Source organism: Larus michahellis, chromosome 21 (genome assembly GCF_964199755.1).
Source record: "Larus michahellis chromosome 21, bLarMic1.1, whole genome shotgun sequence".
Taxonomy (NCBI): Eukaryota; Metazoa; Chordata; class Aves; order Charadriiformes; family Laridae; genus Larus; species Larus michahellis.
The window spans coordinates 248,110-318,975 of NC_133916.1; the positions used below are offsets into that span (position 1 = coordinate 248,110).

Below are 70,866 nucleotides of genomic sequence, written 5' to 3' on the forward strand. Positions count from 1 at the left end.
CTCTAGAGAATTATTTATGGAGTGCTAAGTTTTACTACAAGACTCATCACTCAGATAAACATCAAAGGAACATTTCAGTTAATGCTCATCATAATTACATACATGATGTTTGGCAAGTTCAATTTCAATAGCCCTGGGGTCTCCACCCAGAGGTTTCTGTTCATTCAGCAAGTCTTCTGTATGCGTCAGCCACGTCAGCAACTCATCCAGGGCGCGCTGGAACTGCCCCAAGGCGAACAAGGCACCTTCCAGCTTGCGCTAGAGTAAAAATAAAATTAACAAGGAAATGGTTTCACAATGCTATTGAATTGGCTTATGGTTAGCATTAGTCACCACAATCCAGAGCAGCGTCCGTGCATCTGATATCATAAACCCAGGGAGAAACAGTCATCCAAGACAAGCAACAGCTTCGTACTCAGAGCCGAGGTTGCCATTCCCCTGTAAAGCCTCACACGCCAGGCTTAAATCCCTAACCTTCCGAGACCCCATGTAGCCAGAGCAGAGTTAAGCTGGAAGGTTCTCTCGTCGGAGATACGACAGTAGTTTTTTATCACTTACAACAGAATTTCAATAGAAATGCAATTTGCTGCATGATCTTTAAAACCTTTTCTTTGTTGTGAAATGATTCAATTTAGGAAAAAAAATACACTTCAAAGCACTGCATCTTTAAATCTCTCTTTCACTTTGATAACTTAAGGAAAGAGCACTGAAACAGTTAAGGATTAAGTTGTGTCTTTTTTTTTTTTTTAAACTGCTCAGTTCAGCAGCTAATATTACTTTTGCACATATAAACATGTTTTCAAACGCTACTTAAGATATCATCAACTAATCAAAATGAAATAATAATGATTCAAGATGGCACTGCTGACAGAGGAAGTGACAAAAAATACTGCTAAGGGTTTAAAAACCACAAAAGCAACTCAATAAATTCTAAAATTCAAATTATATTATATATAGAATCATAGAATCGCTGAGGTTGGAAGGGACCTTTAAGATCATCAAGTCCAACCATTAACCTACCCTGACAAAAACCACTTCTAAACCATGTCCCTAAGCACCACATCTACCCTTTTTTTAAACACCTCCAGGGATGGTGAATCCACCACCTCCCTGGGCAGCCTGTTCCAATGTTTAATAACCCTTTCAGTGAAAAAATGTTTCCTAATATCCAATCTAAACCTCCCCTGACATAACTTGAACCCATTTCCTCTTGTCCTATCACTTGTCACCAGGGAGAAGAGGTCAGCCCCCATCTCTCTACAACCTCCTTTCAGGGAGTTGTAGAGGGTGATAAGGTCTCCCCTCAGCCTCCTCTTCTCCAGGCTAAACAACCCCAGCTCCCTCAGCCGTTCCTCATAAGGTTTGTCCTCCAGACCCCTCACCAGCTTTGTAGCCCTTCTCTGGACACGCTCCAACACCTCACTGTCCTTCTTGTAGTGAGGGGCCCAAAACTGAAGGCAGTACTCGAGGTGGGGCCTCACCAGTGCCGAGTACAGAGGCACCATCACTTCCCTATCCAGCTCACCACGCTATTCCTGATACAGGCCAGGATGCTGTTGCCCTTCTTGGCCATCTGGGCACACTGCTGGCTCATATTCAGCTGGCTGTCCACCAACACCCCCAGGTCCTTTTCTGCCAGGCAACTTTCGAGCTACTCCGCGCCAATCCTGTAGCGCTGCATGGGGTTGTTGTGACCCAAGTGCAGGACCTGGCACTTGGCCCTGTTGAACCTCATACCATTGGCCTCAGCCCATCGGTCCAGCCTGTCCAGATCTCTCTGCAGAGCCAACCTACCCTCAAGCAGATCAACACGCCCGCCTAGTTTAGTGTCACCTGCGAACTTACTGAGGGTGCATTCGATCCCTTCATCCAGATCATTGATAAAGATATTAAAGAGAACCGGCCCCAGCACTGAGCCCTGGGGGACACCACTTGTGACCGGACACCAACTGGATTTAACTCCATTTACCACCACTCTCTGGGCATGGCCGTCCACCCAGTTCTTTACCCAGTGAAGAGTACACCTCTCCAGGCCATGAGCAGCCAGTTTCTCCAGGAGGATGCTGTGGGAAACAGTGTCAAAAGCTTTGCAAAAATCCAAGTAGATAACATCCACAGCCTTTCCCTCATCCACTAAGTGGGTCACCTTATCATAGAAGGAGATCAGGTTTGACAGGCATGACCTGCCCTTCACAAACCCATGCTGACTGGGCCTGATCACCCTGTTCTCCTGCATGTGCCGTGCAATGGCACCGAGGATGATCTGTTCCATGACCTTCCCAGGCACCGCGGTCAGGCTGACTGGCCTGTAGTTCCCCGGATCCTCCTTCCGGCCCTTCTTGTGGATGGGTGTCACATTTGCCAACCTCCAGTCAGCTGGGACCTCCCCGGTTATCCAGGACTGCTCATAAATGATGCAAAGTGGCCTGGCGAGCACTTCCGCCAGCTCCTTCAGTACCCTTGGGTGGATCCCATCCGGCCCCATAGATTTGTGCACCTCCAGGTGCTGAAGCAGGTCCCTCACCATTTCCCTTTGGATTATAGCTCTGTAATTTCCAAACCAAAAGGAATAAATGTGTAAATTGATGCAAACATGATACACACTAAGAAGCTTTTCTCAAAAATCTAAGTCATGAAGAAAGCCCCCACCTTCAAGTTTATTTACCTGTCTATTGATGACTTTTTCTTCTAGGCTCTCCCACATTAGTTTGAGCTCTGAGACAAGGTCTTGAGCTGTGTGCTTGTCACTCTCCTCTGTTACCTTCTGCAGCAACAGCTCTGCCTGACGGCTCAGTCCTTCCATTTCTATCTGCTGCTGATAAGCTTCTGTCTTAAATTGCTACGGTAAATAGAAAAAGAATACACATAAACTTATCACAAGTAATGACCTTCTGGAATACAGCACAGTACAGCAGTATTTGCAATACCAATGCATCCCTCTCAGCTTTCGTACGTTTGGGGGATTGTCATCCAGGGTAAAAATGCTTGTAAGACACCGATCACCCCGACGGTCGCAGCAAACTGAGAAGCTGCAGCAGTGTCTTAATGTTCTAGCAGGTATTGCTAACTGTGACCACAGAATGGCAAAGATGGCTAATAGGAAAGTATTCTCCAATGATCTCTCTGGTCTGTACAAAAGGCAGAATGCATCTGGAGTCACTTCTAGCTCTGGGGGTTGTGATAATACCATCCGTGAAACTTCAGATAGAATTGTTTTTCAGAAGACCTGAAAGCAAATCTTCTTCAGTAGAACACCCTCTCTGGTACATGCAACTGGGACAGCACTCTGAACAACTCGCCTAGGTGTGTTCTTCTGAAGTACGTAAGATTATGGGTCATTTGAAGTTACATCATAAAATAGATAGACTAAACAACCTGCCCACAGCCAAAAAAAGTACAAGCGAGCCATGAAACAAAGGACATTACCTGATCGTTACACATCCCTGGTTTTTATATATCGCATAACAGCCTACCGACGTCAGGAGCATGCTCAAGTCACAGATCCACAAAGACAGGCTTCTGAAGGTCTAAGTTAGCCTGAAATTTTGATTTTCAGCTTACTAATGTGCTGTGAATGTTGTGATCTGTGTGAGCATTTAGGTAGAGCCTGCAATTGCAGAAGTGAAGCTGTGGAGGCATTCTTTCAGAGCCTCAAGGAAGCTGTTCACGGTAGAAACCAGAACACGTAAAAGTCACAGCAAAAGAACCCTGCACATAATAACCTTACAGCCTGTGAAAGACAAGGAATGCCACTACAAGTATTTCTCCGCTGTCGGAACACACTCACAAAATAAAATGTACTTTCACCAGAATTTGGAATAGATTTTAAAATTAAACACATTTTAAAATGAAAAGTGTGCAATGAAATGTTATCTGAAATTTTCATACAGATTCTTTTCTACTAGAAGTTGAAAATTGCTTTTGACTCTTGAAAAATACAGAAAAATACTAAACACCACAGGAAAATGCAGAACGATGAAAATAGAAATGAAATCAATTGCTCGTTCATACCTTAAGTTCCTCAGTTTGCTGCTTCACTGTCTCCAGACCTGTTCCAACTGGGGACATAGATGCCAACCCGCTGCCAGCAATGTCCACCCAGTCAAACATTGCCTGAAAATCAGAGTATGAAATTGAAGCATGAGCAGAGAAATAGTGTCAGATTTCAAAGTTGCATTAAGTAAAATACCAGAATTTTTTACTCCAGAGAATAATATTGCTGTGCGCTTTGAAAACAAAACAAAGCAAAACAAAACCAAACAGCTTTCTTCAGCGGAACCTAGGGGTTTTTTGCAATACAAGGGATCCAGTATTAACTAAAGTATTCCACGTAATGGTTACGAGAATGTACATGCTGCAAGACTGAACCCCTATTAGCAGCAATATCCTGCCAGTACTATTCATGCGGACTAGTACTCTACTTCTGGAGTAAAATCAGCAATTTTTATGAATACCCTGAAAGGTTAAATACAAGACAAACTCTGTTCTGCACTCCTTCGGAGCAAAGATGGAAGGTGGTAGCTGAATGATAACACACTTTAAATGATGATGACAAAAGAACTTCTGTTGAAGGATAACGGTATCTGTATCAGGAAGATGGAACACGACCCATTCAGTACAGATTAGACAGTGATGGCCAATACCTGAGCTTGACTGAATCTCCTCAGGATAAGGCAGTTGGAACTTCAAAAAACAAATGAAGTCTCCCCAGTTCTGAGGCTTTGTGGGTACTTCCCTTACTCCTGATATAATGCAGAACGACCCCAAGAACACTCCAGTTAAAGATTAAGAACACCTATAGCACTCTGGGCAATTAATTACACAGAGGAAAAAATACCTCTGCCAGGCCCTTTTTCCTCCTGCCTGTTATCTGTGATTCATTACGGAGAAGGGCTTAGGACGGCTTCTCAGAGCTGCCCACTGCTACACAACTCCTTGGGAAAAGGAGAACTAACCCCCCCAACACGCTCAACAGGGTGAGGCAGCTGTAGCTAACAATCTGCCCACAATACTTTTAATATTGTCTATTGAAATGAGCGTAAGGCGGCAGTTAAATACAGTTCTTTTACAAAGTACCAAGCTTGTAGGATGTACAATGTGCAGCCCCAGGAAATACAAAGCTCTCAAAGCAACGGCAATGTTCCTAATGTAACCCTACAAGTCAACCTCTGTGCAGTATGAAAATAAGAGACCTTGGAGAAAAAAACATGGAAAACAAGATGTTGCATTATTATTAAGATGTGTTCTGCTGCTTGGTCTGCACCGAACACACAAGCAACTGCCCTCAGTGTCATGTGAAACTCTGTTTTTAAAGATCTAATGAACCAAGAAAGACAGTAATTCCACTGGGCAAAAAGACAGCTTTGCAAAATCTGACCATGAAAACCCTTCTACTGTTTCCATCTTCCAGCCATTCACTGACAAAAGACATGAGGCCTGCCACTCAGCCAAAACTTGCAAAGAATAGGCAAAAAAATGAAATAAAATACAGCGCATATAGAGAAAAGATATCTTAAAAAACTGCTGGAAAGTTTACCTACCGATTTTAAAAGTGAATCATCTTCCAAAGTATTGTGATTGGATAAATTACGGTAAGAATTAGTATGATGCTCCAGTATGTCTATATTCTTAGTATAATTACACTAAGAATTCCTGTAATGGTCCAGCAACATTATGTTACTATTTTGGGCTTAAAATAGTCAAACTGAAATATTTGACTTATAAAAAAGGTGGAATAAAATTGAAGTTCTTTCACTGTCCTCCACTCAAAGAAAACAGCTGCAGGTGAGTATACGGACCTGTATTCTGTTCCTTTTGGATCATGTAAACATGTCACACCTTCAACTCGCCTACTATGTTACGTACTGACTCCCACCAGGAAATGTGAGCAGGATTACTATAAACTTGTGTCTTACCAATAAAGGGCACATCAATTTCGAATCTATACATAGAGGAGTATGTGAACAGCTACATGCAGAAAACAACCCAAACAGACTTAGTCTTTAATGGAAGAAAAACCTCCAACCCAACCAACCCCGAGAAAAAATATCTGCCTACTGAAGAAAACAGTCGCTAGAATCAGTGACACATGTCACCTTCCCAATCACGTAACATTTTTTACTACAACCACATTAAGTCCTATTGACTCAAGATTGGGTTAGGTGTATCACACCATCTTACCTGCAGTCCTTCTTGGTATGGAACAGCTGCCTGCAGAGCTCCAACAAGCTTATCTGCCCGTTCTTTCCTTGTTTTGCTTAAGGCATCCCAGGCAGAATTCAGCTGCAAATAGGTGAAATTTACTCCAATGGACAAAAGAATGTTACTGCTGCTGTATAATGTGCGTTCACTCATTATTCACTCATCAATAACACCAATAAACTAAGTATGAATAGTTCACCTTAATTCCGTGTTAAAACTCTTGTTCTCCTTATCACTGCATAGTTACTTTCCTTCAGAATGCACTCGATGTTCTGGATGACAAAAGCTGTAAAATTCAATACTGATACTGAATAGTTTTCTTAATCTACGGATTACAGTCAATATGGGAAATAGTATCATTAAATCATTTGGAACTGCATCCTTATCAAAAAGGTAGCTTAAAAGAAACATACCCTGCTGAACACTGGAGAAACTGTCAGTACTCTGTAGCCATCCAAGCAGGATTGTCTCAGCCAAGATGTTGCACTTGGCATAAACCAGATACGTTTCAAATTTATTCCAGCATTCCTATTGCAAAAAGTAGCCATCTATTGCAGTAATCAGTGACTATTTCCACAAAAACCCTTTCTGTCTTTTACAGAACTTTTAACCCATAAATCAATACAATAAAATTGTCTATACATTCTAAACTAATACGAGCCAAGATCCATTTACTTGAAAAGCAACCCTTATGTTATCATAAAAGCTTCAGGGGTATCTTACATTTGCCGCAAAATGTCTATTTGCAAAATTTGTTGGGGGCAGGGAGGATATACAATTTCAGCTGAACAAGCACCTGGCGTAGCAGATTCAAGCACCTGCATTTCCCATACCTCATCTATGCTCTTGTGGACAATAGGTTTGTCAGGCTCTCCACAAGCAGCTACAAGGTCAGAGCCAAGGCTCAGAACTGTTGCTAGTTCCTCTTGTAGTCCATCAATTTCTTCTTCAGCAGCCTACAAAGAGAAAAAAAATCAACGCCGCTCACACTAACTTTAATAATCTATGTACAGCTTGTTTTCAAGATAGGACATGGCAGGATTCGGCCTGTGGTTTCTTTAAAGTCCCTTGGACTTACAATCTGACGCTTAAAACACAAGCATCCCTTTGCAGGGCCAGAGTGAAATCAACTGACACCAGTCTAAATTAGAACAATGGCTTATGATGTCACTTTGCACGAGATGAAAAAAAATAAACAGGAAGTTTTCAATTAGATTTCTTTAATCAGAGTGTTTTCTTTTTCAGAGGTTGTCAGTCAACCCTCAAATCTTTAACTATCAGCATGAATAATTACAGGCTTAGAGCATAATACATAGAGCACGATACATGCGTACACCTTTCATTTAGATGTTACCTATTACTCAGGGAATCTCAAGTACGTATCACTTTCAAAAGTCTCAGTGACGTGCTTATTATATATGTGTTTATAAGCAGATATGCAAATATAAGGACAGGCACACGTTGCATGCTCATTGCAATTCAGAACTGGTACATGTTATTTACCACAGACTCTTGAGATATCACTATAGTAAATTCCTACACAATTATCCCTCCTGGTCTCTAAAAAAATAGCCTCCTGTGGTATTTCATAGTAATTCTGTCTTTTCTCCGCATACCGTAAATAAAATACTTTAAGTCAACAAAATACTTTCTACTGACCTCAGCATCTTCTTGCTGTTGCTTGACTACAGATGGGTCGACTCCAGGTCCCTCCAGTTCTCCAATGAGCTCCTGAGTATCTTTAATAGCAGCTGCAAGAGCCACGTGACTACACCACAACTTTGCGGTTAGTTTCATTACATCCAACAATTTGGCCTCCCTCTCCTCAGTCAAGGTCTGGATGTCTTCCCAAATGAGGACCATTTGGTCTAGTTTATCTTGAACAGCTAAACAACAGAGGAACTAGATTACAACCTTGGCAAACGATTCTTGGCCAAAAATCTCTCTACAGTTCTACAGCAGAAACATATGGGTATCTTTTAAAATTTAGACTGTAAAATTGTTTCTTTACAGGACGACTCATAACCTTAAGTGGAAACAACCACCATAACCTTAAAAAATAAAACAAAGGTCATATCCACGATGAATTATTTTAAACAAATACTTTGCTTTTATACATCTTCTCCAGCTTCTCCAGGAGAACACAATCCCCAGATCAGTGGTCATCAGAAATGAACATTTTTATATGCTGCAGCTTGCTGCATTTCCACTACGTGAAACTTTCCTCCATCTATTATTACCTTTAGCAGATATATCCTTATCGGCTCCTTCTGAGCGAGCAATCATTTCCTTCCCTCTCTGTTTAAGCATCTCATACACCGGCTGAAGTTTTTCCAGATCCACTGACACGTTCTTATCTTCACTGATTTGCTCTTTAATCTTCTCAACCTCTGCTGAGATTGAAGGTGGCTGCCTCAGATGTTCAGCTGTGCCTTTCAGACTCTCAAGAGTCAAATCTGTCTTGTCATGAAACTGGTAGGGTGGTAAAGGACAGAAAGAAGCGGCAGAGAAATTAGGAAAAAAAAAACCAACTGAAAAATGGCATTTGAAATTGTCTTGGAAAAATGTACTTTAAAATTAACATATTTAACATCTCTAGCCAACAGACGTATGTGCCGCTTGCAATACTGCCCTTCGTGGTTCTTCCCCTCTCTCAATATCTACATTACAAAAATGACCTTGCAAAATGGTACTTCCTCTCAGATTGAAGAATTTTGCTATGAAGTCCGGTTTCAGTCCTGAGACGTTCCATCTGAAGATACTATACATAGAGCAGAATCTACTTGCCTTTAGTCCTGTGTCATTCATACAGTAGGTTGTACCTTATTTTGGAGAGCCATGACTCGTTGGCTCTTTCATGAGCCATTTCATCATTTTAGCAAGCTGTTTACCTGAGTAGTAAATACATACTTTTTCATATCAGGACCAATACACTGGCATATAACCACTGGTTAAGATTCGATATGTATGGTCATTCAAAAAGACGTCTGCTAGTGCCCAGGTGATGCTTGTTACTGCAGTAAAGGAACGTTACTTTCTGCAACTAAAAGCACACAACAGCGTGTGTTATGTTGACCCACAGTTGACCGAGCCCAGGGAGGTGTCCAGAAACTCAATTACAGCTCTGTAACGTGGTTCACCCTTTGGTATAGGTCCAAAGATAGCCTTTACTATATGCTTTTGGATCCCTAGAGAATCCTAAAAACACCTCACCACCGTGCCCCTTTCAATTTACAGAAATTAGTAAACCTTGGGTGCATTTAACAATCCCTCCGGGATCTACAAAAAGCACTCTTGACTACACTTGGGAAAGGTGCCAGAAAGAGCACAGCAAAACAAGATTGCCTGATGGGAACAAATAGCTACATCCTTTCTATGCAAAGGAATACAGGCAATGCGAATGGAATGACTTTTTCCCACCACACAACCCACTTCAAATCAGACACTGTGACCAACGTTACGGACTCAGTGTTTTTGTTAGAAGTGCGAATATCATACGAGACAGCAAAATGTGTTATGGAAGATAAGTAGCCTTCCCACCTTCCGGACTTCTGGAAAACTGATTGCAGCAACAAAACCTTACAAAAGTGGTAAAGACGGAAATTAAATTGGCACTATTCAGGTCTAATTTTAGGAGAGATATATATTAAATTTTAAAATTGTGGGCACATTCAGTGGGCTTCCTTGTACTCGTATTTCAATGAATGAGACGAGGTGTTTTAGAACTTAAAAGAAAGAAAATGCAAGTCATTACAACCTCTCATTCTGGCTCCATAGGTTATGGGGTGCCTTTGATACGTAGTGCTGCCACATATTCCACTTGGATAGAAAAACCTTCCCCTGGGCTCAGCTCCAGCAACTGAGGCCCAGTTCTGTCCATCTTACCTATATGAGGCTTGTGCTCAGCCATCAGCCCACGCAGTTGCTATAACAAACAAAACGACTTATCAGTTTCTTATGCTTGCACCACCACATTACAGCTGTCCACACTTCCAACACATCCAGCTGGCGAGAAATGCCAAACACCCTTCATCCTAATGTCAAGCGCAAATACTATCAAACAAAGGTAGTGATTGCTCTGCCAGTGATGGCTCCCATTCCAACAGAGAGCTACCCAGGCTTTAAACACCACAATTAGAGACGCACTGGAAAGGTCCATGCAATACCCTCGTAGGACAGATGATTGATTACAGGCAAAATATAAGATGCTAACTATGCATATGATCTTGGCAACAGACACTCCCCATATCTAGTACCTATAACGACAGAAATGGCAACAGTATTCCAGGCATGTGCATAATGCCACTGCATATATACTTTTCATGGTGGTATTTGTCACTTGCCTCAAACCCTTCCATTGAAGAACATCACAGAAAGAGGTACTGGCATTGCAAGAATATGAATTCAAATGATCCTTGCTTTAAGAAGAGGGAAGTAGCACACGGAAGAGTCAGAGAAATCAGTGAAAAGCAGAAAAGGACAAGGAAGACCGATTAGGAGAGACTATCAACCTAGTTTAGCAGCCTCCTCTCTGGCCACAAGACCCCTCTGTCTTCACAACAGCGCTATTTCTTAACTGACACAAAGTTTAGCAAGTAATTAATAAGTAAATTAAATCTGATCTCAGCTGTCTACTCCCTCTCATCATCCACCCCCTAAGTAAGTCAAAACTGTGCATAAAACTTGTGGTAGTGAAAGGTCACAAGGTGCCTTCCAACTTGCCGAAGGATCTGGGTTTTGTTTACTTGCACCCGTAGATCTGACAAAAGGGAAAGGTTTCTTGTGGGAGTAGCCCCATCCTTCCCTCCACTTTTATTTATTTCCTCAGCTCATTCCTCCCTTTTCAGGAAAATCCCACTCTCTTGTCAGGCACTGTCCCTCCTGGTGCTGTGAACTCCACGCCTTTCTACCCTATAGCCCCTGTGCAGGAACATGAGAGGCACATGCTCTGTTCCGCTCAGCTCAGACTTTGTTTAAGTTAATGAAGGCACAGAAAAGGGCCTGTGTCAGTCTCAGTGTAAATACATCCTCTTGTCTTCAACTAAGGTTCTTCCCTTAAAAAGACATCCTGATACTGGCTCGCTTACTTGCTCCTCCCCAGAAGAGGAGAGGTTGAGAAGATTGAAAAGACGGTGACCATGACTCTCAGCAGCCCTCTGAGGGCAAAACAGCAATGAAAACACAAATCCCCCTGACTCTAGCTCTTACCCAGAATGTAACTCCTTGTACACCTTGTAGCAAGAAAAATAATGTTGATTAGCGGAGAAGAGGCAAAGGTGAAACTAAGAGCAGCCTGAAATTTTTTAGAAAATGATTTTGTGTGGTTTATTTCTGTGCACAAAGAGATGATTTGACACAAGGCCCACAAGAGTGCACATTTCTGGGTCCAAACCTTACGCTAGTGCTCTGCCCACGGCTTAGTTCAAACCAAACTGACTGCGTGCGACTCACACAGAACCGACTCTATGAATTCCATGACTGGGAATAAAGACAGGCATCAGTAAATACATCAGAACAGAAAGGTAAGTGAATACAGAAAACGGTTTTCCATTCACATTCAGAACCTTTTTTTTTTTTGAATAGAACAAGAAATGATTTGATCTTGTCCACGATCTACCGTTGGGTAAACAATTCCAGTAAACAAGTATTCCAGATCAGATTACGTGTTAAAATTGCCTGACATTAATCTTCCACTTAACAAACAAATCCCAGCTAATGGCATAGCTCAGAGAAAATGCAAAAATAGAAGCTCATCTGAAGGGCCTCTCACGCAAGCAGAATGATTGGGGGGACAATCCTGTAAGTAAAGCAAGCATGATTTGGCTCACAGGGACTAGTCAAGCTACTTTGTAAAGCTCGTGTTATATAGCTAGTCTGAATAGAGCCTGTTTGTTCATTGTGGACATAATAGGAAGACAAATGAGTGAACCCACTGTTTACCAGTACATAATAGTGGCATATCTTCATTAACTGGTCACAGAGTAAAACTCTGAAGCCAGGGTTCGTCCTATCTAACTGGAGTTGCTTAATTGAGGCAGCTAAAAACACCCCAAACCTAGTTACTCTGTGCTCAGCAGGGAGAGAGAGGTCTGTCCAGTAGCCACATGGGTTTGACCTCACTGCACAGTGCGAGCTGCACACTCAGCCTGGGGCCTCTGTGCAGAAGAGAGAGAGAGAAACCAAGAGGCCTAGGGAGCAGGAAAGAAGGGCGACGGGGAAAGTAGAGGGAGAGGAAGGATGACAGAGAGAGAGAGGGACTTGGAGAGAAGAGAAAGGGCGGAGAGGGAGCAGAGCACAGCAGGAGAGAGGAAGGGAGGTACAGGGAGGCGAAAAACAGGACCCAGAGGGAAAGGGGAAGGGCAGGGAGGAACAGGGAGGCAGAAGAGGGCTGACAGGAGCCCAAGGGCCCAGGACTCACCGCAGCTCCCGGCTCTGCAGATCTGTCCTGTCGGCCTGTGCCAGCCTCCCCTCAGCCGACACAAGATGGCCGCCGGGAGCCCCGTGCCGGGTCCACAACTCCCAGCGTGCCCCGGGGCGCCCCCTCCTGCCCTCTGACCCCGTGGGAACCATGGCCGCCTCCCCGGGGCTGCCCTCGCCCAGGGCCAGGCCCTGGAGCACGGCTGGGGCCGGGAGGAGGAGGTCAGGGAGGGAGAGAAGGTTGGGAGAGGGCGGCGGGGTGGGGGGAGAGGGGCGGGAAGGGCCAGAGGGCCAGGGAGAGCAGGGGGGAGCTGGTCAGGGAGCTGCGGGAGGAGAAGTGCTGGTGAGGAGCGGGAAGAGATGGAGGGCAAGAGATGCTGGTTAAGCTGGCAGAGCAGCGCGGAGAGCCGCCTGACAGCAAAGGTGCCCGGTGGCCGCAGAGGAGCCCAGGGGAGCTGATTCTTTTGGAGGCCACCAGGGCAGCCTTCCTCCGCCCCTGGTTTTGGTGAGCGATGGAGCAGTGCAGAGCCGTCCCTCAGGCATGCAGGCCTCAGGAGGGCTTCCCAGTGCCCCAGTGAGAGATCCTGCTCCCAGGAAGCGCCTCCCATGGAGCAAAGGCCATATCCAGCCACCCGGCGCTGGGTACGGCTGCCCCAAGGGGTGTCTCAAGGAGGACGGGGCCGTCCGTCTGATGGCTCTGACACACAAATGGTGAGCTGAAGCCCCGTGGCCGTGGCTGGCTGGGTCAAAGTCTCCGAGTTTAGTGACATTTGGTGAACTCCTGCACTAAGTATCGCATGACTTGAAACATCCCTGAAAAAATGGGGGAGGTTTGTCTGCGTGTTCTGCATGCTTCTGGATGCTAGACTGTGGCTAGGAGGGAATGTGCTTAGTTATCTCTCAAAGGGAGACAAAAGAAGTGCCTAAGTAAGGGTCAGCGTAACTCTTCAGAGCTTTGGCTGTTTAAATGTTGACCTGAACTTCTACAGAAACGGTAAAACGCTTGCACTTTTCTTCTCTTCTAGTTCCTGCGTGGGTACAGGGAAGAAGGCAGCAGACGTACACATTAGCTAAACCCCCTTCTTATTGCCAGCCGTAAAGGCGCCTCTCGGCTGGGAGCCCGAGAAGGACCCCGTGTTACAATTCTTGCTCCTTTATGTGCCACCCTAAGGCGATTCACATATGCATTGTCACAGTCTAGGAAACCTATTGGCTTTGGCCATGAGGTCGCCTGTTACCATTCACTTTGGAGGAGTCGTTGACGTGACCCGCTTTGCAAGCACGCTTCATTCATATTTAGTAGCTGAGTTTGCACTCTTTCGTTGCACCTTGGTGGCTTTCAGCTCGTTTCCATCTGGTTTCTTGTAACAACAGACCCACTTGCATAGGTGAGCTCACTGCTGGTCAAGTTTTCTTGCGCGTGTCTCGGAAGCCATCTTTACCGAGGAGCTTCTTCTTTGTAGCCCAATGTGCTGGTCAGCTTTTTCAGCAGGGCTAGTTCAGAGCCTACGCGGCAGGACACAGCTGCTGCCTGAAAAGTTTGCCTTCTATCCCACAGGAGCTTGATGGTGAAAGCGCCACTTCTAGCTTTGCGAGGGAGACAGGGAGGACCAAAGCTCCCTGAGCTTTGTTGGGCTGAGCTGGCCTTCGGGATAACTCGGCTCCTTCCTTTGCCACTTGCTTGGCTACTTTTTTCCAGCCAGTGATGGTTTACTGCCCACTGCTCCTCAACGGCCATCCTCTTGCAAAGGTAATTACGATTTGAGCTTTAGGACAGATGGTACAGTAGGTAGATACGGGATCAAAGTATAGGCTCAGTACAGGCAATGTCCAGCCTCCAACGCTGGGGCCAGTGGGGAGGCTGATACCCCTTCTCTGCACCCAGGAAGTTTCTGTGCTCCTTGGAGGGGCTGGGAGCATGATATGAATGCCCAGAGCTCTGCAGCACCATGTAGTGGGCACTGCTGTAGGGCCAGCTCAGACTGGGCTGTTCTTCTCATCTGCACCAGGGAGAAGGCAAAGGAGGTGTGGAGATCTGGGAGGGTTTGGACTGGGCTAGAAAGTTCCTGGGAGAGGAATACACCGGTGTTCAGCAATGCTGTGTGAATGTGCAGGGTGAGGACTCACGCCAGTGGGTTTGTTGTGCAGAGCCAGGTCTTGGGAAGGGAGCTGAGACACACGGGCACAGGAGAGAGCAGGCTGGTCCATGCCCTTGCTCACAGGGACAGACTGGGAAGGTGTCCCAGGGCATTTGTACCCCCCCAGCCTCTCACACCAACCATTTCCAGCTCTGGCTGCTATCCCCAGCTTATGGATGAGTTGTGCTCTGTAGCCATCTCCTTCCTCCTGCTGGGCCTGTCAGTTCTGGGCTCTCTCCCGATCCAGACCCCAGCAGACCCCAGAGCAGGGCTGTCTGAGAGCTCTGCGTGGAACGTGGTTGGGGCTGGGCAGGGGCTGGGTGCTTCAGGAGCCCTGCCAAAGCAGGAGGACCGTGGTGGGACAAGGGCCTGCTGTAGGGACCATGCTGGAGAGATGTTTCCCAGCCCTGGATGCACCCTGCCCTTTGTGGTGTTGGCAGAGAGAGGCTGTGGGGCTGCATGTGGGGCAGCGGGGCAGGGCTGGCACAGGGGAAGTGGGGACTAATGGGATGCACCCAAGGGTGCTGGGTGAGCTGCCTGGTGTCATTGTAAAGCTGCTCTTATGGCCTTTGAAATGTCAGGGTGATGAGGGAAGGTTCTGACGACCGGGGAGGCAGACAGGGCAGCCGTTTTCAAGAAGGGCAGGAAGGGCAGCCTGGGAAAGTACAGGCTGGTGAGCCTCACCTCAGCCCCTGGGGAGGCGATGGAACAAATCTTCCTGCACGCCAGTCCCAAGCATACAAAGGGCAAGATTTGAAAGAGCCAGCATGCATTGAGCAAGCTGCCCGGCCAGCCTGATTGCCATCCACAACAAGATAAACGGCCGCATCCACAAGTAGGAAGCAGGGAATTTTATGTACTTGTGCTTTAGCAAGGCCGTTGACACAGTCACCCCTCGTCTCCTTGCAGGCAAACCGGTGAGACCTGCACTGGAGAAATGGACCATAGCCGGGGTGGAAAGTTGGCTATGACAATCAGGCCAAAAATGCTGGTTCCTTGTGACGTCCCTCTGTTACCAACACCTGGCCTGCACAGTTTAAGCACTTGATTCATAGTCTGGACAAGGGGACTCAGCACACTGATGGACAATGTCAAATTGAGGGGCCTGCCTGAGAAACCTCATGGAGTTGCCTCCACACTGAGCACAGGGCTTGGACTAGATGACACCCACAGATCTCTCCTTCCCTAAGCAACTCAGCCAGCCAATGAATCATTCCGATGAGAGCGCTGGAAAGGCAGGAAAGGCAGACGGAGAAGAAGGGACAGAGACACAGGAGAAGAGAGATAAACTATGTGGATAAAAATAGAGCAGTTCCTCAGAATCCAAGTCAATAGTAGGAAATGTTTTTTGCTGAACAACCGTACCTGTCTCTCTCACACACAGACAGAACTTCCTGCAGACAATGGAAAGGAACTGTGGCTGGATGGTCTAAAAACTCCTTTGAGAAGTGCCTGTAACACAGGTGTGATGAGATTTGGCTATTCGGAGCATTTCGCTGAAGTTGGGCCCCTGCTTCCCTCCATCAGGCGAGAGCTCTTGAGCGTGCGACTCGCTCCTTGCAAACAGTCAGGAGTGACCTGGCCAGTCCTGGGCAGGGAGTGTTTTGGGATGCAGTGGGCTCCGTGTGGGACAGACGGGTGTCTTTTGTAATGGGCTGGGTCTGATTATAAGGGAAATGTTTAGAAAATGTCAACAAAATGAAACAAAAAAGAAATGAAGAACAAGTTCTAAAGGAGAGAAAAGAGCTTACCCTTTTGGAATTACAATCCTTTTTGTTCTCATCCTCCTTCTTTGGTTTAGTTATGTTTTAATGTTGCAGACTTAGAGGGGCGATTTTGTGTGCTGTCTCCATTTGGAAGGGAAAGTGATTTTCAGATTTTCAGGTGGGATGCATTTAACGGGACACAAATGTCCTCAGCTGTAGGGACCCAGGTGCCTCTTGCCAGTGCAGAGGCCCTGAGACCCTCTGCCCAGCCTCCCTGTGCAGCTGCTGGGGGCTCTGGTGTCCCTCAGCTCTCACGTGCTGGCTGCCAGTCCCAGGCAAATGCATCAGGTAACTGGGGCGTCGAGCAACTGAGGTCTGCCTGAGAAGCTGAGGAATTGTTTTCCACATTTAAAAAAATAAGAGCACGTTTTCACCAGCCGAGATGATTGAATACGTTTCATAAAATGAAGATGTTTTCCCATGATGCCAAAAAGGGCATTTTCAGGAAGTGTATTAACCTCAGGACAAGAAATTAGCATTCTCTGGAGCACTGTGTTATACTTTTTATGAAACTGCATCACTTTGTACTTTTGTTTGCGCGTAATTAAGAAAAACCCTTCCGTGCCTGTGTGCAGCCAGTTCTCCAGGTGGGAAGTGGTGCCCGGGAGCTGTAACGTGCAAATACAGACTTCCGTGGGAAAAGGTTAGATTTTAACATTGTGATGCTAAAATCATGGCCAGGTGGCCATGGAGAGAAATGGCAGGGTTGGGGCGGTGAGGAGGAACTGTCTATACGGTGTTTGCCATCAAGGAGACAGCTTTTCCTACATGTCCAGAGCTCCTTAGGAGGCACCCTGGATGAATATCAGCTGAAGAATGTTTGCAACACTTATTCTGTCAGCTGGGAAAAAAGAACAAAAAAACAAACCAAAAATCCCAAAAAGCCTTTTCCCTTTGAATATTCATTGAAATCTCCCTCGTTAAAGTCCTGAAACCTCTCCAACCAGCTGTACAAGACTTGAAGAGTCTTATGGGGAAAGGCATGGCTCATCAGAGCTTTTTGCATTTTAACGACCATGTGATGTATTTGGTGCTGACTCCCATGAACCTCAGTTACCGTGAGGAGAGTGAACAAACCACTTGAGAAGTTAAAGTCAGATGGCTCTGATGCTGAGTCAACCTCTGATGTGTTCTGTCAAGGAAAGGTCCATTTTAATGACATCAGAAGCACCCACACAAACCATACGCCGGCTCCTTCCTAAAAGCTACACAGGCAGTGGGGAAATCACAGGCCATGTTCCTGCTCCTGCCCTACCAGGTACGCGGGCAGCAGTGACTTCACCAGCTCCTACACAACCCATGGGCCTCTTCCTGGCCTGTCAGCTGAGCGGTCACAGGTGACCTTGCAAACACCTACACAAGATGGGGGCTTAGTCCTGGCCTACCAGCTTCTCAGGCACCTGGGACCTCAAAACACCCAACACAAGACATGTTTCTCCTGGGCTCCTCAGGCACCAGTGACATCGCAGAGACATCCGCAAGCCAGGTGACAGCTCCTGGCCTGTCGTCTGCGCAGGCACCAGTGACCTCCAGGCACCTACACGAGCTGTGCACCTGGGCCTGCCTTATCAGCTACTCAGCCAAGAGTGACATCCCAAGGACAAGCCCGAGCCACGTGTCTCCTAGCAGCTACACCAGCACCAGTGACCTCACCAGCCCCTACAGGAGCCCTGGCCTTGCTCCTGCTCTATCAGCTACTCAGGCACCAGAGACCTGACCCCCACATCTCCCCCTGCTTGCTGTCTGCTCACCTCTGAGATACGACTCCTCACAAGCTCCTGCACAGATCAGAAGCCTCCTCTTGGCCTGTTGGCTACTCAGGCAGCAGCTCCTCACAAGCACATACCAACCTATTTGCTGCGTGCTCGTCTTTTGGGGGGACCCAAGCCAGTACTGACCCCCCTCTCCGTCACTTGCTCACCCCTCCTAGAAGGGGGCCGTAGCCTCTGGGGATGTTCCAGCGTGTCCGTGCCCCACCACCTTTCGGGCACCCCTCCGCCCTCTTGAATTCCCCCCAGCCCACCCTGTCAGGGCTTGTTCTGCAGCCTGGTAAAGTGGGGGACACCCACCCGGCCTTTTCCTTCTGCTTCCGTTCACATTTAAACTCTAATTCTTCACTACACTAAATCTTATCGAAGGGGGATTTACTCAATTCAAAACGACAATTCAAATTTTCAATAATTCCAGACTTTCGATTCAAAATTATTAATTTAATTTCTATAGCTGTATGAATGTCGACCTATATCAAAATGTATATGCATATACAGAAATACATATATAAGTAGTGTATCTATTTATAAATGAATAAATAAATTCATTAATAGAATTATACACTTCCTTTCATAGATACATTCCTCTAGATGTATGTATCGCCTACCAATCTTATACTTTTATATCCAAGCACTTCCTGGGCCAAAGGAGGCAGGCAGCCAATCCCAGGGGCTGTGTTCCTCTAAAGAAGTTGCCATGGTCAGTGGCCCAGCTGAAGTGCCTCTGTACCAACGCACGCAGCCTGGGGAACAAAGAGGAGGAGCTGAGCACCCTTGTGCAGCTGGAATCCTCACGGCTGGGGTTTGCTACAGGCCACCCGAGCAAGAGGAGCCTTTTGACGAAGCGTTCTTACTTCACCTCCAAGCAGCACCACACTCAGAGGCTGAGATCTACTGGGGGACTCCAGTCACCCTGGCAGCTGCTGGAAGAGCATCCCATGAAGCTGTGAGCAGTGCAGGAGACTCATGGAGTGTGTTGACGAAGGGATTGAGGGCAGCCCTGCAGAGAAGGGGGTGAGGATGCTGGGGCTGGAGTAACTGAAGATGAGCTGGACACGTGCGCTGGCAGCCCAGAAAGCCAAGCGCATCCTGGGCTGCATGAAAAGAAGCGTGGCCAGCAGGTGGAGGGAGGGGATTCTCCTCCTCTACGCTGCTGTGGTGAGACCCCAGCTGGGGAACAGCGTCCAGCTCAGGGGTGCCAAGCACAAGACAGACACGGACCTGTTAGCGTGCGTGTAGAGTAGGGCCACAAAAATGCTGTGAAAGCTGGAACACCTTCATGGAGAAAAGCTGAGAGAGTTGGGGGTGTTTAGGGAAGGCTCCAGGGAGACCTTATTGCAGGAATCCAACATAGAAAGGAGGCTCATGGGACAGTCGAGGAGAGACTGTGTACCAAGGCCTGCAGTGACAGGACGAGGACCAGGGCTTTAAGGTGTGTCCCCAGGGTGTCCCCGTCCCACCCGACCTGCGCCTCCTCCCCCGGCAAGCCCAGCTCCGCCATGATGCCAGCGGGCAGTGGGGCAACGACCACTCAAACTGGAAACCGGACCCACTTCCGGCGCAGGGGATGATGGGAGATGGAGTACAGGCCAGTGCGCACCAGCCATCCCAGTACGGGCCAGTGATCCCAGTATGGACCAGCATAGCCCGTTCCCAGTGTGGTCCCAGTGCTCCCAGTGCGGTCCCAGTGCTGCCAGTATGACCCCCTGACTCCCCCCAGTGCTCCCAGTTCTGTCCCAGTGCTCCCAGTATGACTTCCTGACGCACCCCAGTGCTCCCAGTGCTATCCCTGTGCTCCCAGTATGACCCCCTGACTCCCCCCAGTGCTCCCAGTACGGTCCCAGTACTCCCAGTATGACCCCCTGACTCCCCCCAGTGCTCCCTGTGCGGTCCCAGTGCTCCCAGTATGACCCCCTGACTCCCCCCAGTGCTCCCAGTGCTGTCACAGTGCTCCCAGTATGACTCCCGGACTCCCCCCAGTGCTCCCAGTGCTGTCCCAGTGCTCCCAGTATGATTCCGTGACTCCCCCCAGTGCTCCCAGTGCTGTCACAGTGCTCCCAGTATGACCCCCTGACTCCCCCCAGTGCTCCCAGTGCTGTCCCAGTGCTCCCAGTATGACTCCCTGATTCCCCCCAGTGCTCCCAGTATGGCCCCAGTGCTCCTAGTATGGCTCTCTGACTCCCCCCAGTGCTCCCTGTGCGGTCCCAGTGCTCCCAGTATGACCCCCTGACTCCCCCCAGTGCTCCCAGTGCTGTCCCAGTGCTCCCAGTATGACTCCCGGACTCCCCCCAGTGCTCCCAGTGCTGTCCCAGTGCTCCCAGTATGACTCCCTGACTCCCCCCAGTGCTCCCAGTATGGCCCCAGTGCTCCTAGTATGGCTCGCTGACTCCCCCCAGTGCTCCCAGTGCTGTCACAGTGCTCCCAGTATGACCCCCTGATTCCCCCCAGTGCTCCCAGTGCTGTCACAGTGCTCCCAGTATGACTCCCGGACTCCCCCCACTGCTCCCAGTGCTGTCCCAGTGCTCCCAGTATGACTCCCTGACTCCCCCCAGTGCTCCCAGTATGGCCCCAGTGCTCCTAGTATGGCTCTCTGACTCCCCCCAGTGCTCCCAGTGCGGTCCCAGTGCTCCCAGTATGACCCCCTGACTCCCCCCAGTGCTCCCAGTGCGGTCCCAGTGTTTCCAGTATGACTCTCTGACTCCCCCCAGTGCTCCCAGTGCTGTCCCAGTGCTCCCAGTGTGACCCCCCTGACTCCCCACAGTGCTCCCACTGCACTCCCAGTGCTCCCAGTATGATTCCCAGACTCCCCCCAGTGCTCCCAGTGCAGTCCCACTGCTCCCAGTATGACTCTCTGACTCCCCTCCGTGCTCCCAGTGCGGTCCCAGTGCTCCCAGTATGACCCCCTGACTCCCCCCACTGCTCCCAGTGCACTCCCAGTGCTCCCAGTATGATTCCCTGACTCCCCCCAGTGCTCCCAGTGTGGTACCAGTGCTCCCAGTATGACTTCCATAATCCCCCCAGTGCTCCCAGTACAGTCCCAGTGCTCCCAGTATGACTTCCTGACTCCCCCCAGTGCTCCCAGTGTGGTCCCAATGCTCCCAGTATGACTCCCTGAATCCCTGGTAACTCCCTGAGTTCTCAGGGCTCATTGAGAGGCTTTGAACTGGATTTGAAGGGGGGTGGGGACGGTCCTGGGCTTGCTGGGGAGCTGCCAGGGCGTAGTTGCTCAGCGCTCGTGGGCCAGTGTGCCAGTATTTCTGGTAGCCAGAAGGCACACCACATCTCAAGGGTCACAACTACACACACGACTCCCTCTCTGAAATGCTGATACACCAGTGCACGCGGCGTGGGGAATAAGCAGGAAGAGCTGGGGATCTGTGCGCAATTGCAGGGCCACGATCTCATTGCAGTTACTGAGACGTGGTGGGACAGCTCGCGTGACTGGAATGCTGTTATGGATGGCTACGTCCTTTCCCGGAAAGACAGGCCAGCGAGGCGTGGTGGTGGAGTTGCACTCCATGGGAGAGAGCATTTGGAATGCATCGGGCTCTCACTAGGGGCGGATGACGAGAGGGTCGAGAGCTTATGGGTGAGGATTAAGGGGCAGGCAAACATGAGGGACACTGTTGTGGGTGTTTATCACAGGCCACCTGATCAGGATGGGGAAGCTGATGAGGCTTTCTACAGACAGCTGAAGGTAGCCTCGCAATCGCAGGCCTTGGTTCTCATGGGGGACTTCGATCACCCTGATATCTGCTGGGCAGACCACGCAGCCAGGCACGCACAGTCCAGGAGGCTCCTCCAGTGCACTGATGACAACTTCTTGACACAGGTGGTGCAGGAGCCAACAAGGAGAGGAGCACTCCTACACCTGGTACTGACAAACACAGAGGGACTGGTGGGGGACATTAAGGTTGGGGGCACCCTAGGTTGTAGTGATCATGAAATGATGGAGTTCAGGATCATGGGTACTATGCACAAAACAACAAGAAGTAAAATTACAGCCTCGGATTTCAGGAGGGCTAACTTTGACCTCTTCAAGAAACTGCCTCTAGAGATCCCGTGGGCTAGGGCTCTGGAAGGCAAAGGGGCTCAAGAGAGCTGGTTGGTATTCAAAGACCACTTCCTCCAGCTCAGGATTGGTGCACCCCTAAGAGAAAGAAATCGGCCAAGGGACACAGGAGACCTGCATGGTTGAGCAGGGAGCTTCTGAAAAAGCTCAAGTGGAAGAAGGAAGTCTACAATACGTGGAAGAAGGGACTGACCCCTTGGGAGGATTACAGGAATGCCGCCAGAGCGTGCTGGGATGAAACAAGGAAAGCCAAGGCCGCCTTGGAATTAAACCTGGCTAGGGATGTCAAGCTCAACAGGAAGGGCTTCTACAAGTATATTGGAAGCAAAAGGAAGAGCAGAGAAGTTGTGGGCCCACTGTTGAATGAGACAGGAGCCATGGGGACAGCAGATGCAGAGAAGGCGGAGTTACTGAATGCCTTCTTTGCTTCGGTCTTTACTGCTCGGCCCAGCCCTCAGGAGTCCCAGGCGTTGCGGGAAGTAACGGGGAAAGAAGAACACTTCCCTTGGATTGAGGAGGATCGAGTGAGGGATCAATTAGATCAATCAGATATTCACAAGTCCATGGGCCCCGATGGGATGCTCCCGAGAGTGCTGAGGGAGCTGGCGGAAGTCATTGCTGGGCCGCTCTCCATTATCTTTGAAAGGTCCTGGAGAACAGGCGAGGTGCCTGAGGACTGGAGGAAAGCCAACGTCCCTCCAGTCTTCAAAAAAGGGCAAGAAGGAGGAGCCGGGGAACTACAGGCCGGTCAGCCTCACCTCCATCCCTGGAAAGATGATGGAACAGCTCGTTGTGGGCGTCATCTCAAGGCAGGTGGAGGAAAAGAAAGCTATCAGAAGTACTCAACATGGATTCACCAAGGGGAAATCATGTCTGACTAATCTGATAGCCTTCTATGACGGCGTGACTGGATGGATAGATGAGGGGAGGGCGGTAGATGTGGTCTACCTTGACTTAGGCAAGGCATTCAACATGGTCTCCCACAGCATCCTCATAGGGAAGCTTAGGAAGAGTGGGCTTGATGAATGGACAGTAAGGTGGATAGATAACTGGTTGAAAGACAGAGCTCAGAGGGTGGTGATTAGGGGCACAGAGTCTAGTTGGAGGTCAGTGAGGAGTGGTGTTCCCCAGGGGTTAGTGCTGGGTCCACTCCTCTTCAATATCTTCATCAATGACCTGGTCGAGGGGACAGAGTGCACCCTCAGCAAGTTTGCCGATGACACAAAGCTGGGAGGGGTGGCTGACACACCGGAAGGCTGTGCCGCCATCCAGAGAGACCTGGACAGGCTGGAGAGTTGGGCAGAGAGGAACCTTATGAAATTCAACCAGGGCAAGTGTAGGGTGCTGCACCTGGGGAGGACTAACCCCGTGCACCAGGACAGGTTGGGGGCTGACCTGCTGGAGAGCAGCTCGGTGGAAAGAGACCTGGGAGTCCTGGTGGACAACACGATGACCATGAGCCAGCAATTGGACCTTGTGGCCAAGAAGGCCAATGGCATCCTGGGGTGCATCAAGAAGAGTGTGGCCAGCAGGTGGAGGGAGGTCATCCTCCCCCTCTACTCTGCCCTGGTGAGGCTGCATCTGGAGTACTGTGTCCAGCTCTGGGCTCCCCGGTTCAAGAAGGACAGGGAACTGCTGGAGAGGGTGCAGCAGAGAGCTACCAAGATGATGAGGGGGCTGGAACACCTCTCTTATGCAGAAAGACTGAGGGATTTGGGTCTCTTCAGTCTGGAAAAAAGATGACTGAGGGGGGACCTTATCAACACTTATAAATACTCAAAGGGTGGGTGTCAGGAGGATGGGGCCAGGCTCTTCTCAGTGGTGCCCGGGGACAGGACAAGAGGTAACGGGCACAAACTTGAGCATAGGAAGTTCCACCTAAACATGAGGAGGAACTTCTTTACTTTAAGGGTGGCAGAGCCCTGGCACAGGCTGCCCAGGGAGGTGATGGAGTCTCCAACTCTGGAGACATTCCAACCCCGCATGGACGCGTTCCTGTGCAACCTGCTGTAGGTGACCCTGCTCTGGCAGCAGGTTGGACTAAATGACCTCCAGAGGTCCCTTCCGACCCTATGATTCTGTGATTCCCCCCAGTGCTCCCAGTATGGTCTCAGTGCTCCCAGTTTGACTCCCTGACTCCCCCCAGTGCTCCCAGTACAGTCCCAGTGCTCCCAGTATGACCCCCTGAGTCCCCCCAGTGCTCCCAGTGCAGTCCCAGTGCTCCAAGTATGACTCTCTGAATCGTCTCAGTGCTCCCAGTAGGGTCCCAGTGCTCCCACTATGACCCCCTGACTCCCCCCAGTGCTCCCAGTATGGCCCCAGTGCTCCCAGCATGGCCCCAGTGCTCCCAGCATGACTCTCTGATTCCCCCCAGATATTAAAGTAGAGATCTTAAAGTGAACTGGCCCCAATACCGAGCCCTGGGGAACAAGCATCAGGGTGACCATCTGCACACAAACATTAACAGCTGACCAAAGGGAGCTTGAGTCCAGGGGCAGCTGGAGAAACGCTGGGATTTGGCCAACAGAAATTCTTGAAGTCTTTCAAGGAGAAGTGTCCAGTCCTGCATCCCGGGGAAGAATAACCCCAATGCAGCAGGACAGGCTGGGACCTGATGTGCTGAGCAGTGACCCTGCGGAGACAGGGCTGGGCACCCTGAGGGACGCCTCATGAGCCAGTGGTGCACGCTCACTATGAACAAGGCCGGCTGCCTACGGGGCTGCAGGAGGAGGAGCGTGTGCCCCCCAGGCAACTTGAGACACCTTCCCCTTTGACTCAGCACTGCTGTGGCCCAACGCACACAGCTGTGTCCCAGCGTGCGGCTCCACATTTTGGAGAAGTGGAGAGGACCTGGAGAGTGTCCAGAGGAGGTCTGCCAAGATGGGCTTTAGGGCCCAGTGCACGTGCGCTTGGTGGAGAGGCTGAGGGACCTGGGCTTCTCTGGCCCAGTGGCAGGGAGGCTCTGGGCACTATTGGAATGGCCTGAACCTGGTTGAAGGGTTGTTTCAGAGACAATGGATCTTTTCTTTGGTGGAAAACAGCAGGAGAAAGAAAAAATGCAACAAAGGGCAGCTTGGGAGATGGAGACTGGACACCAGGAAAAAGAAATGCCACGCCAAGGGCAGTGCTGTGCTGCAACAGATCACCCAGAGGGAGTCGGGATCAGCCCAAGGCGTTGTGTTTCAGGAACAGCCAAGGACGATGGAGAGAGATGAGTAAAGGCAGTGAGACGCTGAGGGGAGAGCAAGACGGGGAAGCAGGGGGGATGTCTGCAGCCTGCAGGGGAAGAGGAGCAGATGTGGGACACCGTAGCACAGACAGGGGTGCAGATGATCGAGGGAGTTGGCAAGGCTGAAAGCCCCCAACAGTGCTTATGTCTTTCTCCTCTTGGCTGTGGCTGTTGTCTGTGCCACCAAGGCTACCAGAAGACACCTTATCCTTACAGCACTAGGGCCTTAGCGCCTCCTCTTCCCCACCCGGGAGCCATCATTCTGTCTTTCTGCCCTTGGCATTGCATGTCCTCCCATCACAATGCCCCAGGAAGAGCCCTGAGCTGTGCTTGTGGGGCAGGATCTCCCTTCCCAGGGGCTGGAGGCCAGGGCTTGGCCCTTTGCCTTCCTCTCACACATTCAGCATTAGCCAGCGTCAGAGACACCTCTCCATTGCCTTTGCCTACCTGCCCTCACCGCCTCCAGTTTTCCCTCGAATGAGCCCCCAGGAGCCTTTGGCAGTAATGGCCCTCAGTGGGACCCATTAACGCTCCAAGAAACTTGCAAAATTACATCTGACGTTGACTTCTGGAGAGGTTTCATCAGCTTCCCCTGTGTCTGAGCCTCATGGGCTCAGCACCAAAACCACCAGAGAGGTCAATAAAATGCCTTGGGCTGGTCCTGCTCAGTATAGAAATGGGGGTTGGCCGGGCGGCAGGAATCCGTGTTCGCTGCTCGGGATGGGCATCGGGTGGTAAGCAATTGTGCTGCATCACTCCTGGTTTCCTATTTTCTTTTACAATGATTGTTATTTTCTTTCCCGTTACTGGTCTATCAAACTGGCTGTATCTCAACCCATGAGATTTTTATTCCTTTTTCTCCCTCTTCTCCCTATCCCTCTGCAGGGGGTCGGGGGGCAGTGAGTGAAGAGCTGCGTGGTCTTTACCCCCCGTCAAGGCTGAGGAGTGAGCTGGCTCTGCTCATGTCACTGCAGCTTTAGGACAACCAGGAGTTTCCCTGAGGTTTTCCTGCAGGAATATGCTGAGCAGCTCCTCTGCGTTACAAGTGGATCACAGATGAGGTAACTAGTGAATGGCAGAAGCTGTAACCCCTTTCCCAAATCCCCGCTGCTGTGGAGCAGGGATGACTCCTTGGGAGCCCACAAGCAGAGCTCTGCTCCTCACGGCACACTTGGCCAGCAACAATGAGAGCTCCAACAAGGGCAATGCAGAAAGCTCCCGCAAAAAAGGACACAGGCAAAGCGTGGTTTTGGGGCTTGGGTTTGGAAGGGCAGGCAATGGGAAGAGATTTGCTCAGAGCTGTCCTGACTTGTGAGTGTGCTTTCCTCCTTTGGCAGTACCTTGGGAACAAAGGGATCCGATGTCCAACGGCAGCTCCATCACCCACTTCCTCCTCCTGGCATTCGCAGACAGGCGGGAGCTGCAGCTCTTGCACTTCTGCCTCTTCCTGGGCATCTACCTGGCTGCCCTCATGGGCAATGGCCTCATCATCACTGCCGTAGCCTGTGACCACCGCCTCCACACCCCCATGTACTTCCTCCTCAACCTCGCCCTCCTCGACCTGGGTGCCATCTCCACCACTCTGCCCAAGGCCATGGCCAGCTCCCTCTGGGACACCAGGGCCATCTCTTACACTGGATGTGTTGCACAGCTCTTTCTGTTTCTCACCTTGATGTCAGCAGAGTTTTATCTTCTGACAGTCATGGCCTATGACCGCTACGTGGCCATCTGCAAACCCCTGCACTATGGGTCCCTCCTGGGCAGCAGAGCTTGTGTCCACATGGCAGCAGCTGCCTGGGGCAGTGGCTTTCTCTATGCTGTGCTGCACACAGCTAATACATTTTCAATACCTCTCTGCCAAGGGAATGGCCTAGACCAGTTCTTCTGTGAAACTCCCCAGATCCTCAAGCTCTCCTGCTCACAATCAGACTACCTCAGGGAAGCTGGCCTTCTGGTGGTTAGTGCTTTTGGCTTTTTGGGGTGTTTTGTTTTCATTGCGGTGTCCTATGTGCAGATCTTCAGGGCTGTGACGAGGATCCCCTCACAGCAGGGAAGACAGAAAGCCTTTTCCACGTGCCTCCCTCACCTGGCCGTGGTTTCCCTCTTTATCACCACTGGGGTGTTTTCCAACCTGAAGCCGCCCTCCGTCTCCTCTTCATTCCTGAATCTAGTGCTGTCATTTCTGTACTCGGTGGTGCCTCCAGCAGTGAACCCCCTCATCTACAGCATGAGGAACCAGGAGCTCAAGGATGCCCTGAGGAAACTGATTGGACATTTTTTCATCAGCCATAGACTGTGTACCTTCCTCTGCAAAGGATTCACAGCATCTGGTGTGACAAGCATTCACTATTCCTCCTCTCCTCCTTGACTTTTCACTTCTCATCTGTGACAAAAAAAATTTATGTAAATGAAGAGTCAGTAAGCGTGTTTCAGTCAGTGTGTGTTTAAATAAACAAAAAATGAACCAGCTAACACTTTTTCTGAGACCCATCAGCAGCAGGGCTGAATAAACGGGAGATGAGAAGACCTTTCTGGCTGCAGCAGCCTGGGGCAGGCTGTCCCAGTGCCACTCTGTCACTGGGGCGGCGGGAGCTGCCTGAGGGTCCCCAGGGCCAGGGCTCTTGTACTGGGCTGGGGAGAGGGGATGGCAGTGAGGGGCTGCAGACCCCTCAGAATATCCTGGGGAGGAGGACACAGGGGCCCACTGACTGCCTTTGCCTTGTGCCCACGTGCCCCCCATCTCTGGGGCTGACCCTCCTCTGCCCCCCAGCAGCTGCGGTGCCCTTCAGAGGGGCTGTGGCTGTGGAGCGAGTGCCCAGAGCTCTGCAGCACCCTGGGGCAGGCTCTGCTGTTGGGCCAGCGCAGACTGGGCTGGGATGGAGAGAGGGCAGGGGAGGTGGCAGAGCTTGGAGGGAGCTGGGCTGGGCTGGAAAGTGCCCAGGAGGAAAAATCCTCAGAGTGCAGCTTGTACCGTGTGCCCATGCGGGGTGAGGACTCACACCAGAGTGTTTGTGGTGCAGAGCCAGGGCTTGTGGAATTGGTGTCCATCTCCAGGGTTTGGTAGTGGTGGGGCTGAAGGGATGGGCCTCTGTGAGAAGAGACCAGGGGCTGCTTCCGTGCCAGACAGAGCTGGTTCCAGACGGCTCCAAAAGAAACCCACCGCTGGCCAAAACTGAGCCCATCAACGAGGGTGGTTGAACCTCTGTGAGAGTGTATTTAAGAGAGGACACAAGTGCTCGAGTGGGAGAGGAGTGAGGGAAAAAGCAGTGTGAGAAACAGCCCTGAAAACACCAGGGTGAGTGAAGAAGGAGGGAGAGGAGGTGCTACAAGTGCCAGAGCAGATGGTCTCCTGCAGCCTGTGGAGAATACCACAGTAGAGCAGGTATTTCCCTGCAGCCTAAGGAGAGGAGCACAGCAGAGGAGGTAATCCCTGCACTTGGTGGAGGACCCAACACTGGAGAGGTTGGATATTTCCTGAAAGAATTTCAGCTTGAGGAGAGCCCATGCTGTAGCAGGTTTATCTCGAAAGACTGTAGCCTGTAAGAGGGACCCCATGGGAAAAGTGGTAGAAGGAAGGAGCAGCAGAGAGGAATTGTTATGGACTGACCAGGACCCCCATTCCCCATCGCCCTGCACTGCTCAGGGGGAAGGAGGGAGAGGAGCTGGGAACGAAGCAGCAAAGTTCAGCAAGGGAAAAAATGTGTGGGAGGAGGCTTTCCAGGCGATAAGGTCTTCCATCGGTCCTATGCTTCTTTGGCCCTCAGCCTTTGCAGCTGCACATGCCTGGCCTGCCCACTTACCTTCACTACTGTCCCCTTTGTACGAGGCCCACACACATCTTGGCACGCCCAGCGTAACGTGGCCTCCACCAAAGCTGGAGCCCACCTGGACTTGGAGGCAGGGAGGGACCCGGTCCCCTCTGTCTGGGGCTGGGCACAACTTTTCCCTGGAAACCTCCCTGAGGAGAACTCCTCGTCTGTGTCAGCCTGGGGCCCGGCAGGGGTGGCCCAGGGACAAGGGCTGCTGGGGCAGGGATGAAGGAGCTCAGCTGGGACAGTGTTAGACTGAAGATCTAAAGGTGCCTGGTTCAGCCCTGGGCTTCAGCAGTGATTTTTCTCCCTCTGCTTTTTGCAGAGCCCGTCTGCCGCCTTCCAGCCTGCCCCAGCCCTGCTTGCTCCTTCACCTCTTGCCAGAGCACTGTCCCTGCCCTGGACCTGCACATCTGCGCCTTAGAAGGAGCCTTCCTCCAGCCCCACAAGTCCCCAGCCTCCCCCTGGGCAGGACTCTCCACTCAGGGCTGCTTTGGGGTGGTCTCCAGCTGTGCCTCCTTCCCTGCTCCACAGGATTGGGATGTGTCCTCTGCGGGGTCTCTGAACGACCCAGTTCCTCTCCTCTTTGTCATGCTCAATGGTGCAGAGTCTGTTCCGCTCCTCAGGCGCCTCCTGCACCTTGTCTTCAGTTCCCAGAGCAGAGGCCACTGGACCCATAGTCTCAGGGAGAGGCACTCCCTGGAGCTGCGGCCTGAATGGCAGCATCCTTCCCCCGGGGGGGTGTTGCAGTGAGACCTCTGATGTGCCCAGGACAGCTGACAAAGCCATGCTGAGGATCACCCACCGGAGTGCATGGCCATCAGTATTGTTTAGTCACACACTGTCCTGAGCAGAATTTCTTGGCCCCCTTTGCCCTCCTGCTCCAATGACTGGTAACACGCCAATATGCTCCTCTCTGGGCATCAGCCCCATGGAGATGGACACCTGCCCTTCACCCCACCTCCAGGAATGCTGTGGGGCAGAGGGGTGCAGGAGGAGGCCCGCTACATGGATGAGGGCGTGTGAGCTTTCTGCCCCCATGTTGCCCCATCGCACACCCTGGGGTGCCATCAGAGCCTGGGGGCACCTCACCCCAGGGAGGGCATGTCCCTCACCTTGTTGTACTTCTCCTCCTGTTCCGCTGCGCCCAGATGTGGCACACAGGGGGGTTGCCCTTGCCCTGGGGGGCAGAGGAGGCTCAGGAGTTTTCTCCTCTCCGTTGGCCCTGGAGGGGGCCAGAGCGTGGGAGCAGCACCTGCAGCCAGAGCCTCCTTCTGCCCCATCGCCCTTCAGAGACGCTGGAGGGGCAGTGCTCTGCAGTGCAGCCCTGTGCTGGGATCAGGCCCCAGGGGAGAGGCAGTGCGGACTTCCCCCATCTCAGGAGGGCTCAAGTGCTGTTTCCTGCAGAGGGTCCCTGGGCACCCAGGGGACAAAGGGGCTGTGCTTGTCACAGACCCCTCATGGGAGGAGAGTGTCTCCTGCTGGGAAGGCTCCAGAGGGTGTAGCTCAGTGGCAGAGCACCCACTTTGCATGTGGGAGATCCTGGCTTCCATCCCCAGCATCTCCAAGGGGGTTCTTCCCTGAATGCCCAGCCTCAGGGAATCATAGAATCATAGAATCATAGAATCTTCATGGTTGGAAAGGACCTTTGAGATCATCGAGTCCAACCATACACACACACACACACAAAAAAAATCCCAAAAAACCCCAACAACCTGCAATCTGTGCCATTCAGAGAATGCTCTGAAATGCCAAGTCTAGACGTTCCTTAAACACCTCTAGGGATGGTGACTCAACCCCCTCCCTGGGCAGGCTGTTCCAGTGCCTGACCACTCTGTCAGTAAAGTCATTCTTCCTAATATCTAACCTAAACCTCCCCTGCCGCAGCTTCAGACCATTTCCTCTGGTCCTGTCATTATTCCCTTGGGACAAGAGGCCAACAGCCACCTCTCTACACCCTCCTTTCAGGGAGTTGTAGAGGGCAATGAGGTCTCCCCTCAGCCTCCTCTTCTCCAAGCTAAACATGCCCAGCTCCCTCAGCCTCTCCTCATATGCCCTGGTCTCCAGACCCCTCACCAGCCTGGTCGCTCTCCTCTGGACACGCTCCAGCACCTCAATGTCCCTCTTGTACAGAGGGGCCCAGAACTGAACACAGCACTCGAGGTGAGGCCTCACCAGTGCCAAGTACAGAGGCACCATCACTTCCCTGCTCCTGCTGGCCACGCTGTTCCTGATACAAGCCAGAATGCTGTTGGCCTTCTTGGCCACCTGGGCACACTGCTGGCTCATGTGAAGCAGGCCATCCACCAGCACCCCCAGGTCCTTTTCTGCCGGGCAGCTTTCCAGCCACTCTTCCCCAAGCCTGTAGCGTTGCTTGGGGTTGTTGCGACTGAAATGCAGGACCTGGCACTTGGCCTTGTTGAACCTCACACAGTTGGCCTTGGCCCATCGATCCAGCCTGTCCAGGGCCCTCTGGAGAGCCTTCCTACCCTCCAGCAGATCAACACTCCCACCCAGTTTGGTGTCATCTGCAAACTTACTGAGGGTGCACTCAATCCCCTCATCCACATCATTGATAAAGATATTAAACAAAACTGGCCCCAAAACTGAGCCCCGAGGGACACCACTGGTGACCGGCTGCCAAAAGGATTTCACCCCATTAATCACAACTCTCTGGGCACGGCCATCCAGCCAGGTTTTTACCCAGCGAAGAGTACACTTGTCTATGCCATGATTCACCAGCTTCTCCAGGAGAAGGCTGTGGGGGACAGTGTCAAAGGCCTTGCCAAAGTCCAGATAGACAACATCCACAGCCTTCCCCGCATCCAGAAGGCGGGTGACATGGTCATAGAAAGAGATCAGGTTGGTTAAGCGGGACCTCCCCTTCCTAAACCCCTGCTGGCTGGCCCTGATCCCTTGGCTGCCCTGCGCTTGCCGTGAGAGCTCACTCAAGGTGATCCTCTCCATGATCTTTCCTGGTACCGAGGTCAGGCTGACAGGCCTGTAGTTCCCCACATCCTCCTTCTGACCCTTCTTGTAGATGGGCATCACATTGGCCACCCGCCAGTCATCTGGTACCTCCCCTGTTGACCAAGATTGTTGATAAATGATGGAAAGGCTGGAGCTGGAGCCTCTGGTCCTCTGCAGGCACTGTGGGCCTGCCCTGCCCAGCCAGGGTCTGGCTATGGGGTGAGGAGGGCTGTGTGCGCTGCCTCTTTGGAGCCCCCTCTCAGGAGAGAGGTGGGCAGCTGTGCTGGACCTGAGCTCAGCTCACTGCCCTGCACCACACACCCACCCGAGACGTGCCCCCTCCCCACCGCCATGTCTTTGGGCTCCGGTTTCCTCCAGCCACCCTCGGAGAGACACTAAAGCACCTGGGCAGGCAAGCACAGCTCTGGCTCAAAGGCTTTTAATAAGAACCGATATGGGGGCCCTTGTGTAAAAACAGGGGAATCAAAATCGAGGAAACCCCTGGCAGTTTCTGCTGCCCGTGGGAAAAGGGAGAGGGTTCCCTGGTGCTCACGGCTCTCCCAGCTGCACAGACCTCTCCTCCCTCCTGGCTGCCCCCAGCTGCACTGCAGGGACGGGCTCTCCTGGCCCGGGGCTCAGGGACTGTTGTGCACTGAGCTCCGGTGTCACAGCCTCTGTGTCCTCAGGGGGATGTGCCACAGACACCTCTTCAGCATCGTCATAGCCCGTGCTCTCTGGGGACAGGGATCAGCCATCCCCCTTAGCTCCGGGGGCACCAGCACCTCTCTGGGAGAGCAGGTTTGGCCCTGCAAGAAGCAAGGCAGGCCATTGCATGTTCACCTCATGGGGTGCCTCTCCTGGGCTGTACGTCACCTTCCTCCCTTCTCCTCACCAGTCTTGAGACATTCAGCTCCCTCTCCCACCCACGGTCCCCCCAAGGAAAAACTCCTGGGGCAGGTTCCCCCACCCCAGCACATTGGGCTCTCGTTGTGACAGCGAATTATCCAATGCCAGGGATGCCACCCCAGGAACCAGCAGCTCTTTCTTTCCCTCTCACCTCCAGGGGTATCCATGGGTCCGGATACTTCCTCTGCCACCCTGGGCATTTCCCAGTCTTCCTGCCCAGGGGAAGGATCCTCCCCAGGGTCAGAAACCTCCCTGGCATCATCATAGCCATCAGCTGGGTCACCTCCAGGCAGGACAGGGACGTCTGAAAGGAGAGGAGAGCTGGTGACAGTGAGAAGATGCGTTCTGCAGAGCAGAGGATGGGAGGATGCGCAGGGACGTGGGGCTCCGACGTCGGTGTTTGCAGCCCCACAGGAGATCCCGCCCGTCCTCCCAGCTCCGAGCATGACGCTCAGTGACACTGCTGTCCATCACATGTCTGCAGGGAGGAGAGATCCACCCCTTCCTGCCCCCATTACCTGGTGCTGAGCCCGGACCATCCTCCTCCTTGCTGTCCCTGGGGTAGGGCTGCAGCTTGCTCAGGGACCCCTCTGAATAGGAGCCTGGAGAGAGGCCCAGCAGGTGTTAGGGGAGTGCGCTCTGCTGACCCAGCTTGTGCTCAGTGCTGCTGGGGATGTGGGACCCACAGAGCCACGGCTGCACGGGGACGAGGGCTCAGGGCTCACCCTGCTGCCCTGGGACAAAGCCCATCTCCAAGGGCCTGCCAGAGCTGCCCTGGGACAGCCCCTTCCCTCACCCCTCAGGTGTCCCCCAGGGTGCAGGGGCAGGCAGAGAGGGGCTGTCCCCAAATGGGACGCGCAGAGCAGATGGGGAGAAAGCTTCTCTCCTGGGCCCAGGACATGGGTGCTCCCCACACAGATCCAACAGCCCCACAACCGCACGAACCATGGGTTAGGGGGCTGCAGGGGTCAACCCTGGGTGGCAGCCAGGGGAAAGAGCACTGTAGATGTGTCCTCAATGAGGGACGCACACCAACCTGAGCCGCTGAACCTTGCCTGCTTCTGCCATGCTGGGCTGGAACCGATCTCCTCGTACATGGCCTCGGGGAAGGGCTCCTGAGCTCTCTCAGAGCCCGTGGACAGAGGCAGGTCTGGCCCAGGGATGGTCAGAGAGGGGATGGGATCCCACAGAGAGCATGCACTCTTGTCCCCCCAGCTCTGCCTCTCCCGCTCACTGACACCCCACGGCACCCCTGGCCTTGCCAGCAGGCATCTTCCCCTGGGAAGGGACCCACCTCTGCGCCCAGCCCTGGCGCTTCGCACTTGCCCGGCCAGGAGGGCCAGGAACAGGCAGAGAACGGCTTTCAGGATGATGCACATGATGATGGGCAATGAGACTCTCCCGCTGCTGGTCAGACGGCCCCGGGTGGGATCTGCATGGCAGGAACACAGAAAGGGCAGCACCAGGCCTGGGAGAGGTGAGGGGCCGGCACACCCCAGTCCTGACCCCCATTACATACCGGGTTTCAGGGGATGAGGGATGGGGAAGCTCCCACCTGAGTGGGTGAATGACAGCCCTCCCCAGCCTCCCGCCCCACTGCTACCCCGGTGCCTCCTCCTGGGAGTTTCACAGCCCAGAAAGGAGCCCCTTCCCTCCGGCTGTGGGTCACAGCCTGGCCCCAAGAAGACCCGGCGCTGGTGGGGAGGACGGGTTACCTGCTGGGGGGGTTGGTGCTGCCGTCCTGGGTGCATCTGCAGAGGAGGAGAAGGAGAGCTGGGCTGAGAGGGTGGGGGTGCAGGTACCAGGGAGCCTCCTCTCTGACACACCGTGTGTGTGTGTGCGCACGTGTGCATGTGCAGACATCCCTGCCACATCCCACCCAAATCGCCCTTCCTGCATGACTGGTGAGCATGGCCAGGAAGGAGCGCAGGGCCCAGAGCAGGGACAGAGCCGGCAGCCCGGGAGGTGCCCCTGGGGGCTGCAGGGCCCTGCGGGCAGAAGCTGGAGGACATCCAGCCCCACCGAAGCTGCTGCCCACTCGGCAAAAGGCTCTCCTGCTCTGCAGGGATGGCCTTGCGCTCAGGAGCTCTGGAGCCGTGATGGCAGCCAATGGGGAAAAGGGCTCCCTGTGAGGTGTCCCAGCCCTGCCGCTCACCTGAGCAGTTCACGGCCGCGTCCTCCTTATGGCGGCAGGCACCGCTGTCCCCAGGCCGGGCCCAGCAGTCCTGCAGAGATGGCTCTGTCCCCCGGCACTCCACCTGCTCCAGCCAGATGGGGCCGCTCCCCTCCCCAAATGCAGCCTCGGCCAGGGCAGACACCGCAGGGCCACAGCCCAGCTGCCTGCATGCCACCTCGGCATCCCGCATGTCCCAAGAGTCGTCACACACCGTCCCCCAGGAGCCGCAGTGCCACACCTCCACTCGGCCAGAGCACCCCTTCTCCCCTCCCACGGCACGAATCTTCTCCCTGTCTGGAGAAGGCAGAGAGCTCCCAGGGCCGCAGGACAGCAGGCAGAGCCCTGCCAGGCGAGAGGGGCATGCAGAGGAGCAGCTGCCTGTGCAGCTCGGGGTGCTGGGGCACGCAGCCATTGGGGCTGGGTGCGTTTCTGGCTGACTCCCTGCAGAGGGAAACGCTGTGGTGAAGGGGCTGCTGCAGGGGGGGCGTGCAGCAGAGAGTGGGGCTCAGCTCAGCTCGTGCCACCCACCCATGGCAGCAGTTGAACCCCGGTCCTTCAGGGGACACACACTCGGCAATGTGGGGGACCCTGACTGCTCGGCCCCAAAGGGACCCTAGGTCACAGAGCAGCAGGAGGGTGTCCATGGAAGGGACACTCCTCAGAGCCCTGGCTGTTCCCTTCTGGGACCTTGCCTCGAGAAACCTCTGCCTCAACCAGGCAAAGCTGGGAGCCCGGCTGGCAACCGCTGGTGAATGTGTGGGGCTCCAGGAGAGGAAGTCCCATTTTTGGTACCAGCAGCAGAAGCATCTGGCTTGGAAATGAAAGGCCCCTGCAGGCCCAGGAATTTGTCCATGCCCAGCCAGGAGCAGGATCGCAGGGGATGCTGGTGCCCAGCTAGCTCAGAATTACCCTTGCAGGTGATGTGGGTCTCATCTCGCAGGTCGTCGCATGACTGCGGGTGCCAGGGAGCGGAGGGACACTGCCAGAAGGAGCTGTTTCTCTCCCCACACTCCACACGATCCAGCCAGGCCGTGCCAGACAGCCTGCCGTGGGGCCGTTGTGTTTCCAGGGACCCTCTGTCCCCGCAGCCCAGCTCCTTGCATGCCAGCGACACAGTTTCAGGAGTCATGGAGTTGGAGCAAACGCTCCCCCACGTCCCATTGTAGAAAACCTGCAGGCGCCCGGAGCAGTTGGTGCCGTTCTCCAGCCTCAGGGCCATGAACTCTGGGAGGAAAGGCAGCGAGGGGGAACAGGCTGGTCTGGGGCTGGGGGAGCAGGGACACCCCTGCACCCGCCAGGCCCTCAGACAGGCAAAGGCACGTCCAGCAAGTCCCCCTTGCACCCACGGACAGAGAAATGTCCCTGATGGACAGACACCCCTGCCCTCCCTGCTGCCCGTCAGGGACAGCGGAGCGCCCCAGGGACCCCCGGTGGGACTGAGGGCACCTGTGCATGGGTGTCCCCACGATGGCCTTTGTCAGGGGCTCAGAGCTGGCCAGGAACAGCCTCGGCCGTGTCCGGCTCTCCCCTCGTCCCGGCCTGCCTGGGCGCTGGGCTCCCACCACAGCTCCCGGCACACACCTGAGCAGACGACTCCTGCGTCCTCTTTGTGCCCGCAGCCGTGCTGCCCCCAGGACCCTGCCGGGCAGTCCCAGAGAGCAGCTTCGGCCCCGGAGCAGTTCACGCTCTCCAGCCAGATCTGAGCGGAGCCTTCCCCGAAGCGAGCGGAGCCAACCGCCTCCAGCGCCCCTCCGCAGCCCAGCTGGCGGCAAACGATGGCAGCATCAGACAGGTCCCAGCCGTCATCGCAGACGCTCCCCCAGCTGCCCTGGTAGTAGATCTCCACTCTCCCAGCGCAGCGCCCAGGCCCGTTCACCAGCCGCACCTGACGGCTCCCTGTAGCAGGAGGAAACCCCGGCTGCCGTCAAGGGCCGGCTGCCCACCCAGCCCAGATCCTGGGGGGGCCGTGCAGCGCCACTCACCCCGGCAAACGACCCCCACGTCCTCGGCAATCCCTGCTTCCAGCGCACTCTCAGGCAGGGAGGTGTTGCAGAGGGTCAGGTTGGCCTTGTGCCCTGCACACCGCACCCCGCGCAGCCCCACGGGACCCGTCCCTCTCTGAGCCTTCGGGGGGTTGTAGGCTGCCTCTGCCTCTCCGCACTGCAGCTGCCGGCACACCACGCTGGCCTCCTGCACGTCCCACTGCTCATCCAGGACTCTGCCCCACGTCCCGTGCTGGAAGATCTCCACTCGCCCGTCGCACGGGCTTCCTCCACCCACCAGCCGCAGGGATGCGAAGCGAGCTGGGCCTGGGGAGAGCAGCCATGCCCCAGCCCTTGGCGGCATCGGGGAGCCCGGCAGCCTGCAGCATGTCTCCAGGCTCTGGCACCCTTGCAGGAGGGCCTTGGAGCTCACCTGCCTGCTGCCAGCCCTCTGTGGGGACCTTCTGAGCCAGAGCCTTGCACTGCCACAGGGTCCCCTGCTTTGGGAGCATTTAAGAGGAAAACAGAGTAACCGAGTGTTTTCCTGCACTCACCTGAGCATATGACAGCAGCGTTGTTCTCATGGGAGCACGGCGAGGCCCCCAGGGCAGTCACTGGGCACTCTCCCAGGTGGGCTTCAGTCCCGTCACAGTGGAAGGAGTCTCTCCAGACAGGGCCGGTTCCTCTCCCAAAATGCCCTCCTTTAGGAATGGACTCAGCAAACCCGCAGTTGAGGTGACGGCAGAGAACGTGGGCGTCCAGGAGGTCCCAGCGGGAGGCACAGAGGGTGCCCCAGGTCCCCTGCACATGGACCTCCACCCTCCCCTCACACGCCGTGCTGCCGTTCACCAGCCTGAACCCTGTGAACTCGGGACAGAGAAGGATGAGACAGGGCAGACTTGTGCTTTTGCTGCCTTGGGTGGTGGAGTAGAGGGCAAACGGACACCCTGCCTTTCTCCTCCTTCTGCACCCTTTTAGGGCTGCAGACAAACATTCAAGGTCAGGTCTAACGGGGCTCTGAGCAACCTGATCTAGTTGAAGAGGTCCCTGCTGGTTGCAGGCAAGTTGGACTAGATGACATTGAAAGGTCCCTTCCAACCCAAACCATCCTATGGTTCTGTGATCACCCCTTCTGTCCTCACACCCAGCACAGCACAGTCCCGTCCCTACTCCCCCATCATCGGCACACCCCCGGTGGTAACACCCTGCCCTGAGTCCTTACATGTGCAGGTGACACCGGCAGCATTCGCGTGGGGGCAGGGCCGGTCCCTGGGGGACCCCGTGGGGCAGGAGCTGAGAAGGGATTCATTCCCCACACACTGCAGCTCTCTGTCCCACGTGGGACCAGCCCCTTCTCCAAAGTGAGCTGCCCCGGGACCAGACAGGGCTGTGCCACACTGCAACTCTCTGCAGACCACGTCGGCAGCTTTGGGACCAAAGTCGGAGTCACAGACAGTTTTCCACTGGCTCCCGTCATGGATCTCCACTCGTCCTGAGCAGGGGTTGTCCCCTCCAACCAGCTGGACAAATCCTGGAGTAACCAAAGAACCCTGTGAGTTCCCACAGCCCTCTGGCAGTTACATACCCATGTCCCACCTGCCCTGCAAGGTGGCCACAGGCAAAGAGCCCCACGACCCTCCCAGCAGCTCCCAATGGGTGCTGATGGCACAGATATACCAGGCACATCCTGCTCCTCTGCCCAAGGACAGGGCTTTCTCCCTTTGAACGGCCCCTTTGCTTTGGTTGAGGGACTTGTGTCTGCCAGAAGGCACAACCCAAAAGCCACTGGCCACTCTGCACCCTTCTCTGGGGCTGTGGGTGGCCGCGTGAGCAGCTCTCGGTGCCTCTGGCACAGGGGAACCTGTCCCTCAGCAATGCCAGACAGGTGCTGGCTGAATTGGAGAAGAAAGATGAGAATCAACAAAAAATGCAGGGCATTGAGGGGGATTCATCTCCCAGCCCCAGGCACCAACTGAGGGTGGGATGAACCATCTTGGGGCCCGGCGGTGGGTGGAACCCCACTGGTCTTTCCTCAGGGACCAGGGACACCAGCAATGAGAGTCCCAGCTTGGCAGTGTGACCAGCAACACAGGACCCTGCCCTGGCAGCCGTTCATTGCTCCCTGAGGGCACAGCCAGGTCCCTTCTCCTGTCCCAGTCCCAAAGGTGGGGAAGAGATTGGCTCCTTACCTGAGCATGTCACCCCAGCATCCTCACCATGATCACAGTTGCTTTCACCCCATCCATTGTGTCTACAGTCAGACAGGGCCGACTCTGTGCCGTGACACTCAACATCATCCATCCAAATGGGGCCAGATCCTGGCCCAAAGTGTGCTTCAGCAGGAGCTTTGACAGAGGACCCACAGCGCAGCTGCTTACAAACCACTGCAGCATCATTCGTGTCCCAGGAGTCATCACACACGGTCCCCCACCGGCCCTGGTGTTTTACCTCCACTCTCCCAGCACAGCGTCCGCTGCCATCCTCCAGTCTCACCTCCGCAGCCCCTTCAACCACCAAGATGGGACTGGTCAGGAGAGCGCCGAGTCCCAGAGTGCAGGTCTGGGGTCCTCCCTGCCTGTCACAGGCACCAGGATGGGAGCCCTCTCCCCTCCAGGCTCTCCCTGGGGATGTGTGGGCGTCCCCCCACTCCCCATGGGCTGTGCAGGCTGGGTGTGCTAACTCCAGACCCGCCCGGCCATTTTCTGTCCACAGCCCTCAGCACCTCCTCCCACCTCAAAGGGCCCCTGCCCATGCCCACCCAAAACCTGTATCGCTAGGCTGTGCGCAGGGCACCTGCTCCTCCCCAGCCCAGCACCCCTTAACAGCATCATGGAGACACCCTCTCCCACCCAGATGGACACAGGCAAAGGCACAGGGTCCATGGACTTGAGCTCCTTCTGACCCTCATCTCAGTGGCACTTGGAAAGAAACCCTCTTCCCAAAGGGCTCTTGATGACCCCACTGGTACCCGATGGCCCTGGGCTGTGGGAAAAGGGACCCGGCACTTACCTCTGCAGAGCTGCACCCAGAGGAGCAGCCACAGCACCCGAGGGGACAGGAGTCCCTCCATTCCCATCCTGAGCCTCCTGCCCTGCTGGCACAGCCCTGCTCTTCCCCACTCCCTGTCACAGCCCCTGGGGACTCATGGGGACAACGATGATGGGAGGGTGATATATCTCTGCAGATGCCGACCCAGCTGCGGAAGGAGCCAATCGAAGCAGCAGCACCTTTTTAGACGTTATCGGGAGCTATCTCCCCTCCGACACAGCCCAGCCCGCCAATGAACTTCTCCAGCGCCGTTCATGACCATATATGAGGGACATATATGTCCCGCTGCCGGTGTCATGGTCGCTGTGGTGGCGGATCATCATGGGACAAGCTGGGTGTGCAGGGCAACTTGGTTAGTCACCCCTTGCACCCTGCTGTGGGCCTGGAAGCACTGAGCATCTCCTGCACTGGGCTCATCCAAGAAGCCATGAGGCAAGTGTCCAGCTGCCCCCAAGATGCGGTGACCATGGAGCGGGGACTGCACCAGGGTCTGTGTCAGGATGGGGAGGAAACAGCCCCTGCCCCTGCTACGGACCTCACTGTGCTGGGAGCAGCAGCTGGGAGAGGTCTTCATCCAGGGCAAGGGCTCCATCCCAGGAGTGTTGGCTTGTCCGTCCCTCCCTGCAGGGCCCCACAGTGAGTCCCTCGCAGGAGCCGCAGCTGGATCATGTCCCTGCCCTGGCAGCAGACGGGAAGCCCAGAGGCTCAGACGTGTCCCTGACTCTCAGTGTGTCACCCAGGGGCCGTTATTCCCCACAGGCGGAGCGGGAGCTGGAGCCTGCAGGTGCACAAACCACAGCCCACGTGGCCTCGACGTGCTCCCCCCGCTGCCCCCGCAGCGCCCAGGCAGGAAGTCTGTGGTTTCCTCCTGGCACCGTGCCCAGGCACATCCCTGGGGTGCCCCCGAGCCACCCCCACCCCGACTGCTCCAGCCAGGGCCGCAGGGGCTGCTCCTTCGGCCTCGCAGACACGGGGACAGGCAGCTCCCAGCCCCCGTCATGCCCCTGTCATGCACATGGCCGCTCTGCACCGAGCCCCACGGGCACGGGGTGACATCGGTGACGTGACCTCACATCCTTCCTACTGCCAAAGCTGTGTGTTTGTGGGTTATACTGACGGTGACCTCACACTCTCCTACTTCTGCTGCCGTGTGCTCATGAGTGGTACCGACAGTGACCTCACGTCCCTCCTGCTGCCACCACCGTGTGCTCAGGGGTTACAGTGACCATGACCTCACACCCTCCTGCTGCTGCTGCTGCATGCTCAGGAGTCCCGCTGTCACATACGTGTGTGCGTGTTGCGTACAGGCTTCTGCTGATGACGGTTATTCCAAAAAGCCATATTGGGGTGGGGACCAAATATTATTTTAATGGCATCAGAAGCGGCCATACAAGCCATATGCCTGCTCCTTGCCCAAAAGCTACACAAGCAGCGGTGAAATCACAAGAATGACATTCACCCCTAGGGTCACCCCATAGACCTGCCCCAGACCCACAGGGCCCCGCACCGTGATGGTGACCAGGATGGGTTTGGGGTTCGGGCGCAGGTCGGGGTCCAGGTAGAAGATGCGGAACCGCACTGGGGAGGGACGGGATTGTAGGAATGTATCTGAGAGAAAACGGTCATGTGAGCCAGCCTCCCTACTGTGAGAGATTAGATTAAGGGCAAAACAGGTGGTAGAAGATGGAATAAGTACATGGGAAAAACGGGAACTGAGAAGGCAGGAAACATGTTGTGCTAACGACTAAACAATTTACTATGAGAATTCTTGTAACCAATCTGATGTGTGAATGAACTGCATGCACCGCGCGTGGACAGTGTAACTAGCTAATCAGAAATAAGCGAGTTGCGTGTATGGCTACAACGCAGGGTATAAAAGATGATGATCTGTGCTTAATAAACGGCTTCTGTTGATTCACATTGGATTGTCTGGAGTCCAGTTATTTCTCCTCAGTTTCCTAGACTGTAACAATGCATATGTGAATCGCCTTAGGGTGGCACATAAAGGAGCAAGAATTGTAACACGGGGTCCTTCTCGGGCTCCCAACCGAGAGGCGCCTTTACGGCTGGCAATAAGAAGGGGGTTTAGCTAATGTGTACGTCTGCTGCCTTCTTCCCTGTACCCACGCAGGAACTAGAAGAGAAGAAAAGTGCAAGCGTTTTACCGTTTCTGTAGAAGTTCAGGTCAACATTTAAACAGCCAAAGCTCTGAAGAGTTACGCTGACCCTTACTTAGGCACTTCTTTTGTCTCCCTTTGAGAGATAACTAAGCACATTCCCTCCTAGCCACAGTCTAGCATCCAGAAGCATGCAGAACACGCAGACAAACCTCCCCCATTTTTTCAGGGATGTTTCAAGTCATGCGATACTTAGTGCAGGAGTTCACCAAATGTCACTAAACTCGGAGACTTTGACCCAGCCAGCCACGGCCACGGGGCTTCAGCTCACCATTTGTGTGTCAGAGCCATCAGACGGACGGCCCCGTCCTCCTTGAGACACCCCTTGGGGCAGCCGTACCCAGCGCCGGGTGGCTGGATATGGCCTTTGCTCCATGGGAGGCGCTTCCTGGGAGCAGGATCTCTCACTGGGGCACTGGGAAGCCCTCCTGAGGCCTGCATGCCTGAGGGACGGCTCTGCACTGCTCCATCGCTCACCAAAACCAGGGGCGGAGGAAGGCTGCCCTGGTGGCCTCCAAAAGAATCAGCTCCCCTGGGCTCCTCTGTGGCCACCGGGCACCTTTGCTGTCAGGCGGCTCTCCGCGCTACTCTGCCAGCTTAACCAGCATCTCTTGCCCTCCATCTCTTCCCGCTCCTCACCAGCACTTCTCCTCCCGCAGCTCCCTGACCAGCTCCCCCCTGCTCTCCCCGGCCCTCTGGCCCTTCCCGCCCCTCTCCCCCCACCCCGCCGCCCTCTCCCTGTCGGGGGCGGCTAGCAGAAAAGTACAAGTATGCAAGAAATTCGAGGGCATGCCGACCTTGCAGACCTGAGACAAATAACTCTGAGGAGCCAGGGAACAACTGGCCTTGCAGGTCTGGGATAAATAACCTTGAAGAAGTAGGGAGTAGGCAACAAGTTATCACTGTAGCTTTTAGCACATTCCAAAACTGTAGCTTCTAGCATGTAGCGAAACCGCAAGTAGGAGGGATTATTGTAATGAAACATTTAGAGCTAAGCCAATTAGAAATGATAGAATTTGTGTAATTTATGTAACTGTTAAGTAGCTGTATAAAAAGCTTTCCGACGCATCTAATAAACCGACATCTTGCTTGCATCAAGCAGCGTCCCGTCTCTCAATCGCGGCAAATTGGTGACCCCGACGTGATGGGGTGGTGAACCGCCTAGCTGAGCAGCTTGCTGCGAGTCCCACGGAACTTTGAATGAGCTGCTGAAAGGAAGCAGGAACTGGCCAGGAATCCCTCTGGATTTAAGAGGTGAGCTGTGGGAAACATGGGGAATCAGATGTCCCCCGCAGAGAGAGACGTATATGAGTTTATGAAAACGCTCCTCCGGAAACATAAAAAAGATATTTCCGGGCAGGACTTAAAGATTATGCTTAAGTGGGTACAAATGAAGATCCCCACTGTTACGGCCTCCAGTATTTTTACCCGGGAACTTTGGGACGATGTGGGGGTAAAGTTGTGGGACTCAGCGACGTCAGGGAATGCCGAGGCTCAGCGTTTGCTTCCGTGGTGGAGAAATATCTTTGAGGCTATTAAGGCACAGGAAAGGGGCCATAAAGACTCTCCAGATACTAAGGGGGAACCTTCATCAGCTCAGCCTTTGCTTCCCCCTCCGCTACCTCCGCGACGCGCTAAGTCGCCCGGACCCTTAAAGGTCTGTGCCGCAGGCTACCCTCCTGAGGAAGATCCGCTTGACCCGGGGCCCGTTGATCCCGATAAAGAGCCTGACTTGTACCCCCCTGACCCTCATGATACGTGGGCGAATATTAGACGTCAAGCTTTAAAAGAAGGTGACTTGGAAATAGCGCGAACGATAGCCGCCCCTGTTATTTATCAAGGCCGGGGAGTGCAGTGGGAGGCTTTGTCCTTCCCGGTGATTAAAGAGCTGCGCCGTACCGTCACAGAACACGGGCTCTCTTCCCCATATTTTGCGAGCCTGCTGTCTTCTGTCTTTGATACGTACGTTATGACTCCCCATGATTTAAAATCGCTAGCGCAATTGTTATTAACCCCTTCCCAGTATTCCCTCTGGGAGTCGCATTGGAGGGGGGGCCTTCAAACTCTCCTCACCAGCTACGTGGGTCATAATAATGCTGCTCTTGCCACACTGACCATGGAGCACCTTATGGGTACGGGTCAGCACTCTGATCCAGCGGCACAGGCTCAAGATTGTCCACGAGAGGCCCTGGAAGCGATCCGCGAAGAAGCAAAAAAGGCTTTACTTAAAATACCCGATTCCAGTAAACCTCAAAAGGCATTCACCTCTATTACGCAGGAACCTCGGGAGCCGTACATGCAATTCATTGATAGACTTAAGCAAGCTTTAGAACGCCAAATAGATAATACCGAAGCTCGAGAAATTTTGCTATTAAAATTAGCAGTTGAAAATGCTAACGCCGACTGTAAAAAATTACTTAAATCTCTCCCTAACCCAGCTCCGACTTTGGTTGAAATGGTAGAGGCTTGTAATCGTATCGGTACTGTGGACCATAAATTTGAAGCGATGGCAGCTGCTTTCGCAGCTATGAGAGGCATGTCTGGGGGAGGAAATTGCTACGGTTGTGGTAAACCAGGCCATATCAAACGAAATTGTCTCGCTTCTAATGGGGGGGCTAAAGCTCAAGCCCCTGGGATCTGTCCCCGATGCAGGAAAGGGCGTCATTATGCTAATCAATGTCGTTCTAAGTATAATTTTCAAGGGAAAATTATAAAATTATAATTTTCAAGGGAAAATTATTTCAAGGGAAACCGCTTGCGGAGCGCGGGGCAGCGACGCGCACAGACACAAGTATCGTCCCCAGTGAATTGAGCCATGCAGATGGGTGTGACCCCGCCACAAGTCTTCGCCCAGCAACAGCCGGTAGCGCCGGATTGGACCTGGCAACCTCACACGCAGTAACGTTGCTTGATTCCTCTGTTCATTTATTAGCAACTAATGTTTCAGGTCCTTTAGCCCCGAAAACACAAGGGCTACTATTGGGGAGATCATCGGTAACCTTAGCCGGACTTTTTGTATTGCCTGGAGTAATTGATGCGGATACCGTTGGGGAAATTAAAATCATGGCCTGGACCCCATTTCCCCCTTGCACAGTACCCAAAGGAAGCCGCATTGCACAATTACTACTGATCCCACAGAACGCGAGCTCTCTTTCGCCTCACCCACCTCCGCAGCAAAGACAAGGAGGTTTTGGATCTACTGGGGATCCACAGATTCTCTGGGTACAGTCCATTTCCCAGAAGCGACCACTTTGTCAATGTACTCTTATTCACGGCACTCAGCAAGTAATCCTGAATGGGATTATTGACACAGGGGCCGATGTTACCGTAATTTCACAGGCGAAGTGGCCTCCACAGTGGCCTTTGGCAGCTGTGCCTCAGGCACTAGCCGGAATGAGAGGAGTTGGTAGAAGCCACCAATCCTCGGAATTGATCCAAATCAAAGGCCCAGAAGGACGAGTGGCTTCCGTCAAGCCTTTTGTGCTGCCTGTTCCTATGGTCTTATGGGGACGTGATGTGCTGTCACAATGGGGAACTTCCATTCAGTCGCATTTTTAGGAGGGGCCATTGAGGTGCGCGACACCCTGAAACTGACTTGGAAAACTCAGACGCCCATTTGGGTAGATCAATGGCCCCTACCACTCGAAAAGCTTCGCGCTCTCCAAGAACTGGTTACGGAACAATTAGCAAAAGGACATATAGTACCTACTACTAGTCCTTGGAATTCACCTGTCTTTGTTATTAAGAAGCAATCTGGCAAGTGGCGCCTGCTCCATGATCTCAGAAAAATCAATGATGCTATGGTAGATATGGGAGCTCTGCAGCCAGGGCTCCCTTCTCCAACTATGATCCCCCGCAATTGGCATCTCACCGTTATTGACCTTAAAGATTGCTTTTTTAACATTCCACTACACCCTGATGACGCTGCCAACTTTGCTTTTTCAGTCCCAAGTGTCAATATGCAAGCCCCTGTGCAACGATATCAGTGGGTTGTACTGCCACAGGGAATGAAAAATAGCCCGACAATTTGTCAATGGTATGTCGCTAAGGTACTTAGCCCTGTCAGGGTTGCGTTGCCTCAAGTTCTGTTATATCATTATATGGATGATATCTTGACGGCTGCGCCTCACCTTGAGCTCATGGAAAAGGCCGTAGCCCTTGTCATGGCCGCTGTCAATTCGGCAGGCCTCTGTATTGCGCCCGAAAAAGTCCAGAAAATGCCCCCTTGGACCTACTTGGGTTGGCGCATCAGGACCCAGACGATAGTTCCCCAACCTGTGCATATACAGGCGGACATTAAAAATTTGCACGATGTTCAAAAATTATTAGGGACCATTACTTGGGTCCAACCCTTGCTAGGAATCTCCAATTCAGACTTAAGCCCTTTGTTTGAACTCCTCAAGGGAGATTCCGATTTACGCTCCCCTCGTCGACTTGGTCCTGAAGCCACTGCCTCATTACAAAAAGTAGCGGAAGCCATTGCCTCACGGCAAGCACACCGCTGTGCGCCTGAATTGCCCTTCAATTTAATTATTTTGAACCCTGCACGTCAGCCATATGCTTTGATTTTTCAATGGGACCCTAACAATCCTGATCCCTTATTAATCATTGAGTGGGTCTTTTTACCCAACCAGCCCACTAAAACAATTTGGACGCAACATGAAATGTTTGCTTCCTTGATAATTAAAGCACGGCAGCGCTTGCTTGCCCTGTCAGGGATGGACTTTGCTTCTGTCTGTTTACCTGTAACTAATATGTACCTACAATGGTTATTCCAACAGTCTGATGCTTTTGTGTTTGCCTTAACAGATTATACGGGTCAACTAACCTCACATCCTCCGTCCCACAAGCTTCTACATGCTCATTTTAACTTAATATCCATACCAAAGAGATGTCATCAGCCCCTCCAAGGCCTTACTGTGTTCACCGATGGGTCTGGAAAAACACACAAGTCGGTGATTTTCTGGTGGGATGACCGCTCTCAAAAATGGGAGTCGGACGTTGAGACAATCTCCGGGTCCCCTCAAATCGTAGAGCTTGCCGCTGTTGTTCGAGCTTTTCGTAAGTGGTCTACACCACTGAATCTTATTACTGATTCTGCTTATGTTGCAGGCGTCGTCGAACGGGCAGAGGCCTCGGTGCTGCGTCATACTTCGCATGCTGATTTGTTTGCTTTGTTGCAGGAACTTGTTTTCCTTTTAACCTCTCGAACACATCCCTATTTTGTTTTACATGTTAGATCGCACACCTCTTTACCTGGGTTTATTGCAGAGGGCAATCGACGAGCCGATATGCTCACTCTGCCGGTACAAGTTTTACCTGACCGTATTGCACAAGCTAAGCTTAGTCATTCCTTTTTCCATCAGAATGCAGGGGGCCTCAAACGTCAGTTTGGCCTCACTTCTCAGCAAGCGGCGAACATTATGGCTGTCTGCCCTGATTGTCAAAAACATTCCTTTCCTACGGCCCCAGGCGGGGTTAATCCCAGAGGCTTACAAAGCCTGCAATTATGGCAGACGGATGTCACACACTATCCAGAATTTGGGAGATTAAAATACGTCCATTCCTCTATTGACACCTTTTCAGGCGCTCTATTTGCCTCCTGCCATGTGGGGGAGGCGGCAAAAGATGTTCGCAGGCATCTGCTGCGTGCTTTTGCTACCTTAGGCATCCCTGCACAAATCAAAACAGACAATGGCCCTGCTTATATCTCGGCTGCACTTAAAACCTTTTTTATCTCTTGGGGGATCACTCACATCACTGGGATCCCGCATTCCCCTACGGGCCAGTCCCTGATTGAACACTCTCATCAGTCTTTAAAGCGCTTGTTACAGCAACAGAAGGGGGGAGTAGGGACAGCCACCCCTGAAGAACGTCTACAGAAAGCCTTGTATGTTTTTAACTTTTTAAATTGTTCTTTAATAGATAACAACCCTCCGATCGTTCGCCACTTTAACACAAACACTTCTTCCGAAGCCAGCGTAAAAGCTCCAGTCCTGATCCGCGACCCTGAGACAGGTAAGGTCTTGGGGCCGTACCCCCTTGTCACATGGGGCAGAGGCTATGCTTGTGTTTCCACAGAACGAGGCCCCAGGTGGATCCCAGCGAAGAGCGTGCGACCTTTCCGTGAACCCCTACCACAGTCGGACGGCCACAACACCAATCCACAGCTAGATCATTCCCCTGAACAGCATACCGAAGAACATTCGGAGGATTGATGCAGTGCTTTTATGGACAATAGAGCAGAGACTTGCTACTGGCCCACGGACATGGCTGTGAGGACTTTGACGGAATGTGCTGCATGGACTTAGAGGACCACTCTTCTTCGATACATAAGCAAATTACGCAACTCCTCGCACATTCACAAAAGGTGCAATCTGATACGGACTTCTTCGGATTGGGTGCTTTGGGTGATTGGTTTGGGCTAAAGGGCTGGCTTAGGAGCCTGGTACAATCTGCTGTACTCATATTAGCTATTATATTGGTAGGCCTTTTGATTCTAAGCTGCGTTCTTTCCTGTGTCAGGTCTATGGTGACTAAAGTTGTTCGACATACATGGTTTATTCAAAACGGCGATATTCCAAAGATTTACGCTAGTGTTAGTTCTGTCCAGCTCACTGAGTATGATGACCTTTAAACCCGTGCCTCAGTTCTGCCTTTAAAGAAACAAAAAAGGGGGAGATGTCGGGGCAGCTAGCGGAAAAGTACAAGTATGCAAGAAACTCGAGGGCATGCCAACCTTGCAGATCTGGGACAAATAACTCTGAGGAGTCAGGGAACAGCTGGCCTTGCAGGTCCGAGATAAATAACCTTGAAGAAGTAGGGAGTAGGCAACAAATTATAACTGTAGCTTCTAGCACATAGCAAAACCGTAGCTTCTAGCATGTAGCGAAACCGCAAGTAGGAGGGATTATTGTAATGAAATATTTAGAGCTAAGCCAATTAGAAATGATAGAATTTGTGTAATTTGTGTAACTATTAAGTAGCTGTATAAAAGGCTTTCCGACGCGTCTAATAAACGGACATTTTGCTTGCATCAAGCAGCGTCCCGTCTCTCAATCGCGGCAGAGAAGCAGGGTGCAGAGGGCTGTTTGAGGATCTCCTCTTCACGCTCCACAATGGCCCGCCTTGACATTCAGAGAGGAAGGCGTGGATGAGAAAGAAGTTCCTGACAAAACCCAAGCCTGAAGAGGAAGCACAGAGGAGGTGGAAGCTGGCTGCCTGCCAGCCTCAGGGGTTTTGTGTTTCCATACTGGAGACACACATTTGTGTGTGCGTGTGCTTGTTTATGTTAGGGGGGAACTGAGGGATGAGGAGATCCTGGGGCCGGCTTCTAGATAGAGCATCTACAACCAGCTCCTGGAGGGATCCATTTTCTCTGTGTGTCTATACAGGTCTATATTTCCCACTGACGCAGTCTGCCATACAGGCAGCGCACCATACCAGTACCCTCACTGGTATTTTGGTGATGGTTGTCACGGTACTTCCTACTTGAGGCAGCAATTCTATTGAACTAGTACCTCCTTTAATTGTGTATCGTGGCCTGCAACTCCTCATGTTATCTTGTGAGAGACAGCACCACCAGGGTGAGCCATCAGCATAGAAACATGAACAGCTGAGCAAATGGATCTTCATTCCAGGGCAATGGAGCTTCACTTCAGGGGAACCTTGAGAAACTCTGGGATATGGCCAAGAGCAACCTCTAGAAGTTTACAAGGAGAAGCATCCAGTCCTGCACTGAGGGGGAGGAAGGAATAACCAGGTGCATCAGAGCCCGCTGGGACCTAACGTGCTGAGCAGTGATCCTGAGGAGAAGGTGCTGGGAACTGGAGTGGCCCCCCAAAGAAAAGTGTCCCCCTGTGTGCAGCTCCCCATTTTGGAGGAGTGGGGAGGAACTGGAGAGTGCCCAGAGGAGGTCTGCCCAGGTGTGTTTCAACATATAGTGCACATGCGCTGCGTGGGGAGGCTGAGGAATGTGGGCTTCTTTGCCCCTTTGGCCCCATGGTGGAGAGGCTCTGAGCAGGACAGGGGTTGCTCGAAGGACGGTTTCAGAGATGATGGGGCTTTTCTTCTTCGTGGGAGACCGCATGAGAAAGAAAGAAAGAATGCCAGAACTTGTAGCTTGGGAGGTTTAAACAGGAAATGGGAGAAAGAAACGTCACTCCAAGGGCAGTGCTGTGGAAAAGGCGGCCAACCAGAAAGAATGTGGATCAGCCCGTGGCTTTGTGTTTATTAAAGACATATCCCCGAAGGATGGCGAGACTTCAGAAAGCTTAGTGAGTTGCTCAGGCGAGAGCAAGGTGGAGAAGCAGGGGAGATGTCTGCAGCCTGCAGGGAACATGCCCAGGTGTGGAACACAATAGGACAGCCTGCGGTGGTTTCAACAGTGTGGGGCTGTTGAAATGTGAAAAGCCCCCAAGAGATCCAAGGTCTTAATCTCCGTGTCTGTGACTGTTATCTCTGCCACTGATGCCTATAAGGGGTACAAGAGCCTGATGGCCTCCTCTTCCCCACCTGGCAGCCTGGGAGGTGTCCTGCTGTCATTCTGCACGTGTCATTGCACCTCCCTTCCCACATCATCCGCATGGAAGAGCAACTTGGAAGACATCATCCTGATTATGGAACAGGTCATCCTGAGTGCCATTATGTGGCACATGAAGAACAACCAGGTGATCAGGCGCAGTCAGCATGGGTTCACGAAAGGCAGGTCGTGCTTGACAACCCTGATCTCCTTCTAAAATAAGGTGACCCGCTGAGTGGATGAGGGAAAGGCTGTGGATGTTGTTTACGTGGAGTTTAGTAAAGCTTTTTGACACAGTTTCCCACAGTGTTCTCCTGGAGAAACTGGCTGCCCATGGCTTGGATGGGCGTACGCTTCGCTGGGTGAAAAACTGCTGGGACAGCCGGGCCCAATGAGTGATGGTGAATGGAGTTCAATCCAGTTGGTGGCCGGTCACGAGTGGTGTTCCCCAGGGCTCAGTACTGGGGCCGATTCTCTTTAAAATCTTTATCAATGATCTGGACAATGGGATCGAGTGCACCCCAAGTAAGTTCACAGATGACACCAAGTTGGGGGTGTGTGTCGACCTGCTCGAGGGTAGGAGGGCGTTGCAGAGGGACCTGGACAGGCTGGATCGATGGTGCGAGGCCAAGGGCATGAGGTTCAACAAGGCCAAGTGCCAGGTCCTGCACTTGGGTCACAACAACCCCATGCATCGCTACAGGCTTGGGGAGGAGTGACTGGAGAGCTGCCTGGCAGGAAAGGACCTGGGGGTTTTTTGGTTGACAGGCATCTGAATATGACCCAGCAGTGTGCCCAGGTGGCCAACAGCATCCTGGCCTCTATCAGGAACAGTGTGGTGAATTGGACCATGGAAGTAATCGTCCCTAGTCACTAGTTCAGGTTGCTCCAAGCTCCTGACCTTGGACATGTCCAGGCATGGGGCATCCGCAACTGCAAGCCATTGCCCCTTGTTCTGCTATTACAGGCCCTGGTAAAAAGTCTCACTCCATCTTTCTTGGCCTATGACCACTGTGATTTCACCTGCAAACACCGTGGAGAGAGCCCAGAGATCTCCCAAGACAGGGTTTGGAGGCCTCAAGCACTTGACCAGTATCTAGAGGCTGAGAGCCCTGGGCTCAGTGGTGTGAAGACTGAGGACGGTATAGGAGGAGCCTGAGCGTGCTGGAAGGGTGCTTTCAGAGCTGGTGGAGCTTTTCTTCCTAGTGGAAAACAGCATGAAACAGTGGAAAACAGAAAGAAATATTGCCACGATGGGCAAGTGGGGAGGTGCAGGCTGGCCACGAGGAGAAAGAAACATCACTCCAAGGGCAGTGCTGTGGTGCAACGCGCCACCCAGAAGGACTCTGGATCAGCCCAATGCTTTGTGTTTCAAGGAAGAGTCAGGGAGGATGGAGAGATCTCAGCAAAGGAAGGTGGCGGCAAGATGGGGCAGCCATGTGGAAGACTACAGCCTGCAGGGAAAGAGGCAGAGGTGATGGGACACTGTAGGACAGCCTGTGGTGTAGAAGACACAGGGATGTGGCAAAGCTGAAAGGCCCCTAACAGAGCCAACCTCTTCATGTCTTGGGCTATGGCTGTTGTCTCTGCCACTGATGCCTATGAGACAACCAGTCCTTCCAGCACTGCGGTCTTGTTGCCTCCTTGTCCACACTCAGGAGCCTGGGAGGTGTCGTACCATAGTCCTGCCCTTGGCACTGCACATCTCCACATCCCACTGTCCCAGGAAGAGCCCTGAGGAAGGAGTGAGGGACAGGATCTCCCTTCCTGGGGACTGGGGGTCAGGCCTTGGCCCTTTGGGCGATGGAGTCAGGGCTTGGCCCTTTGCACTAATGAAACACATCCACGTTTACCCAGCATCAGGGTCACCTTCAACTTGCTTTTCCCGACCTGCCATCGCTGCCTCCAGTTTTCTGCTGTAACCAGACCCGGGGGGCAATTCCTCAGTGGTGTCCCTCAGTGGGACCCATCAACAACACAAGAAAATTTGGAGTTTGAACCCAACTTTGACTCCTTGAGAGGTTCCTTCAACTTCCTCGCAGCGTCTGACGTTCACGGACTCGGCCTCGAACCCACCGGAGGAGATCTCTCCAGTTGCTGCCCCCCCAGAGAATCACAGAAGATGCCGAGTTGGAAGGGACCCACAAGGCTCAAGTCCAACTCCCAGCTCTTCACGGAAGCACCTAAAACTGAACCATATGACAAAGACCGATGTCCAGATGCTCCTTGACCTCTGGCAGGCTGGGTGCCGGGACCACTCCCCTGGGGAGCCAGCGACTGACCACCCTCTCAGTGAAGAACCTTTGTCTCACATCCAGGCGGAATTTCCCCCGATGCAGCTTCGTTCCATTTCTTTGTGTCCTGCTGCTGGTCACCAGAGAGAGCAGATCAGCACCTCCCCCTCCGCTCGTGTCCACACGCATGTCCATTCACCTCCGCACCTGTCTACACGTGTCCACACACCCCCACAGGCTTCCATGCGTCTCTGCACACGTGTCCACACACCTCCACATGCCTCCACTCCCAACCACACGCCTCCACACGTGTCCACTTGCATGTCCGTACACCCCCACAGGCTTCCACGCGTGTCTGCACATGTGTCCACACGCCTCCACATGTGTCCACATGTGTGTCCACATGCCACCACTCCTGTCTCCACACGTGTCCACACACCCACATGGGCTTCCACACATGCCCACATGTGTCCACACACCTCCACACGTGTCCACTCGTGTCCACACACCTCCACACGTGTCCACACGTGTGTCCACACACCCCCACAGGCTTCCACTCCATTCTCCACACGTGCCCACACGCATCCACATGTGCCCACACACCTCCAGACGCCTCCACACCCCACTGTGCGTGGCCACACACATGTTCACACACCTCCACATGCCTCAGACCGACCCCCCCACACCATCTTGGTGCCCCCCCCACGTCCCCTCCTGTCCCCCGTGGGGCGGCCCCCTCCCCGACCCACCCGTGTCCCCACTGGGGGGGATCTCCGTGTGTCCCCCCCACCTCCTGTCCCCACCCACTAGGGTGTATCCCTGCCCCCCCCCACGGGTATCTCAGTGTCCCCCGTGTCCCCAGTGGGGGTCCCCGTATTTGTCCCCCCCTCTCCGTGTCCCCCCCCAAAAGGGTCTCCCACTGCCCCCCCCCCACGGGTATCTCAGTGCCCCCCGTGTCCCCAGTGGGGGTCCCCGTGTTTGTCCCACCCTCTGCCTGTCCCCCCCAAAAGGGTCTCCCCCTGCCTCCCCCCCCCCGGGTATCTCGGTGCCCACCGTGTTCCCCGCGGGGGGGGGATGTCCCTGTGCCCCCCCCGACCCCCCCTGTGTCCCTGCAGGCTGAAGGGGGCTTTTGGGGGGGCCCTGGGGCTGCTGGGGGTCGAGTTCGTCGGGTTCTTCTCAGGGGTCTCCATGTTCCGGCCCGGGCAGAGCCTCTTCTGTATCTTGGGGGGGCCCCAAAACCCGGGGGGGAGACCCTAAAAATGGGGGGGCCCTAAAACTGGGGGGGAGGGGCCTAAAACTGGAGGGGGGGGAGGGGCCTTAAATGGGGCAGGGGGGAGATGCCCTGAAATGGGGGGGGGACCCAATAAAGCGGGGGAGGCCCTGAAATGGGGGGGGACCCCGAAATGGGGGACACACACACACAAAACATGGGGGGTGACCCTGAAACACGGGGGGGGCCTAAAATATGGGGGGGGACGAAACATAAGGGGGGACAGGGCCCAACATGGGAGGGGGGCCAAAAACGGGGGGGGAACCCCAAAAGGTGTGTGTGGGGGTCCGAAATGAGGGGGGGATCCCTGAAATGGGGGGCGAGACACCCCAAAACCGGGCGGCTGCCATCAGGGAGGTTCCTTCCCCCCTCCAAAGGTCACGGGGGGGCCCTGCCAGGCCCGGGGGGAGGCGGGTTTTGCCCAATTCCGCCCTGTGTGGGGGGTGCCCGGGGGGGAGGGGCCGCCCCGCCCCCATTTTTGGGGTGATTTTCCCTGACGTGGGGCAGCGCTGGGGGCCCACGTGGCGGCTGCCCTGGGCCTGGCCCTGGCCCTGCTGGAGGACTGGGACGGCGGCTCCTTCTGGCTCCTCTTCGGCCTCTGCAGGTGGGTCGCGGGGGGAGGGGGTCTTTGTTGGGGTGTCCCCCCCCGCTTACACCTGACTGACACCCCCCATTCCCCCCCCCGCCCCGCAGTGTCCCTCCCGCTGTCACCGAGGCGCTGCTGCTGGTCTCCATTCTGGGGTGCAGGAGAAGAGCCCTCTGAGCCCCGGGGTGGGGATTGTCGGTGTCCGTATCCCCCCCCCTCCCCCCCCGAACCCCCCCGAGGGTCCCCAATATGCGCTGACCCCCCGGCGTGCCCCCGAACCCCCCCCACCCCCAACTTCCACCGCCGTGTTGAGAAATTAAAGGGTTTAGCGCGGGAAAGCGCCGGCGCGCCACGGCTTTGGCGCAGAAAGACGGGGCGGTGGCCCCGCTCCTCATGCAAATGAGAGCCGCGGGGCAGGCTGGGAGCGCGCGGGAGAGAGGAAGGAGGGGTTTTTTGGGGATCGGGAGGGGAATGAGGGAAGGAGATGGGGGGAGACGGCGGGGGGCGTCAGGGGAGTGCGAGGGGGGCGGAGGGAGGGGGGTAGGGCGGGTCGCCGTTGGGTAGGGGGTGGTGGCGGATGCCCGCCCCCGCGGGGGAGGATGAGGTAGAGTTAGTGTGGTACAGTGTGGTTTCTGGTTTGTGGTTAGTATGTGATGAGTGGTGCACGGCGAGGTGTGGTTACAGGTCCTTGAGAGGAGCGGGGCTGGGGCAAGCGCAGTCACGGGTCGCCCCCGCGGAGTGTCTGGCTGTTGGTGCGGTGGGGGTCAGCGGTGTGTGCTGTGGGTGGGTTTGTGCGGGTGCCGTGAATGGCTGCCTGTGCGCGTAACGGGGCCGTGCGACCGGGGTGTGCACCCTCGGAGGTGTGCAAGAGCCGTGTGTGTGAGGGGGCTGCGGGCACGAGGGACACTCCTTGTGCCCCATACATCCCCCACCCCATGGACATCTGCTCTGCCCCATAGGTCCCCCCTTGCCCCATATGCCCCCCCTTGTGCCCTCCACTCTCCGCACTGGGACCCCACTCGCCTGGTCTCTGGTTTCTCCCAGTTTCCCAGTTGGCAGCTCCCAGCCCTGCAACGCTGGGAGTCCCCCCCCTCGCGTCCCCCCCCCCCCCGGGGACCCTCCGGTGCCCCCCGGGAATGATCCCCCCACAGCCAACCCCCCTGAAGACGGGAAATCTTGGAATCCTGGAATCATTTGGGTTGGAAAAGGTGTTGAAGATCCTCAAAGGAGGATATTTGTGACCGTTCCTCAATAGCTACGGGGCGGGGGGCAGGAGGACGGGGCCCAGTGACAGGACAAGGGGCAACGGGGACAAACCGGGACACGGCAAACAAGGAAAATTTCGCTTGGAGGGAGATGGAGCTTGGGGACACGGTGCCTAGAGAGTGTCCTTCTCCAGAGATATCCCAACCCTGCCTGGAGCGGTCCTGGCCCACCTGGCCCGGGTGACCCTGCTGTGGTGGGGGCTGGATGATGGTCGCTGAAGGAGATGGAGGAGAGGGAATTGGGGGGGTGAGGGCATGGGAAAGGGCCCATGGGAAGGAGGGGGACGTGGGGTTTTGGGGACCTGGGTTTTGGGGATGTGGGGTTTTGGGGACATAGGGTTTGGGGGATGTGGGTTTTTAGGGACGTGGGTTTTAGGGGCAGATTTTGATGGATATGGGGTTTTGGGGACGTGGGGTTTTGGGACATAGATTTTGATGGATGTGGGGTTTTGGGGACGTGGGGGTTTGGGGACATGGAATAGTGATGGATTTGGCAGTTTTGGTCCATGGTTGGCCTCGATGATGTGAAAGGTCCCTTCCGACCTGGGCAATTCTGTGGTTCTCTGGGGCGGAAGAAGCTGTTTCTGCAGTGGCCCCCAGCCAGGCAGGAGTGTGTCTCCCCTCCTCGGCGTTGGCGGGGGCTGGATGATGGTCTCCGAAGGAGACGGAGGAGAGGGAAGGGTGTGGGTGAGGGCGTGGGAAAGGGTCCATGGGAAGGAGGGGGATGTGGAGTTTGGGGACGTTGGTTTTTGGGGACATGGGCTTTAGGGACATCGATTTGTTATGGATATGGGGTATTGGGGGACATGGGATTTTGAGGGACGTGGGTCTCTGGGGACTCCTCCAATGGTTGGGGCTCTCTCCGGAACCCAGATGCCATTTGTCCTTCCTCTCGTGGCGTGTCGATACTGAGGCTTTTCCCTGGGGAACGCTGGCTCCAAGGTGCCATCCCCGAGCCAGAGGTGGCGGATGGGCAGCGCCGGGGACAGGCGCGGGGCCACCACAGCCCAGGGAGAAGAGCTGCCTCGGGGACTAGCGGGAGAGACCCAGCGAATGCCGGCCCTTCCTGGCCCCCTCCCCCCCCCAAAAGGAGGGCATTTCCCCCCAAAATGGTGGGGAATTCCCAGGAGAGGTTGTGAGCTCAGCCTCCAGCACCGCGCGGAGCCGAGGGGCGAGTTCCAGCCCGGCTCCCATGGAGCTCTCTCCCAAGGGGGACCCGTGACGAGCCCGCGCCAGCGTTTCCGTCCTGTGCCCCCCATCTCTCCCCGGCCCCCTCCTCTCCCAAGACGGTCTGTCCCAGTTGGCCACTTCCAGCCCCCCCGGGGGCTCCTTGGAGCAGCCTTTTTGGGGCGGTTCCGACCGCAGCCAGCGCCAAACCCCACTCCCGGACATCGGAGGAGCCCCCCGGCGGGGACGGAGCTGGGTCACAAATCCCTGGGGGATTCTCCGGGTTCCCGAGGCTCCTCCCCAACCCGCGATGCCCCAGAGAAGGGGGTGGGCTGGGGGGGGGGCGGTTCGGGAAGGCAGGTGGCCAGGCATGGGGCTCCGAAATGGCCTGGGAACCCCCCAGAGGGCTGAGTCCGTGGGGCAGGAGCCCAGAGGTCCGGGCCGTCCCTCCACGCTCCTCTCCTGCCCCACACCACGGGGATAGGGGCCACGGAGGGGGGGCCACGCGCAGGCAGACGCGGAGCGAAGCTTTGCTGAAGGAGTTTATTGATGGCGAGAGGGCAACGGTCCGGGGCTCCCGGGGGTCGGGGGGGGCCATCCAGGGATGATCATCTCCTCGTGCCGCTGGGGGGGGACGGGACGAGGGCGTCACCGCCGGTTCCAGTCCTGGAAGACAGAGCCCGGCGTGAGACCCCCCCGGCGTGCGACAGGCCAGGAGAGCGGCCGCGTCCCCCCCGTCTCCCCGCAGAGCCCTGGGGACGGAGAAGGGACCCGGAGCCCCCCACGCACCCAGGGCAGGACCTGGCTCTCCTGAGCCCCCCTGGGCACCCCCAGCCCCTCGCCCGGCGTGGCCTTACCCGGGGACACCCCGAAACCTCCCCAAGCCCCGCCCGGCCCCCGCGGGCATCCTAGGGGGCACCAGAGCCCCCCGCTCGGCCGCAGCAGGGCCCCGGGCAGTCCGTGCAACCCCCCCCGGGTGTGGGGACTGGCAGGGCAGCAGCTGTGTCCCGCTGGCCCGGGACACGCGTCGCCGCCATCCCCTCGTTGTCCCGCGGCCCCGGCAGTCCCGGCCCCGAGGGCTCGGGGACCCCCTGGGGCCCAGGACCCTCCGTGGGGCTGGAGCGGCCGGGACGTCACTCACCTAGGCCTCGGCCGCCTCAGCCATGCGTCTCTGGCGCGCCAGCTCCAGCAGCTTCTCAGCCCGGGGGGCCTGGGGAGACGGGGGGGGGGGGTCAGGGAGGCGCTGGGAAAGCCCTGGGGGGGCTGGGGGCAAGTGGGCTCCCAGTGCAGGCACTGGGGGGGAGTGGGGCCCCAGTGCAGGTACTGGGGGGGGAGTGGGGTCCCAGTGGAGATACTGGTGGGAGGGGTGGGTTCCCAGCGCAGGTACTGGGGGGGTGAGTGAGGTCCCAGCGCAGATACTGGTGGGAGGGTGTGGGGTCCCAGTGCAGGTACTGGGGGGGCGAGTGGGGTCCCAGTGCAGATACTGGGAGGGAGTGGGGTCCCAGTGCAGACACTGGAGAGTCGAGTGGGGTCCCAGTGCAGGTACTGGGGCGCACTGGGATGCTCTGGAGCGCGGTGGCCGTGGGAGGGAGGGTCTGGGGGCAGCAGAGCTGGCTGTACCTACCGCAGCCCTCTTCACTCGCCCGAAGTCGATTGCCCCCTGTGGAGAGACCGTGGGGTCGCCCGGGTCACTGGGATGTCCCCAGCCCCGGCGAGCAACGGGGGGACCGAGCGGCCCCCCCAGTTCCGCAGACTGGGCGCCCTCCCAGCCCACCCGCCGCTTACCCTGATGCAGTAACCTCCGCTTGCTTCGAAGGCCTGGGGAGAAAGAGCGCAGCGGGGGCTGGAGGGGACCATGGTGGGGCCGGGGGGGACAACACAGGCTCCCCTTGGCCCCAAGGCTTCCCAGGAAAAGGCCTTCTGCTGCCCCCCAGCACCATCGCTCCCCCAGGTTTCACCTCACACGAGGACCAGGGGTGAGGACGGAGATGAAGGGACCACGGGGAGTTCAGGAGCCCCAGAGAGGATGGGGGCGGGGGGTGGTGGGGATGCAGCGATGGGGTGTGGGGGCGGTCGGCGGGACCCCCGAGGGCCGGGGCCAGGGGCTTTGGAGGGCCGGGGGGGTGTGGGACGGACAGGAGAGGGAAGGAACCCAAGCGGAGGGGCCGTGGGGGCTCCGAGGTGGTGGCTGGTGGGGGCAGAGGGGGGAGGAGAGCGGAGGAGCACAACGAGGGGACGGCGTGGGGGGACGGCGGGGTCGGGCAGGGGCTGCAGGGACACCGCTGCCGGGGAAAGGGGGGAAGGCGAAGGGCTGAGGGGGATGAGGGGAAGAAAGACCTCGGCAGCGACGGAGAGGTGGGACACGGAGCGTGTCGCCGTGGGGAGATGGCAGCGGGGCCCAAAAGGACGGGACTCGGGGGTGCCGGGGGGGGATGGGACGGATGTGGGGGCGCTGAGACGAGAGGCCAAGCCAAGGGCTTTCGTGTCCCCCGCTGCGGCGGAGCTGGCGTCCCCCAGCCCGGCCCCGGCCTGCGGCCCTGGGGACCCACCTGGGCATCCTCCAGGGTGCAGAGCAGGACGGCGAAGAGCAGGGCCAGGCTGAGCACCGCCACCTTCATCTTCCTCTGCCGTGCGGAGAGTCCCGGCTGCAGCTGGGGAAGGTGAAGGGGCAGATTTATCCCCCCCAGGACTCCTGCTCCTCCCTCCCCGCCCCGAGAGCCCCCGCGGCAAAGCTGGCCTTGGCAGAGACACCGGCCCTGGCCACCAGCCCAGCCCCGGCACAGAGTCACCTCCGTCCCGGCACCGGTCCAGCGTGGGCATGGGGCAGCTGGGCAGGGAAAGGCCCCAGCACCAGGGGGCGGCTGGAAGGGGCGGCCGGAGCCTCCCGACAGCCGGACGCCCGACAGCCGTGACCCACTGCTCCATCATGAGACCGGCCTCCAACAGCCCCTAAAGCCAGAACCCCCCAGCTCCCCGTGTCCCTCACCCCCAGACCCACATCTCCTCACATCTCTCACCCCCAGACCCCCATCTCCCCACGTCCCTCACCCCCAGACCCCCATCTCCCCGTACCCCTCACCCCCAGACCAGCCTTTCCCTCCAGGGCCCCCCAGGGGTGACAGCACCCTCCAACCAGGGCTCTCAGGGCAGAAATACCTCTGCCTCCTCCCCAGCCCCTCGGGTAAAGGGGGGGCTGGAACCGGCCCCTCTTCTTCTGCACCGGGGACCCCGGGAGGAGGGAACGTGGGAGGGGGGAGGACAGCTGGGGGCAGGGGCCACGGGGCCGGCAGGAGACTGGGGCCTTCAGGCACTGGGGGACACTGGTGGGTGCTGGGCGTGGAGAGGGGAAGGCTCGGCGTGGGGGATGTGCTGGGGGGCGGCCGTGCCCGGCTCCAGCCCCGACTGTTCCCCAGGCTCCGCGGGACCCAAACCAGTGCCGTTCCCAGCCACGGCCCCCCCTGGCAGAGGGGACTGGCCCCTGCCCTGGCCCTCGCCCCGCCGCCGCCTGGGGACACCCCATCCCCCCTCATCCCCGGGATCCCCCGGGCAGAGCCGGCCCCGAGAGCGGGTCCCAGCGCCCCGGCCCCGGTGCGGCGCTGGCTCCGGTTCCCACTGGGGCTCGGCCACCGCTCGCCAAAGGCCCTCGTCCCCTCCGGTGTCCTCGGCCTCTGCTGGCCCTGGACGCGGCCGTTCAGAGGGACGCGATGAAGCCTCGGCTCATCCCCGGGCAGCCCCTCGGCGCTGATGGCGGGCACGGAGCCCCCCCGGCGAGAGGAGGGACATCTGTCCCGCGGCACCTCTGACACCTGCCTGCGCCCCGCTGCACACAGGGCCCTCCAGCCCCCCCGGGGCTTCCCCAGAGCCCGCTCGGGGGCAGAACGGCGGGGGCGACGGCAGCCGGGGCGCCCTTCAGCCCCGCCAGCGGGCAGAGCCCCCTCAGGAGGGCGGTGCTGGGGGGAGCGGGGAGCAGCGGGTCCTGGGGCGCCCCAGCGCCACGGTCCCTCCTTCCCCGGGGACAGGCCGGCGCCCAGAGGCGGGGGATCTCCCTTTCCCCCTTCCTTCCCCCCGGCTCCTGCCCCAGCCACAGCCATCAGTGGGAGGTGTCCTGAGGCGCACCCCGGCCTTGGGGAGGGGCTGCCCGCAGCCGAGCGCTGTCTGGGGCAGGGACTGAGGGGTTTTGTCCCCTTGCGAATATGGCCGTGGGTCACTTCTCCTACCCCGTGAAGAGCACACAGCCCAGGAGCCCTCAGGGCTCTCCTGCGCGGCGGCGCCTGTGCCCCAGGATCTCCCCTGGAGCGGGGACTCTCGCTTGAGGTTCTGCTCCTCGGGGCCGGCAGATTCCTCACCGCAAGAGGCTCTCGGTGGCGTGCTAAACCCTGAAGTCTTGGCTAAGTGACGTAAGGGTTGATGGCGTGGCTATAATCCCTTAGACGTGAACCCTTGGCCAAGCCTGGGGCTCAGATTGGATCCAGCTGCACCTTGACTCCTCTCGGAGAAGGAGTTCGGAAAGCTGGGGGGTCCTTACCGAGCCCCGGGACCCAACGGGAGGGTCTCCCTCGCGGCTCGCCTGGCCCTGTCCCCCGTGCGGTAAATAACCGGGTGCCCCTTGCCATCGAATCCCGTAAAACACTGTCGCCTTCACTGCTGACTTTGGTAAATGGTGTTTGCTGTTCATCACTATTTCGCTGCTGCTCTCTTACGAGTGAAGCTAATCCCTACGCCAGCGACGGGGCGGCGCTGGGGGAGCAGCTGGACAGCCCGGGGGGCTGCTCTCCTTGGGGGAGCCCGGGGGTCCGAGCAGCTGGGGTGATGGAGCTGCCTCCCCAGGGGCGCCGCGTCCTCTTCCCTCTCCCCCGCCTGCCCCGCGCTGGCCCTGGCTCTCCAGCCTGGTTTCCTTCACCCCCAGCCTGACCACCGCCACCCCGGGGGCCCTGGGCAGCCCCCTCGGGGCGCTGTGGGGTAGGGACAGCGTGGGGCTGGTCGTAAGTGGTGCGGGGCTCCGCTCCCAGCGGGGAGAGCCACCGGGGGAAGCCGCAGAAGCCGAGCCAGACCTTTTCCAGCAAGCCGGCGCCAATGGAGCTGCTCTCTGCCATCGTGACGCTCCCGCAATCGGCCCTGGCTGCTCTCTTCAAGGGCGCAAGTGCCCCAAAGGGCAGAGGGAACGGCCGGGACCTCTCCCAACAGGGACGGCTTCAGGGCGGACATGGGCATTTTTGGCTCGAGGAGCTCAGGTACCCCGGGTTTTCCCCCCTGCAGACACACACAGCTCTCAGGGGAGACAAAGAGCGGCACAGAGAGCGACTGATTGGCTTCTGCATAACGAGGAGACCAGCCCTTCGATGGCATGAGCCACCGCTGGGAGGACATGGGACCGGCAAGGTCTCCATCGGGAGGCGCAGCACGGATCGACGGGTCTCTCTGGGTGGCAGAAGGAACCGCCCGTAACGACCAGCAAATCCACTGGCCGCGCCAAGCAACAGCGGCACCGAACACCTTGGACTCGCCGCCTGCGCTGAGTTCCCAGGACGTCGGCGTTATCCCGGCAAACCTGCGGGTGCTCTGTAAGGCCGGTGCGTTCCTCTGTAAGGTCGTCCTCTGTTCCCTGCCACAGGAATTCCAGCCACCGCGCTGCACTGCCCAAGGGCTGTTCGCCCCCTAACCCACCCAGTGGCCCACGGCCCACAGCTGAAAGTAAAACAACGCTCGATTGGAGTCTGTGGCCCCTGGGGTTGGGGGGGTGGTTTGTGTTTGTAGGAGACGTGGGGTGGGAGTCAAAGGCCGGTGGGAAAAATCTGGACGGGGCTTTGGAAGTCGGCTGGGAGGTTTGCCCGAGTTTCAGCGAAACTGAGGTGTCGCTGGTCGTGTCCCCGTGACGGGACAGGCTCCTGTCCCAGCTTGGAAGAAACCCTGTCTGGGGTCATCTGCCCGAGAAGAGGGAGACGAGGGTGCGCTGAGAAGTCAGACACGAGAACCGTCAACGGCTCAGGGCCCTCGTTGACATTAGATGGCATTTCCGAGGGTTAGGGATAAGGTCGTGTCTTCAAGAGGCACTAACTCTAAATAAGGGATCTCTTGTGGCTCGGTCGTGAAAAGATTTAAGGCGCCTGACTGGAATATTTGCTTTGGAAATGCCCAAAGAGCAGGCAGCCACCTGGCAGATGTTCATTTTGACGGCTTCTACTTTCTGCGTTATCTGTTGGACAGACAAGTCACCCGGCGCGGAATCATGCACCGCATTTAAACACGCTGTGGTGTTTTTTGCGTTCCGGGCCTGTTTTGAAAAGAATCGACGAATCGTAGGCGCTGATACCATTGAGGAATATGGGATTAGGAGTGGCCGATGAGAGAAACGCAGACCAGCGGGCGGCACTGGATGCCCCTTGACATTCATGGTGGTGTTCGGGGAGGTTCCCTCTGCCGGCTCAGTAGTGGCGACGACGACGTGCTCGGGTGGTTGTGATTGTGAGCCGCGCATTGAAAAAGGTAAACGTCAGCAGTTGGCCGGTTTGACCAAGGGCTGGACAAGAGCCTCCTCAGGGTCACTCTGAAGGGTGGCTGATCCTACCCGTGCTGTCCCCCCGCCACCTCCTCAGGGGGAGTGCAAGGCCTGTGGCTTCGACAGTTCATGTCCCAGACAAAACCCCACCGACGCTTCCGAGCACCCCAAAGTGCCAACAGAAACCAGCTTTTAACAAGCTCAACAAAAAGGGGCACAGGGCACAGATCTGGAGGTGACTCCCGTTGAGCGCGAAGAAGAAGTGTCCCGTCAAGGAAAGGTCTTGCCAATCCCCAAACGAGTGGACCACCGCTGAGGGCAGCACCCAGAGAGAACCTCCCGTGGGGCCAAGAGCACGTCTGTACCTTTCTCTCTTTTTCCTACAGTCCCTTCTGGGAGGCAGGGGGAGTTTTACCACATTTATTTTCCAAATAAATTTTTATCAGGGTTGCTCTCCTCAGGCTCTGACCCGCAGTGAGGTGTCCCACCGTTTTACAGAGGGAAAGGGGAGGGAAAGTGCATGTACCGCTTCTTCTTTGGTGGGAACACTTGGTTCAGTGCTCATCGTGCACACTCGGATGGTGCTGGAGCCTGAGCCACGACCCCAGCTCTCCCCTCAGCTGGTTGGAGATGGATCTTCCCCAGGGATGGAGGCGGGAGCGAGTCTGTCTGGGGTCAACGCCTGGCACATCAACCCCACAGGAGTGTGAAGCTCTGGTGGACTCTGGTGCAATGTTTGCCTTTTTCCAGTCACCGGGGACTTCACGTGACTGCCATGGCTTTTCAAATATCATGGAGAGTGGCTTGGCAACTCCACCAGCCAGTTCCCTCAGGACTCTGGGATGCATCTTGTCAGCCCCCATAGACTTCTGCATGCTCAGGTTCCTCAGGTGGTCACAAACCTCATCTTTTGCCACAGTGGGGGGGACTTGGCCCCTCAAGTCCCTACCTTGAGGTCCACCCACTCGAGAGGTGTGGGAAGAGAGGTTGCCAGGGAAGACTGAGGCAAAACTGTTGTTGTGTACCTCAGCCTTCTCCTCGTCCATTCTTACCAGTTTGCCAGTCTTGCTCATCAGGAGGGGTACGCTTTCTTTGACCTTCCTTTTCTGGCTGACATATCTATAGAAGCCCTTCTTATTATCCTTTGCCTCCCTTGGCAAGTTCATCTCCAGCTGCGCCTTGGCCTTCCTGACCCCATCCCTACACACCTGGGCAACATCCCCATGCTCTTCCCAGGATACCTCTCCCTGCTTCCACTGCCTGTGCATTTCCTTCTTGCCTTTTAGTTTGACCAGCAGGTCTCTACTCAGGCATCACATTGATTAAGGCTTTATCCATTGGGATTATCTCCACCCCAGCCATCCGCAATGCACTGAATCTCCCCTTCCATATCATTCCTAGTCGCTTCTCTGTCTCATTCCCTGTCCATTGCAGACCAACCATCTGCAATATAAATGTGGGCACCAGATGAACTCCTCCTGGGGCCTTTGACAAGCACTTAGACCTCAAAGAGCAGAGAGGTGCCTCTAGGAGGTCCTCCTCTCCCCGAGATATGCTTCCTCCACTGGTATCTTTAGGATGCATGAGTGGTAAATGGAGAAACATGGTCAACTCCTGAGAGCTTCTTAACGTTTCAGTTAGTGGTGAGGCAGTGATTGGTAGTGGGTAGGGATGCCAGAGAGGGCAGAGGAAACTCAGTGACAAACAATTCTTATGGGGAGTGGCTGAGGGAAGTGGGATTGTTTAGTCTGGAGAAAAGGAGGCTGAGGGAGACCTTATCGCTCTCTACAGCCACCTGAAACGAGATGTAGAGAGGTGGGGGTGGGTCTCTTCTCCCAAGTAACAGGCAATAAGAGAAGGGGAAGTGGCCTCAAGTTGCACCAGGGGAGGTTTAGACTGGATATTAGGAAAAACATTGTACTCTGAAAGGGTTATTAAGCATTGGACGAGGCTGCCCAGGGAAGTGCAACCATCCCTGGAGGTATTCAAAAGACGGGTAGATGCAGTGCTTAGAGATATGCTTTAGTGATGGTTTTTGTCAGAGTTAGGTTGGTGGTTGGACTCGATGATCTGAAAGGTCTCTTCCAACTTGGGCAATGCTATGATTCTATGCATCCCAGAATGCAGGTTGCCCTCTTGGCTGCCAGGGCACACTCCTGACTCATATTAACCCAGCTGCCAACCAGCATCCCCAGATCCTTTCTGCAGGGCTGTTTTCTAGCCACTCCTCTTCCAGCCTATACTTGTGGCCACCATTATTTCATCCCAGGTGTAGATTGCAGCGTTTGTTCTTGTTACACATGCTGAGAGTTGCCTTCTCTGGGTCACGGACACAGGTACTAAACTGAACAGGGCCCAGGAGCCAGCATCCCTGTGCTGCCCCACAATGCCCCAGCATGTCCCAGTACGTACCCTCCGTAAGTCCATGCTGACTGCATTTGAAGACAAATTTCTCTTTTTGGTGCCCAGAAATATCACCCAAGAGGACTCTAACTGGTGGCACACTGCTCACCAATGTGAGCTTGTACAGCCAGTGAGTTGTTCCCTGAGTTGCATTTTTGGCCTCATTCAGAGCTGAGTGCAACACTTGCTTGTCCTCTCTCACAAGAGACCTCTGCTAACCCAATGACTTTTCAAAAGGGATATTCCAAAGAAATGTCAATCTTGTTCTGTAACTTCACTACCACTATTTTGCCTGTTATATGATGTATTTCATTTCTCTAATCTTTCATATGTTTTCACCTGTCCTGATACAATGACCATGTCTAAAGTCATCTTTCCAGGTGCAGACTGTCTAGACAAGGGCCTTTTCTATTATACTCCCATTTTCTCCTTCCCTTACTCTTTCTTCATTCAGGTTCCTGTCACCCATCCAGCTGCTGCTTTGAGCTTCACATGGTTAAAAGTTTCCCTGTCTTTCAGTAGTCTAATTGTCTCCTGTAGCCAACTCTCTAACTATGTTTATATCAACCTTTCTGTACCTATCCATCTAAAGCATTTTTCATAAGATTACCCCTTGCAGAAATGCAACCTCATTAGAGGCAGCATGTACTTAGCATATGGCCGCAGAGGGTGTTTTATTGTTTACCAAACATGATCAGGCTTTACTTTTCTTTGCTTGCAAAGAGGAGAAACCCTTCTGTGCCTGGGCGCAGCCAGGTCTCTAAGGAGCTCAGATGGGAGCTGGTGCAATGGAGCTGTAACATCCAGCTGCAGAGACCAGTGGAGAAGTCTGATGGAAGGACACTGATGTAAATCCCAACTGGGCAATGACAGACATGGTGGGGTTGTTGGGGGGTGAGAAGCAAGGATGTCCATACAGTGTCAGACCTGAAGGGACTGCATTTCCTAGCCATCCAGACCTCCTGAGGAGACCCTCTGGACCAATATCAGTTGCACAAGACTTCTATCACCTCTTCCCTAGACTGAAAAGTAAAGTAAAACAAACCCTTTAAAACAATTAAAAAAAATTATTAGGTTTTCTTTGAAATCTTCCTTCTTAACTACAGTATGAAAGAGCTCCAATTAGCTGTAGAAGTCTTGAAGACTTGAAGGAAATTAAAAGAAGAGAAACAGCTTGTTAGGGCTTTCTGTACTTTAATGAGCCCCATGGCGTATTTAGCTCTGAGTCCATGAACCTCAGATACTGAGAGAAGATTGAAAAAACTGTTCCAGAAGTCAGAAGCAAAACTCAAAGTACCTTGAAGCATTAATGGGCCCCACTGAGGGCCACTGCTGACAAAGTCTCCCCGTGGACTCGTTAGAGGAGATAGCTGGAGGCTGTGATTGCAGGAAGGCAAAGGCACTGTGCAGGTGGCTGTAATGCAGAGAAAACTGTTGCTTTGTTTGATGAAGCAGAAAGGTCAAACCTGACCCTCAGGCCCTGGGAAGGCAGATCCTGCCCCTCAGGTGTGGCTCAGGGCTCTTCCTGGGGGTAGTGGGGTGTGAGGGTGAGCAAGGCCAAGGGTAGGGAGACTGTGCAACACCTCCTGGCTTCCCCATGCAATGGTGAAGAAGAAACCAAGCCCAGAGCTTCAAAATAAAGTTTTTTCTGGTAGGCCTTGGTGGCAGAGGCAACTGCCATAGCCAAGGGGACAATGAGCTTGGTGCTGTTGGGCTTTTTAGCCTTGCCAGAGTCCTAGGCCACCTCTACTGCAGGCGGTCCATCACTGTCCCATGCCTGCGCCTCTTTCCTTGCAGGCTGCAGACACCCATCGTGCTTTCCCACATCGCTCTCACCCCAGCATTTCCATATCTTTTCTGATGTCTCTCCACTCTCACCGGCTGTTCCTTGAAACACAAAGCCATGGGCTAATACAGACTCCCTCTGGGTGACCTCTTGCACCACAGTGCAACCATTTGAGTGAGATTTCTTTTTCCTCATATGCAGTCCGGCCCTTCCAAGCTGCACTTTGTTGAGGTTTCCTTCTCTTCCCACTACCAAGAAAATCTCCATGATCTCTGAAGCCACACTTCAAGCAGGTGCAGGCTACTGCTAGAGAGCCCTGGTCCTTCACTTCAATAGGTACAGAAGCCCAGCTCCCTCAGCTTCTCCACACAGGCCTCAAACCCCATCCTGGCCAATGTCCTTTGGAGCTTCTCCAGTTCCTCCTCCTTCCTTCAGAACAGAGAACCCCACACACAGACACACTAGACCAGATGTGGCCACACCAGTTCTGCGTCAAGGGGGATGATAGTCACAGGATCTTCGTGGTTGGAAGGGACCTTTAAGATCATCGAGTCCAACCATACACACACAACCCCCCCCACACACACACAATCTCCATCACTAGAACATGCCCTGAAGTGCCACATCTAGACATGTCTTAAATACCTCTAGGGATGGGCACTCAACAACCTCCCTGAGCAGGCTGTTCCAGTGCCTGACCACTCTTTCAGTAAAGTAATTCTTCCTAATATCTAACCTAAACCTCCCCTGCCGCAACTTCAGACCATTTCCTCTGGTCCTGTCATTATTCACCTGGGAGGAGAGGCCAACACCCACCTCTCTACATCCTCCTTTCAGGTAGTTGTAGAGGGCAGTGAGGTCTCCCCTCAGCCTCCTCTTCTCCAAGCTAAACATGCCCAGCTCCCTCAGCCTCTCCTCATATGACCTGGTCTCCAGACCCCTCACCAGCTTGGTGGCTCTCCTTTGGACACACTCCAGCACTTCATAGAACCATAGAATCATAGAATCATTTAGGTTGGAAAAGACCCTTGGGATCATCGAGTCCAACCATCATCTCCACTCTACAAAGTTCTCCCTTACACCATATCCCTTAACACCACATCTAAATGAGTCTTAAACACATCCAGGGACGGTGACTCCACCACCTCCCTGGGCAGCCTATTCCAGTGTCTAACCACTCTTTCTGTGAAGAATTTGTTCCTTAAGTCCAGCCTAAACCTACCCTGTTGCAGCTTGAAGCCATTCCCTCTTCTTCTATCGCTAATTACCTGTGAGAAGAGACCAGCACCAACCTCTCTACAATGGCCTTTCAGGTAGTTGTAGAGAGCGATGAGGTCTCCCCTCAGCCTCCTCTTCCTCAAACTAAACAGTCCCAGCTCCTTCAATCACTCCTCATCAGATTTATTCTCCAGGCCCTTCACCAGCTTCGTTGCCCTCCTCTGCCCTCGCTCCAGCACCTCGATATCTCTCTCGGATTGAGGTGCCCAGAACTGGCCACAATACTCAAGGTGTGGCCTCACCAGTGCTGAGTACAGGGGGACAATCACCTCCCTCCTTTTGCTGGTCACACTATTTCTAATACAAGCCAGGATGCCATTGGCCCTCTTGGCCACCTGGGCACACTGCTGGCTCATGTTCAGCCGCTTGTCAATTAGAACCCCCAGGTCCTTTTCTGCCAGGCAGCTCTCCAGCCACACTTCCCCAAGCCTGTAGCGATGCATGGGGTTGTTGTGGCCCAAATGCAGGACCTGGCACTTGGCCTTGTTGAAGCTCATACCATTAGCGTTGGCCCATCGGTCCAATCTATCCAAGTCTCTCTGTAGAGCCTCCCTATCCTCATGCAGATCAACACTCCTGCTTATCTTCGTGTCATCTGCAAACTTGCTGGTGATACACTCTATGTCCTTATCAAGGTCATCAATAAAGATGTTGAACAGAAACGGTCCCAACACCAAGCCCCAAGGGACACCACTTGTGACCGGCCGCCAGCTGGATTTGACTCCATTGACCACCACTCTTTGGGACCGCCCATCCAGCCAGTGCTTGATCCAGCAGATCGTATGCTCATCCAGGCCATGAGCCACCAGTTTTTCCATGAGAATTCGATGGGGGACAGTGTCAAATGCTTTTCGAAGTCTAGGTAGACAATGTCCACAGCCTGTCCCTCCCAAGGGACTTTGTCCAGCAGTCTTCTGAACAGGTCAAAATTTGCCCTCCAGAAGTCTAAGGTGGCAGTTTTACTAACCCTTCTCCTTGTTTCCCCAAGAATCAGAAATTCGATCATCTCATGAACACTGTGCCCTAGACGGCCACCAACCTTTACTTCCCCTACAAGTGCTTCCCTGTTCACAAGAAGCAGGTCCAGGAGGGCACCTTCCCTGGTCGGCTCACTTACCAGCTGTGTGAGGAAGTTATCTTCCACACATTCCAGGAGCCTCCTGGATTGTTCCCTCTCAGCTGTGTTGTATTCCCAGCAGA

General features: G+C 54.7%; 1 protein-coding gene across 1 annotated transcript; it reads left to right on the plus strand.

Moving 5' to 3' along the window:
* The first annotated feature begins 26,952 nt into the window (after positions 1-26,952).
* On the plus strand, positions 26,953-41,801 carry LOC141733792 (olfactory receptor 14A16-like). The gene is made up of 3 exons (XM_074564681.1): positions 26,953-27,889; positions 39,693-39,992; positions 41,791-41,801. Exons 1-3 carry the CDS (start codon positions 26,953-26,955, stop codon positions 41,799-41,801), a joined length of 1,248 nt encoding a protein of 415 aa, XP_074420782.1.
* Positions 41,802-70,866: the final 29,065 nt, after the last annotated feature.

What these genes read in the sequence shown, in the direction of transcription:
- LOC141733792 (XM_074564681.1), top strand. Translation starts at nt 26,953, where the DNA reads ATGTCCAACGGCAGCTCCATCACCCACTTCCTCCTCCTGGCATTCGCA. An exon ending in TTTCATCAGCCATAGACTGT is followed by an intron (nt 27,890 to 39,692) that starts GTACCTTCCTCT and finishes TTGTGTCTACAG; the next exon opens with TCAGACAGGGCCGACTCTGT.